Source organism: Pecten maximus, chromosome 7 (assembly GCF_902652985.1).
Source record: "Pecten maximus chromosome 7, xPecMax1.1, whole genome shotgun sequence".
NCBI lineage: Eukaryota > Metazoa > Mollusca > Bivalvia > Pectinida > Pectinidae > Pecten > Pecten maximus.
The window spans coordinates 38,438,149-38,510,237 of NC_047021.1; the positions used below are offsets into that span (position 1 = coordinate 38,438,149).

Sequence of the window (72,089 nt, forward strand, 5' to 3'; positions counted from 1 at the left end):
TGTTACTGTCCTGTATCCCTGTTACTGTCCTGTACCCCTGTTACTGTCCTGTTTACACTGTTACTATCCTGTATCCACTGTTACTGTCCTGTATACACTGTTACTGTCCTGTACCCCTGTTACTGTCCTGTATACACTGTAACTGTCTTGTTCCCCTATTACTGCCATGTACCCCTGTTACTGTCCTGTACCCCTGTTACTGCCCTGTTCCCCTGTTACTGTCCTGTATCCCTGTTACTGTCCTGTATCCCTGTAACTGTCCTGTATACACTGTTACTGTCCTGTATCCACTGTTACTGTCCTGTACCACTGTTACTGTCCTGTATCCCTGTTACTGTCCTGTATCCCTGTAACTGCCCTGTATACACTGTTACTGTCCTGTACCCCTGTTACTGTCCTGTACCCCTGTTACTGTCTTGTTCCCCTGTTACTGCCCTGTTCCCCTGTTACTGTCCTGTACCCCTGTTACTGTCCTGTATCCCCTGTTACTGTCCTGTATCCACTGTTACTGTCCTGTACCCCTGTTACTGTCCTGTATCCACTGTTACTGTCCTGTATCCCCTGTTACTGTCCTGTATCCACTGTTACTGTCCTGTATCCACTGTTACTGTCCTGTTCCCCTGTTACTGCCCTGTACTCCTGTTACTGTCCTGTTCCCCTGTTACTGTCCTGTTTCCCTGTTACTGTCCTGTACCCCTGTTACTGTCCTGTATCCACTGTTACTGTCCTGTACCCCTGTTACTGTCCTGTATCCACTGTTACTGTCCTGTACCCCTGTTACTGTCCTGTATCCACTGTTACTGTCCTGTATCCACTGTTACTGTCCTGTATCCCTGTTACTGTCCTGTATCCCCTGTTACTGTCCTGTATCCACTGTTACTGTCCTGTACCCCTGTTACTGTCCTGTACCACTGTTACTGTCCTGTACCCCTGTTACTGTCCTGTATCCACTGTTACTGTCCTGTACCCCTGTTACTGTCCTGTACCCCTGTTACTGTCCTGTACCCACTGTTACTGTCCTGTATCACTGTTACTGTCCTGTCCCCCTGTTACTGTCCTGTTCCCCTGTTACTGTCCTGTATCCACTGTTACAGTCCTGTATCCACTGTTACTGTCCTGTACCCATGTTACTGTCCTGTACCACTGTTACTGTCCTATACCACTATTGCTGTCCTGTTCCCCTGTTACTGTCCTGTACCCCTGTAACTGTCCTGTTCCCCTGTTACTGTTCTGTACCCCTGTTACTGTCCTGTTCCCTGTTACTGTCATGTTCCCCTGTTACTGTCCTGTAATCCTGTTACTGTCCTGTAACCCTGTTACTTTCCTGTATCCACTGTTACTGTCCTGTACCCCTGTTACTGTCCTGTACCCCTGTTACTGTCCTGTATCCACTGTTACTGTCCTGTACCCCTGTTACTGTCCTGTACCCCTGTTACTGTCCTGTATCCACTGTTACTGTCCTGTATCCACTGTTACTGTCCTGTATACCCTGTTACTGTCCTGTACCACTGTTACTGTCCTGTACCACTGTTACTGTCCTGTATCCACTGTTACTGTCCTGTACCCCTGTTACTGTCCTGTTCCACTGTTACTGTCCTGTATCCCTGTTACTGTCCTGTACCCTGTTACTGTCCTGTACCCCTGTTACTGTCCTGTATCCCCTGTTACTGTCCTGTACCACTGTTACTGTCCTGTACCCCTGTTACTGTCCTGTACCCCTGTTACTGTCCTGTTCCCCTGTTACTGTCCTGTATCCACTGTTACTGTCCTGTACCCCTGTTACTGTCCTGTATCCACTGTTACTGTCCTGTACCCCTGTTACTGTCCTGTACCACTGTTACTGTCCTGTATCCCCTGTTACTGTCCTGTATCCACTGTTACTGTCATGTACCCCTGTTACTGTCCTGTACCACTGTTACTGTCCTGTATCCCTGTTACTGTCCTGTATCCACTGTTACTGTCATGTACCCCTGTTACTGTCCTGTATCCACTGTTACTGTCCTGTTCCCATATTACTGCCCTGTATCACTGTTACTGCCCTGTTCCCATATTACTGCCCTGTATCACTGTTACTGCCCTGTTCCCCTATTACTGCCCTGTATCACTGTTACTGCCCTGTTCCCCTGTTACTGTCCTGTATCCACTGTTACTGTCCTGTACCCCTGTTACTGCCCTGTATCACTGTTACTGTCCTGTACCCCTGTTACTGCCCTGTTCCCCTGTTACTGTCCTGTATCCACTCTTACTGTCCTGTACCCCTGTTACTGCCCTGTATCACTGTAACTGTCCTGTATACACTGTTACTGTCCTGTATCCACTGTTACTGTCCTGTATCACTGTTACTGCCCTGTTCCCCTATTACTGCCCTGTTCCCCTATTACTGCCCTGTTCCTCTGTAACTGTCCTGTTCCCATATTACTGCCCTGTATCACTGTTACTGCCCTGTATCACTGTTACTGTCCTGTATCACTGTTATTGTCCTGTTCCCCTGTTACTGTCCTGTATCCACTGTTACTGCCCTGTTCCCATATTACTGTCCTGTATCACTGTTACTGCCCTGTTCCCCTGTTACTGTCCTGTACCCCTGTTACTGTCCTGTTCCCCTATTACTGCCCTGTATCCCTACTACTGTCCTGTATCACTGTTACTGCCCTGTTCCCATATTACTGCCCTGTATCACTGTTACTGCCCTGTTCCCCTATTACTGCCCTGTATCCCTGTTACTGCCCTGTATCCACTGTTACTGTCCTGTATCACTGTTACTGCCCTGTTCCCCTATTACTGCCCTGTTCCCCTATTACTGCCCTGTTCCCCTGTTACTGCCCTGTTCCCCTATTACTGCCCTGTTCCCCTATTACTGCCCTGTATCCCTATTACTGTCCTGTATCACTGTTACTGCCCTGTTCCCCTATTACTGCCCTGTTCCCCTATTACTGCCCTGTATCACTGTTACTGCCCTGTTCCCCTATTACTGCCCTGTTCCCCTATTACTGCCCTGTTCCCCTATTAGTGCCCTGTTCCTCTGTAACTGTCCTGTTCCCATATTACTGCCCTGTATCCCTGTTACTGCCCTGTATCCACTGTTACTGTCCTGTATCTCTGTAACTGTCCTGTTCCCCTATTACTGCCCTGTATCCCTGTTACTGTCCTGTATCACTGTTACTGCCCTGTTCCCCTGTTACTGTCCTGTACCCCTGTTACTGTCCTGTATCCACTGTTACTGTCCTGTAATCCTGTTACTGTCCTGTACCCCTGTTACTGTCCTGTATCCACTGTTACTGCCCTGTATCCACTGTTACTGTCCTGTACCACTGTTACTGTCCTGTCCCCTTGTTACTGTCCTGTACCACTGTTACTGTCCTGTACCCCTGTTACTGTCCTGTACCCCTGTTACTGTCCTGTCCCCTGTTACTGTCCTGTATCACTGTTACTGTCCTGTCCCCCTGTTACTGTCCTGTATCCACTGTTACTGTCCTGTACCACTGTTACTGTCCTGTATCACTGTTACTGCCCTGTTCCCCTATTACTGCCCTGTATCCCTATTACTGTCCTGTATCACTGTTACTGCCCTGTTCCCCTATTACTGCCCTGTTCCCCTATTACTGCCCTGTTCCTCTGTAACTGTCCTGTTCCCATATTACTGCCCTGTATCACTGTTACTGCCCTGTATCACTGTTACTGTCCTGTATCACTGTTATTGTCCTGTTCCCCTGTTACTGTCCTGTATCCACTGTTACTGCCCTGTTCCCATATAACTGCCCTGTATCACTGTTACTGCCCTGTTCCCCTGTTACTGTCCTGTATCCCTGTTACTGTCCTGTTCCCATATTACTGCCCTGTATCACTGTTACTGCCCTGTTCCCCTATTACTGCCCTGTATCCCTGTTACTGCCCTGTATCCACTGTTACTGTCCTTTATCACTGTTACTGCCCTGTTCCCCTATTACTGCCCTGTTCCCCTGTTACTGCCCTGTTCCCCTATTACTGCCCTGTTCCCCTATTACTGCCCTGTATCCCTATTACTGTCCTGTATCACTGTTACTGCCCTGTATCTCTGTAACTGTCCTGTTCCCCTATTACTGCCCTGTATCCCTGTTACTGTCCTGTATCACTGTTACTGCCCTGTTCCCCTGTTACTGTCCTGTACCCCTGTTACTGTCCTGTAATCCTGTTACTGTCCTGTACCCCTGTTACTGTCCTTTATCCACTGTTACTGCCCTGTATCCACTGTTACTGTCCTGTACCTCTGTTACTGTCCTGTACCCCTGTTACTGTCCTGTATCCCTGTTACTGTCCTGTCCCCCTGTTACTGTCCTGTATCCACTGTTACTGTCCTGTACCCCTGTTACTGTCCTGTACCCCTGTTACTGTCCTGTTCCCCTGTTACTGTCCTGTATCACTGTTACTGTCCTGTTCCCCTGTTACTGTCCTGTATCCACTGTTACTGTCCTGTACCACTGTTACTGTCCTGTATCCACTGTTACTGTCCTGTTCCCTGTTACTGCCCTGTATCACTGTTACTGCCCTGTTCCTCTGTAACTGTCCTGTTCCCCTATTACTGCCCTGTATCACTGTTACTGCCCTGTTCCCCTGTTACTGCCCTGTTCTTGTCATAGCTGATGATTTATATATGTATGCCCCCCTTGAAGGTTATGGCCGCTCACCTTATGATGAAGATAGATCATGAATTATGATATGTGATGACACACCATAAACTACAGTGTATATGTTACAGAGAAGTCTCACCTGTTCTCCTGACACGCCGAAATTAATGCTTAACTTGTGATAAAGAAAGATTTCTTTTGGTCTGCTCTTCAGCATTGCATACGTACTAACGTTTATTCTATTGTTTTGACACGGGAAGCCTGCGGACTCTGTAACAGATAATTGCTGGTTTACAGTTTAAGGTACTACTCTCAAGGTCAATGGAAAATAGATATATAGGTACAAAATTCTATGTAACGCATCAGAATACTCATCTCTCAAAAATTCACTTTTTGTTTGTATTTTATGTGTATCACAAACAATCTTGACATGATACAGTTCCTTGTTTTAGATGACGGTTATATTTGGCATGATTATTAAGTCCGTAACATGTGTGTGCATATTGAATTTAAATATTTGTTTTGGTTCGCTCAGCGTTAAACCTAAACACTGGAATAATCTGCGTCTTAGCTATCCGAAAGAATGAATTACGCGATTTCTAAATATATCGACATGCATGTCTCACACAGGCGGGTTCGTCCGGTTAATTAACACAGTGTTAAGATGTTAATAGGTACGTAACTAAACGTTGTGTTCAATTTAAGATAAGAAGATATTTTAATTAGGGAATACATTGGGTAAAACTGCAATCATCGTGCTCGCAGCTTTTGAGTAATTAGAGTTGGAAATGCATAGACACTTGCTTATTGGATAACAACACTTTAACACAATAACAATAGAAGGGTCTAGAGAGCCATAAACTAGGTTTTCAATAGAGTTTTCCGTCGGCATTCAACAATTATATATCTGTATTCTATCTGCTGGGGAAGGAAGTGTTGGATACAGCCGTGTAAAGGGCAGCCAACCAATTAAAAAATATATATTTTTGAAACATCCCCTGTGTATAGAGGGATAGAATGTCTGGCAGCCACTGATTGGTCAGTATCTTATGAAGTAACAAAATAGATATGTGGCCTGATAGGTAACTGTCCATAAGAAATGCTGATATAAATTTCGTAAGTCCGATTGAATTTTTTCCTAAAAGTTCAGGCCATAATATTTAACAGGTAAACATTTCAGATTTTTGAGAATCTTTACTGCGAAATTCACCCATTTTCAAAATGGCTACCCTGGAAAAAATTTGAGCTGAAGGACAAAACTTTTTTTTTATTACGTGTTATATGAGACCCTAAACTTTTGTTATAAACCATAATTGTCATATTGAATTCAAGAATTTTAATGATATACTCCAAAACGTTAACACTAAAGTATATGGAAAAACAATTGGTTGGTTGGTCCCTATAACGGATTTCTTTGTTGTTTAGCATTGGTGATCTGCGTTCCTTCTTCATTCCGTTTTTCTCTAAACGTTCAGATGTTTCTGGAAATCTGATTTTCGCGTTGCAATATTTTCGCTGAATTATGTGGGCTAATATTGTATAGTGTTTTCTGCAGCACGTATGACGACCGAAGCAAAAGAACATAGCGCTTATTTGTTTAAAATCAATTTTTAGCTAAAATAATATATATGACTGTACCAAAATAAACACGGTAACAGTACATGTATTCCTTTGAAAATAACAGTAAGCACACATCTATGATTTCATTTAAGCAATACAAGAACACGGTAAAGCATTAAAAGTACATTTACTGATAAGGTTTTTATTTTTAATTTTAATAGAATATTTCAAGAATTGAGTAAACCAAACGTAAATAAACATTGAAATTTGCCCGGTTTTTATTTTTGTAAGGCTATATTGGCCTCTTTTAATCTGGGTTTCGTGATAAAGTTCAATTACAAATACATTTATGGGCCTTGACAATAAATAAAAATGAAATCTCTAATTAGATAAAAGATTTCACATTGAGCTGGAATAAATTATTCCCCTTACTTTTCTGTAGTGACTCAACATTTCTTCTAGAAATGTTGTTATTATTGTTAATTTGTTTTTAATCTCCGTAACTTGTAAAAATACCAAACCTAACTCTAACGGCACTACCGTGTTGTTATCATTAGCTGTTGGGTGGATGTAGTTTTATAATGTTATAATTAAGTTTTCTTTGTTTTCATGGTAAATTCTCAAATGTGATTGGTCGAAAAATTCTTTTCATTCTTCAATGAAAGAAATTCCGAGAATGGCGCGAAAAATATGACGTCACAATACGACAATTGACGTTGCGTATTGATTTGAGAAAAAGAATCCCATTTAAAACCAGTAAAATTGTACATAAAACATGTTTTAAATTAGAAAATCATTTTCAGATAATTAATTATAAGCGTTGATGTCAATTATTTTTTAGTTTCATCGGGGTATGAAACAAATTTTGTTTGCAAACTTCTGTAAGAATCCGCTACGCTACCCCGATGAAACTAAAAAAATGACATCAATGCTTAAGTATCACGAACAATTAATAATTCTAAGAATTATAACATATTTGACAAGAACTGCAATTAGAGACATTCGTTATTTCCCCCTTCATTAATGGACACCCCCCTCCTTCCCCGTTTTCACGATTACTCTTTTATCCTCTATGGTTTCCTATCTCTGTCATCCCATAGGGTGTGATATATATGTCAACCCCTAGGGTATTTCAGATCGCACTTTCTTTAAATAATACAATGACGTCATCATGGCGACATGCAATGGCGTCACAGCAAGCAACAGTGATGTCATGGCTACAGTTCAAACATTGTCTGTTTGTTTATGTTTTACGGCCCATCGACAACTAGGGTCATTTAGGGCCAAACAATATACTAACATGTTTTATTTTTAATGTTAAAATCAGATAAAATTTGTCATTTTTAAAAGCATTCTGTATTGTATATTTATATCATTATGATAAAAAAGTTGGTTAAAAATGGTAAAATATGTATATGTACGAATAGATTTTGTGAAATAATATGTACGAATAGATTATGTGAACTTTGTTATATAAATAGAACGTCAAAGACAGTAACGTAAAAGACATCAAAGTCTATAAAATAGATCGATTTCTTTCAAGTAGCTAAATATTGTTTTCGAATCCACGGAACTGAAAAGGGCTTTCATATCCGGGACTCGAAAGTATTTATCACGAATGTGTTTGAAATCGGAACATTCTATTAAAAAATGCTCCACTGTGAATTGAGCATCACATGCATAACACACCGGTGGATCCTCTCGTTTCAAAAGGAACGAATGAGTAGGATATGTGTGTCCGGTACGGAGCCGGAGTTCAAACACATCATAACACCGCTGTGTTGCATTGCAGTATTTTTCAATATTGGAACAACTGAACCCTGCGTAATAACAAAAGTCATACGAGAGAAAACGTAATTCCCTACCTTGAGGATGTGACAGAGAAAATCCCAACGCTCGGAATGATATTCTTGTTCAAGATTTCTCTTCTCGAGCCTAGGGTTAGACAACCTACATGTAGAATACGATCCCTCGGACTGGGTATCTTTCTATCATACTCTCAAGTATCAGGGGATGATTCTAACAAGTACCTGAAATTTTGATACTGGATTAGGCTAGTAACATTATCTGATGCATTTGCAATTTTAGTAAAAAATTCAATCTAAACAAAATTTATTTACAGGGGAGAAAGCTGAATAAGGTCCTGAACATGTTAATCGTAAATGATACTCGAGTAAATCGCGCCAAAGTTAAGTGTGTAATTTGTGCCTATAACTTTGGTCGACTCTATTCCCAAAAGAACAATATAACGCGTAAAAAAGCATATTATGCATTGTTGAAGTTGGAATAATTCGGTGATTTTCAATCCTGCTCTATCTTTCTGCACTTCCTGGATGGGGACTTATCACGGAAATCGTGCAAAAGCGGGTTACATTCTTTGATGATTTCTCCTAGAGGAAAAACTTGAGATGGAACAGGAAGAGAATGTGCCTGCTTCATCTCACTGCATGTTGTAAGAGGCGACTACGAGTACTTGTGGACTTATTTATATAAATTTTGCACAATTTTTGTACAAAAGGGCCATCGAAAATGACATCTTACCTCTTAAAACACTTGATATAGAAATGTTTTTTTATCCTGTCTACTCTTTCTTTTTGGATTTGTTTCCAGCAATGTGTTCCAAAGCGATCTGTGGTTTAATGACCATAGCTGTTCCGAGAAACGCAGACCGAACTGACAACTTTGGGTATGTTGAAGATATCAAATCTGCTTCATAGGAGCTTAACCTTTTCCTTCCTAGCCTGTTAACGATATTTCTTTCTTGTATTTCGTTTCATCTTTTGGGATCACTATAGTCGACAGCGTTCATTTATAACATTTAGCGATTTTAACAATGTCTAACACAAACACAATCATTAACACTACAATGGATGATATAAGTACAAATTTTACTGGTATGGTGAGGAAAGAGTTTCAAGTAATTCCGCTTAACAAATCGTTTATGTTCTCCTTGGGATATGCTTTGTGTGGTTTCGAGTTCGACGAAACACCTGGTCTTATTTGATATGTACTCTCTTCTGTAGTCCTTTGGGAATTATTGCTTTTAGTAGTATTTTCCCTCGTTAGAGCTCATGTATATACTTTATATATATTTATATTGAAAATTCTTTGTTGATTGAACCTCTTTTTTTGTTAATTTACCATTTTCCTAACGAACGCTGAAAAGATTCCGTCCAAATTCCTGTTAAAGGTATAAACTTCTGTTGAACCGTTCACCTCCAAAGCTTGCCTTGCCCTTGGCTAGGTTTAGGACCTAGTTAACTATGCACTAGGGAAAACCTAAAAAATCATGCTCCTGGATCTTTACCAGGGACGTAATTTGTAGACTGGGTGTATTCGTCATTAATTGCAAAACATGAAATCCATGAAATGCCAAGCGACAAATTGGACAGGAAAGCCGAAAAGGACTAATGTTACCCTTAACTGTTATCAACAGTCAAACCGTTAAAAGTATTGGCATCTTGACAAAGTTTACCATTCCCAATCAAACAGAAGTAATGACTTGCTGTCTGTCTGTGAGTCAAGCTAACAATTCTGTGACGAATTAGACATTGGCTGATGTTAAGAAAGAAACGCCCTCCCCTTATACGGCTAAATCACAATGTTAGCTGACCAGCGACGTCTAGTTATTCTTCTAATCCTAATTATTCATTAGTTTCCTTCTGTGACGCTTCTTATTTTGTCGCCTTGAGCGCAATTTTTTGTATTTGTCCTTCCGAGGTTAACTCAACTGTTTACATACACGTAAAAATCGCAAACCATTTATATTGACAAAATCAGTTTTGTAGTTGTATTTTTCATTAGTCATATAAGGAAAAATCGTTAAATTTGACCTGCGTCTTCGAAGCCTTGAACACTCCATTCTTTAATACATGAATTGTAAATTTTGTATAAAATCTAGTTTTAAATGATAAATAATCACATTTCGGTCCAATGTAACACAATGGTAATTTTAAGGGGGCATACTTTCATTTGAATGAGGTTTAGGTCGTAAAAATTAAACTTGCTGGAGCATATGGTTTTTCCCCTAGTGGTAAAAGTTATAAACTTTACATTAATACAGCAGTTTTTCTCTCAAGATAAACCAAAGTCCTTCGAGTATTATATCCTCGAAATTCTAAATTCGCCCCAAAGTGTCACTAATTACTGCGAACTGATACCGTATTTTTATACGATAAGTCTTTTCCCTGTACATATCGGCGTTGATTCATTACTTGTTGGCACAAACCCTCATATAATCATCGTTCGGACATGGATTTCATCAATGAAAATTGTGCGTGTTTCTGATGTCTTTACAAAGAATGTCTCATTAAGAAAGAATTGATACTAACATAAATCCTACTATCTTTAACTGCACTAAGAACTATATTTACATATACAATGTAGTCCTAAACACTGAGTAAACTACCATTAAATAACTTACTAAATGGAGCTTCAGAATGCTCAATCAAGATGCGATGGAGACACGTTAACATTCTTCTGGTTTTTACCACTGCATAAATCATAACTAATTTGATGCCATTCATATTAATTGTCAAAACAATGGCCCACGCATAATTGTTAAAGCATGTTCGCAAACAGTTTTTCCTCAGAAAGATGTTTTCATTTGACATTCATAGTCAATATACAGAGATTTATTTTCCTCCAACAGACGAAGTTTTCATATATACATTTTCAATATCATAAGGAGGGTTTTCAGCGTTTATATATGTTGCGGTGTTTTTAACCAGTGTGAAGGAAGTGACCGATACTTCAATAGAAACCAGTAGCTAAAGAACCTCCTTCATTATTTAAACAAGTATTATTTTCCTACTTACCTTCGGCTCTTGAGTGTGTATAGTATTTTCGAATTGCTCGTACCTAAAGTATTTTGCGTACACGACAAACAATGTATTCGCGCATTTATTGCAAACATTGAATCAATGGTAAGTCTGACACGGTTTGCTTTTGGAATAGAACCTTCATGTGCCATATGCACACTAGAATGGACAATTTGTTACTTTAAAGGGAATGTACTTGATTTTGTAGGGAATTCGAAACCCAACAGAATTATTTCAAAATATTGCATGTTGTATATTACAGCAGGACAACGTATGCCAATGATGCTTTAAGACACTGCAAATCAGAAGGAGGTGAAAAAATATTTTCTTGTCAGTAGCCAAATAATCTATGAGTTAAGTTTAGCATTAAATTCAGCTTGTTGTAATATAAGACGGCATTTAAAGTGTCTGCCTTTTCGTGGACACTTGATCAATATTGAGTCTACATATATATTCATGATGATTTCCTCATTGAGCACTGCATACTTCTATTCGATTCCCAGAGGGGCCATTATTTTTGTTTCTGATGATATGTGTAAAATGTATGAACCATAAATAAGTTAAAAGTTAATTATTTGCATTCGAGTTTTAAAACTTTCCTATCATTCGTGGCATTCACAGATGCATACATATCGATATTTTAAACAATGTGAGGTTCGATATGGGGGCAGCAAATGGCAAATGTAGAGGTAATTTACTAGGTTTTTTTTTCTTTTCTTATTTAGCATTTCTTTTTTCTTCTTCTTTATATTTTGCTTTACTTAAATAGTTTTTATCTAATAGGTTTATATGTCGTTTTTTTTTTACCGATTTTGATCTTAAATTGAATGAAATGTGAAATATTCTCCTTATTTGATTAATAGAAAGCACAGATATTTCTGGACATTGTCGGTTCTGAATTTATTGTAAATTTCAATTCCCTTTTTTACTTTTGGCACTGTTTATACAGAAATATTCGAAAGAAACTAATAGTTTACAATATTTTTTTTCGAACTCACAAATTTATAAAACTAGAATAAGATATTCATAAAGGAACTATTTACAAGCAAAAAATCGAAAAAGCGACGTAGGTTAAGTTGGCGCCCTAAGCCTTGATATTACACTCGTGTGATAAACACGTGCACGTTTTATATACATTTACGCGGTGATGTCACTGTATGAACCTTTTTTCGGGTTATCATAATTAGTAGTACGAATTTGAGAATAATGTAAAAAAGAATATATATATATATAATAATCACACTTAATCAGGAATACAAGATGGCAAGACATCTCCGGAGGAAGGTGATTCGTACACCAATTAATAGTTAATTCACCAGCAATATCAGACATGCATTCCACGCTCGTATAACTCAATATAAAACAATCGTTTTCTCAAATTTCGCTTCTATGACAACCGTATTACTTAATTCAGCGGGCATGCCTCAACAATGTAACGTAATATTGTAATTGATTATGTATGAAAAATAAATAATAATGACTAAATATTTAAAGAAGGGCTTTACAACAAAGCTAGATAAAATGATTCAAAATAAACAGATTTGAATGATAAAATACTGCTTACAGCAGCTGTTTCACGAACATTATTTCAAAGTCAATATGAAATAGACGGTATAATGTTTATCTAACAACATTATGTGCATAAACACTTGAATTGCACGCATTTCTGTTATTGATTGGGGGGGGGGGGGGGGGGGGGGGGAGTTCTACATGTGTTCACTAACCATGATGCACCTGAATCGAACGCTTTTACGGCCTCCAGCACATCTCCTCTAAAATATTATATGAATATATCAAAGAAACGATCACAATTCTTTCTGAAACCATATAATTCAGATAGCATAGACAACATCAAAATTCCAATAAGTCTCATATGACGATAAAATAAAATAAAGATTTTTTGGGGAAAAAAATGTGAAAGTCGATATCACCCTATTTGGCCCTCAACCATTCGAATGTATTCTCTGGTAGACGATTTGCGTAACATCAGCACTACAGCGAGCCTCTGGGACGGATAAATGATCAAAGATCAATATGGAACGTCACTTAATGGCTGCGTTGATGGAATTATCATATGCCTTGAGGCAGCACATATACAGTGTCACCACATTGCAGATTTATGCATCGTTTAAACAAACAAAAAACTCAAAACAGGCTTTAAAATGTATTTATTTTATTTTTGCTGTTCAAACCAATACAGGTAAATTGTCTTGCCAAAGGATACAACTTCGATACCACAGACCGGCTCGTTTATTGGTTTCCCAAGAAACAAAAACCACCATTGGCAGGGAGCGTCAAACTATGCACCTCTGACCTTCAAATAGGGTTACATGTACGGTGCTCTAACAGAGCAAGCTATCTCGGCCCCGACGAGGCCTAGACGAAGCGAAAAACTGCAGATGCAGTTCAATTCATTTAGACCATACTGTATGTAACTCTCAATTTCTTTTGAATTGTGCTAATACTGTTTATATCTTTTTTCAGTTAACTCAAAGATACATGCAACTGGATGTGATATACATCTGGTTGTGCTTAGCGAAATACCAACTATCAAAGTGTCGATATGCGATTGTCAGGTGTTGTTCGATTTCTACAGACGGCCATTTACGATTGTCACGAAATAAGAGCGTCTCTATCAATACAAAGGACGATTTGAAATTCTCCGGAAATCGGTATGGATCGGTTTATATAATCGCCGATTTGAAATTGTCAGGGAATATGTATGGTTCGGCTCATACAAGCGCATATTTGAACTTACATGTATAAGGGAATAGGTATGGATCGGTTTATACAATCGCCGATTTGAAATTGTCCGGGAATATGTATGATTCGGTTTATACACGCGCCGATTTGAAATTACATGTATCAGGAAATAGGTATGGATCGGTTTATATAATCGCCGATTTGAAATTGTCCGGGAATATGTATGGTTCGGTTCATACAAGCGCCGATTTGCAATTATTGGGAAGTAAGAAAGCAACATTTTTCTCGTTCGTCTTGTTTATAATATTGAAATTTATCAAAATAAAAATGTAGTTATGTATATTTTAAGTATTTTCGACATCACCTGTTTGTACAGCCCTGCTGTTTGATTCCTCTTTCTTTCAGGCTCATGTCCTTTCATTTATTATTTTTTACATGTTTACACCACATCGTGTCTGCCTCGAGGTAAATAGTGAGAATATACAAAGCCCGCGTGTTATCTTACCGTTTAGAAGGCCAGAGGTGCTTTACTAAAGACATGCATTTAACAACGGCTGTACTGATACATACATTTAACAATAAACTTATAAATGGCCGACAAGACCCGTCATTTGCCCTCGTGGCTTGACGACTGAAAAAAGACGTTTCAGAAACATCGTAAACCTTCGTTTCAAACATTCTTTGTGTTAAAATAAAAGTATCTTTACAAATAATTATAATATCGAAGTGATGAAAATCATCATACAAAACGCTAAAGTTCATGTTTGAGGACCTCGATCACATTTCCCTTAGTTAGACGAATATATCATTCAAAATCTTATGTTCGAAAATATTCCATCGGACGTGTTTAAGACTTGTTGATATGCCTGGTGGTTCTGGTGTCACCATCATATCTCTTAGGAATGTTTCTTAACTCTGATTATAATAATGTTGTTTTTAACTAACAAAATATGGTTCGTTTACAATGCGGTATTCTTTCGTTTGTTTTGCATTAGTTCATAGAGCTATATAAATGTTTTCTTTTTCGAAATATACAGACAAACATTAACAAGGGAGACTCAACTCCTAAAAGTAAATCATTTTAAGCTTAAAAGCTTTTACGGCATCCAGTGAATATCAAACATTGCAAGTATTTCAAGGTATAATATATGGATTAGGTCTGCGCTTGAGTTGTGCACCTAAGGGTCTTGTTCACCAAGCATATATTAAATCCATCTAATGGTCTACACTCAAGGCGTTATAATACCTTATGTTTCCTTTCACTTACAGGAGAAAAAAGACGACCTTTAAAATAGTCTCGCCTATTTGAAATTCATATTTGAAATGTCGTAAATACATTACTGTCCTAAAGATAAAGTTTGCTCCTTGCACATATACAGTTAGTCTTATTTAGAGACACAGTTCGTACTTATTGCAAACATTCTTTCTGTGCAAATTTTGAAACACACTTTTGAAGGACGATGAGGTCAGCATTTTTTAATTCCATTGCCCTGGTGGTATGTTTTTCTCTTTTCGTCGACGTCAAGTCATCTACACTTGGACAGAGGACAAAGGTAAGTATACATTAAGTGTATTTTCATATGAATCCATCTGTTCAAAAACTCTTTACTATATTCTTATATTAAACATTTTCAGAAAACTTACACTTTTGGACAATATTCGATTCAATTCAATGAGATGTCGAAATGAAGATTTAAAAATTGATTTATTTTAAGTGTTGTTGATGACGTTTTATAAGAATTTCAGGGATATTCTATTAAAATAGGGCGATACTAAAGTAGATTTAATATTATTGGAATCGATATGGACCCAAGATTAAATTTTGATTTAGAAAAGTAGTTTAGCTAAATTTGTTCTACAATTCTTGGAAAGGATTGTTATTAAGTTAAAAGTACACCATGTTTGGCATGCTAAAATTTATTAACCATTTAAAAAAAAAAATTCAAATTAATATTGTAGAACGTATATATATATGGACAGTTTTTAGAGAAGTTTCAGATATGGATTGTAATAACAACTGTACTTATTCAATTTGACAATATTGGATACATTTCAAATTTCGTGAAGATTTTGCATGTATGCTAATTAGATTAATCACTATGCTTACCTCATGTTTGTTAATATGATAATTTGGTATCGAAATATATATACTGTAAAATGTTATAATTGTTTTTTTTTGTTAGGGTACTCTCTTCTCTTAACGTGGTGTCCACTACGACTATTAGAAAAAATAATGACCAATATTTTTTGTGGTTATGGTTCTTTCTCATGCCTCTGCAAATTGTGAAAAAAATAAAACAATTGAAGTGAGGGCCAAATGTTTACCAATCCTTTCAAGTTAAGTGGGAAAACGAAAAATATGCTGCAATGCCACCTGAATGCTATAGTGAAGAACTGTACACAATTCCTGAAATCAACTTTTAATATTTTCGAAGCATTTTTACAAAGTATATACGTTACCTTTCTTTGTTTCTGAATACTTGAAAATGTTTATCTGTTTTCATTACCTATTCGGATTGCGTACACATTCACTATGTACCAATCTTTGAAATATTTGTAATATTGTTTTTTTTTGTTTTTTTTTCCAAACAAACATTTTATTCACTCAGATTTATAGCAATACACATTACAATATTTGTCCTCTCACAAGAGGGCTCTCACTCGTCATACTTCATTCACACACTAATTTAATTTACTAGTTTCCATATTGTGTACTGTACCTTATATATCTATTGACTAGGCCTAAAAAATAAAAATAAAAAATATATTACACGGTTTTTGTGTTGTTTTTTTAAATCCGCTTATCCGACGACCGTATCGTTGTATTACCCGCAATGCTTACATTTCCGGTTTATATTGGGCATGTGGATTACGTATACGGTGGTGTGTGTGCAGTGTACGTATCGTCTAGTGATTATCGAGTTCGATGCATTGGTTTTTTCAGTTTTTCGTGATGTATCTATTTTTAAAGAAAAATTATTAAAATTCATATCATATAATCATGTATTCTGTCGAAAGACTACATGTTTCCTAGTGTTATGGAGATAATTGACATTTACATATAATTGTTTTTATACAGGGGGACGCTGACGTGGAAGAGTTAAAAGATAATTCATTGATAGGTAAGTGTTTTTGATTAGTTATCAGATTGATCAGATTGTTTGGTTTAAGAATTCGTTAAATCAAATAGAAAGAGCTATTGCATCTTTAGCGAACGTTTCATGCTTACACTCTCCTTAATTTTCTTAATTTCAAATCCTGATATGCATTCTTTTAACGTAAACATTGAAAAAACAAATTTACCAAGAAATCAGTGCCTTATATCATTGAGGTTATGCTAAGGTTTTCATGCATTTCCATCTCATTCATGGCAGAGATTACGAGTAGCGGTGATCCATGTTTACGTGAATGACAATAGCTACATTTGTAGATCACTGTTCGAATTATTTACAACACTTTGGTGAAATTCAAATTTAAAAATTTATGTTTATGCATGTAAATATATATAGCAAATCCCTAACATTGGTGTATACCTGTCGAGAAGTGAGTATGATTTAAAACATACCCTAAGTATGACAATTTCAGGTTTAAGAGATACAATGTTTCCTCGAACAGATGAGCATCATCATAGCAAACAGTGATTGTTTAAATTGATAACATTTAGGAACGTGTATGCTTATCAGTAATTTAAGCATTTGTCAGTCTTATCACCAATGCCAATGGCATGTACAATTTGGGAATGGGTTGCGAGTTCGAAAACCACGCGGGGCAGTTGCCTGGTACTGACCGTAGGCTGGTGGGTTTTCTCCGGGTACTTCGGCTTTCCTCCACCTCCACAACCTGACACGTCCTTAGTTAATAGCCCTTTCCGATAACTAGGTTATCTCACCCTAGTTTTCTTACCCTTGCCGCTAGTCGGCGCTCAACACGAAAACAAAATCAACTTCCGGGGGCTATCCGTTTTGACAGATTGACTTAGTTACGACGATGCCACCAAAAACGAAGAAATATTGCTGCATGTGCAGCAATTATAGAGGGAAAAATGTTGACACGAGAATGATAACTCTGCATAGATTTCCAGCCAGTGACCGAGTGAGAAAAGTGTGGTTGCAGCGATGCAAATTAGTGATGAAAACATTCAAACAGACGAAGAACAGTTTGATGTGTTCCGACCATTTCGTCGACAGAGCCGGACCATCACCTGTTCATCCAATTCCATCACTATTTGGCACTATTTTCAAAACTTCGGTAAGTAATATATCACTTTCAAATATTTTCTTTATCCTTCACACATTTCGATTTTTAATTAAAGTAAACACATTCATTGATCTGGTTACGGTTTGGTTACAGGCCTAGCCCTGGTTGTAAATATCGGCGAGTAAAATCAAGTGTAACGTAAGACGTGTATATATTATAGCTCTCAATTAATTACCTTTTACAAACTTTATATGAGTAATAACAGGATCGCGAACGAGAGCGCACACGTGTGTAAAAATTAGCCAGGGCAGGAAACGTGATCACAGGTAATGTTACCTGCCCCACGGTGAGTCGAGTGACACACGGTGCCTGTTTTAATTACCACATAAGCAATCAAGCCTAAATATTATCAATCCACTGACAAACAAGCCCATTTTCTTTGAGGTTATAAATTATTTACCAGAGATTGAATCAATCACTTGTATGTGTTATATGGCCATATACATGTATATACACATTTCAAATAATGTTGCTGTAATATTTTTATGACATGGTAATTGAAACATGTCAAATCATAGGTGGTCCAGTTGTTTATTACCTGTATATTGTATATTGCCAAACTGATTCTGACACCTTGCCTATATAAAATCTGAGCCAGAGATCTAACATGAAAATAAATCTTAATTAAATTAATGTAATGTCAATTGTCATTCAAAACAACTATAATCATGTTCAGGCTATCATATTTGAACAGAATAATTTTCTCTATATATATTCTTTCTTTAAGTAACATTTTTCAGAAATTCATCAATCTTAAAAGCTGTTGTTTATTTATTTATTTATTTTTTTTTGCAGAAACTTGATGAAAATCTGGATATTGAAAGTGAAGTTGTAATCAATGTGGAGGAGGAGAGTGATCTTAACAGCAGCAACAGTTCAAACAGCTCATTTGAATTGGCTCAGGGATTTGTAACATCAGAATCCATTCTTGACACATCATTGCGAGTACATGATTATTTTGGACAAACAGATTCAGATCGATCAACAATACGAAACCAGTACGTACAAACCGAGGCTACATCAAAAACAGTTGAAACTCAAACAGATGATGCAAGTGTGTCTTTTTTTTTTTTAAAGATGTTGGATGTCAAACGGTTGATATTGAATGTGTTGATGATAGTGAGCAAGTGTGTCTACCTTTATTAACATATGATGACATTAAATCTGATGATCAGAAGATTCTTTTTTATATTGGAATACCAGACAGCGATACATTTGAGGCCCTTTATGATGAAGTGAAAGATGATGCTGAGGAACGGACAGCACGAGGAAGCAACATTACCAACAGGACTGGAAGTGGTGGCCGCCCTAGGATATTAAGAGTCGTAGATGAGTTTTTTATGGTGCTTATGCGACTGAGACTGGGACTTTTGCTTGAGGACCTAGCCTTCAGATTTTGTGTGTCCACCACCACTTGTGATGACATTTTCAACAAGTGGCTTGATTATTTGGACTGTCAGTTATCTGAGTTGGTGATGTGGACTCCTAGAGACGCCATAGACAGTAACATGCCAGAAATATTTAAGCAAAAATTTCCAAGTACACGAGTTGTCATTGATGCAACTGAAATACGTACAGAAACACCCAGTTCGTTACAATGTAAATCCCTTATGTACAGCGACTACAAGTCACATATGACATGGAGATCTTTGGTTGGAATAAGTCCAGCTGGCAGTGTAACTTATGTATCTGATCTGTGGTGTGGTAGTATAAGTGACAAGCAGATCACCAAAGAAAGTGGTATTGTTGAAATGTGTGAACTTGGTGAGGCAATCATGGCCGACAAAGGTTTTACTATAGCAGATTTAACTACACCTAAAGGTGTACACTTTATTATACCACCTTTTAAACGTAAAAAGGTCAAATTTTCAAGACGTGAAGTTACAAAAACAAAACAAATTGCAAATGCTCGCATCCACGTAGAACGACAGATGGAAAGAATAAAGAACTTCCGTATTGTGCAAGGTGTTATGCCAATTACTATGGCAAGTCGCGCTTCAAAAGTATGGAAACTGTGTGCTAGACTTACTAATCTGCATCCGCCTTTAGTACCACCGAAAATCAATCGGCAGTAGATTTGAATATCAACAAATTCATTCAAAATGCAATAAATCTAAAAACAGATCATGTTTTTTTTTTTTATGCATGTGCTTTGAAAAGAAAACTTGTTCACAAAAAGTTACATTGTATTTACATTATATTTCTTGAAATAGTTTCAGACCTCTCGCAACACGATTACTGAACATTTCTGGGAGAAAAGCACGTATATAAAACTTTTCAAGTTTAGACACCATTTCCGACCACAGGTCCTCGTCAAACCATATCCTCTTAACTGATACTTTCCCACTACATGTCCACACAGCAAAATCACACCACTTTCTACCTGTAACTCCCATTTGACCTTGAACCTGATAGAAATAGTTATGGTGTCTTTTCAGGATCACTTTTCCATCATCATTTAAAAAAACAGTACAATTTAGGGTCTCTAGCACATTCTTCAGGTGTAAGCATCCTCCATGCCATAGATGCTGGACACTTCACCTCCAGTAAACCATGACCATAGGGCTTACAATTGGTACATGTACAGTACACAAGTCCATCTGGGCTTGCACCTAAATAAGGGTATTTAGGTAGCAGTGTACAGTAAAAATGCCAAATTCTGAAAAATATGGCACATGCTTTAGATATGTAAACATTGCCAGTTAACCTTACATATAACCTCTAATAAAGTATATATATTTGAAATCTGTACAACATTTGCAATTTTAATAGAGCTCTGAAGGATAAGTAAACTGATATTTTCTGTGATTTTTAGAGCTGTGAATACCATGGTAACAGCTTAAAAAATTCTCAAAAATTGCAAAATATTATGATATTTGACCCAAAATGGCACAATTCTCTACACAATTTTTTTTCTGAAACCTATTTAAAATTAAATATCTCTATCCCAAAGACAGAATTAATCTTGTTTGGACATATGTTGTAAATTAAGTTTTTCCGCTATCTTACCTTTTCTGTGGGCTTCCATTTTGCGCTGTAGGCGAAACTAAATTTCCTGTGTAAACACACGTTCGGAAAATCCGGATATTTAAAATCCGGAACCAATTTATTGATTTTTGTTTTAATAAATGTGAAGCCTGTATGTACTACTTCATACTGGATATACCAATTATAGTGTACATTTATTTTTTCATTTTTTATACATATCATAATACAGGAGTTATTTGCTTAACAAAAAAATTGCCCATGGCCAGGCTGTCTTACTGTGGTGTGCTACCTTATACATCACTTTCGTTAATTCTAATTTTACTAAAAACCCCATGAATGTCTAGAATATGTTCCGACGAACAAAATGACATATCGGGTTACTGTGTATCTTTAATAGTCACCGAGTATTGCTGATTTCCCTGAGAGGTGTATTTTGACAACTTTTTCTCCCAATCCAGTAATAAGGGGAGGTAATTTTAAAGATGAAAACTCCCATAATTCTGTATATCTCTTGAATAAAGTTGTGTTTTGAGTTGAATGTGGTACTTTGAGTCTCTGTGCATGTAATCAAGCAAAAAATACTATACAACTATCAAATTTAGCCTTGTAATATGACGTCATAGTTACCATGACGTCATCAGTAACTATGACGTCATCAGATGGTATCTATGACGTCATAAATACTCAATGGTGTCATAATAAATAACCAAATTCCTTTCCAAACCTCAGCTTAGCAACACATGCAATATTCTAACTGATAAATCATGACATGACATCCAAGATTTCAAAATGTCATGCCTATGACATCACAGTCATCTGTTTCCACCCCGGTAATTCAGATATGTACCAATGATCATATGAAAGTGTCCGCTGATCCCATTTTATGCGGAAAATGCTATTTTTTCTGCTTTACCGAAGGAAGTGACAATAATTGACAATATTGTATCAACCGTACACTCCATCAATTGAAATTACATGCTTACCAATGTATAAATAAATTGAAAATAATGGTTTCACCAAATATTTCAAAAAATAACACTTACTGCAATAGTTTCCATGGATACGGGGTAATAAATCAGGTAAAACAAACCAGAATTCGGTCTATATGGTTTGTTAGATACCCAATAAGTTATTTTGGGTTTGTTATAAAACATAGAATATCTTTTCAATTTACACTGACTCATTAACATTATGCTTAATTAACCCACCCTTAAAATGGGTAAATATGCGAGTTACCTCCCTTGATTCCTCTAATATGACAAGCCTGATAATAAACAAGTTTTAAATTGTTTTTATGCATTTTTGAGCAATAATGAACTAAAATGAAGCTTAATCAAGCATAATTAAGCACAATTTCCAAAAAATAACATTTTTCAGCCCTTATAAGGTAGCAGTGTACAGTAAAAATGCCAAATTCTGAAAAATATGGCACATGCTTTAGATATGTAAACATTGCCAGTTAACCTTACATATAACCTCTAATAAAGTATATATATTTGAAATCTGTACAACATTTGCAATTTTAATAGAGCTCTGAAGGATAAGTAAACTGATATTTTCTGTGATTTTTAGAGCTGTGAATACCATGGTAACAGCTTAAAAAATTCTCAAAAATTGCAAAATATTATGATATTTGACCCAAAATGGCACAATTCTCTACACAATTTTTTTCTGAAACCTATTTAAAATTAAATATCTCTATCCCAAAGACAGAATTAATCTTGTTTGGACATATGTTGTAAATTAAGTTTTTCCGCTATCTTACCTTTTCTGTGGGCTTCCATTTTGCGCTGTAGGCGAAACTAAATTTCCTGTGTAAACACACGTTCGGAAAATCCGGATATTTAAAATCCGGAACCAATTTATTGATTTTTGTTTTAATAAATGTGAAGCCTGTATGTACTACTTCATACTGGATATACCAATTATAGTGTACATTTATTTTTTCATTTTTTATACATATCATAATACAGGAGTTATTTGCTTAACAAAAAAATTGCCCATGGCCAGGCTGTCTTACTGTGGTGTGCTACCTTAGGGTTTAAAAACAAACCGCACTTCTTTATGGTGAGTCCAGGATGAGCTAGTTTTACACTTTTAATGTATGTCCTTGTGGCTGCCACCTCATGTTTACTAGAGAATGGTGTATAGCCACACAGATCCACGGAAATGCATCTGGTTCTCTAAAGTCCTTTCGCTTAAAAACCTTCCCAACGTTGAAGATGTTACCTCTCTTGTCTAGTCAGACATCCACAGTTCGCTCCCAGACTGTTCTGCCCTATTGCTTGAGGAAGCTGAAGCATTCAACAGGCTGGAAGTGGTGGCCGCCCTAGGATATTAAGAGTCGTAGATGAGTTTTTATGGTGCTTATGCGACTGAGACTGGACTTTTGCTTGAGACCTAGCCTTCAGATTTGTGTGTCCACCACCACTTGTGATGACATTTTCAACAAGTGGCTTGATTATTGGACTGTCAGTTATCTGAGTTGGTGATGTGGACTCCTAGAGCGCCATAGACGTAACATGCCAGAAATATTAAGCAAAAATTTCCAAGTACACGAGTTGTCATTGATGCAACTGAAATACGTACAGAAACACCCAGTTCGTTACAATGTAAATCCCTTATGTACAGCGACTACAAGTCACATATGACATGGAAATCTTTGGTGGGAATAAGTCCAGCTGGCAGTGTAACTTATGTATCTGATCTGTGGTGTGGTAGTATAAGTGACAAGCAAATCACCAAAAAAGTGGTATTGTTGAAATGTGTGAACTTGGTGAGGCAATCATGGCCGACAAAGGTTTTACTATAGCAGATTTAACTACACCTAAAGGTGCACACCTTATTATACCACCTTTTAAACGTAAAAAGGTCAAATTTTCAAGACGTGAAGTTACAAAAACAAAACAAATTGCAAATGCTCGCATCCACGTAGAACGACAGATGGAAAGAATAAAGAACTTCCGTATTGTGCAAGGTGTTATGCCAATTACTATGGCAAGTCGCGCTTCAAAAGTATGGAAACTGTGTGCTAGACTTACTAATCTGCATCCGCCTTTAGTACCACCGAAAATCAATCGGCATTAGATTTGAATATCAACAAATTCATTCAAAATGCAATAAATCTAAAAACAGATCATGTTGTTTTTCTTTATTCATGTGCTTTGAAAAGAAAACTTGTTCACAAAAAGTTACATTGTATTTACATTATATTTCTTGAAATAGTTTCAGACCTCTCGCAACACGATTACTGAACATTTCTGGGAGAAAAGCACGTATATAAAACTTTTCCAGTTTAGACACCATTTCCGACCACAGGTCCTCGTCAAACCATATCCTCTTAACTGATACTTTCCCACTACATGTCCACACAGCAAAATCACACCACTTTCTACCTGTAACTCCCATTTGACCTTGAACCTGATAGAAATAGTTATGGTGTCTTTTCAGGATCACTTTTCCATCATCATTTAAAAAACAGTAAAATTTAGGGTCTCTAGCACATTCTTCAGGTGTAAGCATCCTCCATGCCATAGATGCTGGACACTTCACCTCTAGTAAACCATGACCATAGGGCTTACAATTGGTACATGTACAGTACACAAGTCCATCTGGGCTTGCACCTAAATAAGGGTATTTAGGGTTTAAAAACAAACCGCACTTCTTTATGGTGAGTCCAGGATGAGCTAGTTTTACACTTTTAATGTATGTCCTTGTGGCTGCCACCTCATGTTTACTAGAGAATGGTGTATAGCCACACAGATCCACCGGAAATGCATCTGGTTCTCTAAAGTCCTTTCGCTTAAAAACCTTCCCAAAGTTTGAAGATGTTATCCTCTCTTGTCTAGCAGACATCCACAGTTCGCTCCCAGTCTGTTCTCGGGTTAGTTTCTCAACAATAAAACAATCCTCAACCGACATTTCCAGAGATTTGAAATAACTATATATTGCTAAAACACAAGAGGGTTGCTTCAGGTCTACATGATCTGCATAATTGAAAGTTATGTTATGAAGGAATGGAAATTTCTCTACAGGTGTACTGGTACTGTCCTTCAAAAAGTTGGTTAACCAACCTGCATTTGAGTTAAAACTATAAAGTTTTCCCCTGAAACGTGACACATCAAAAGTAGACTTTTTGATGTCAAATAATTTAACACTCTTTGATGATGATGTGTCGCTACTACTGCTGAATTTATGTTTTTTAAACTGTAAATCCTCAGCTTTCTTGGGACTTAGCTTCCTCTTTCGTGGATTGCTCCATTTACACTTTTTATATGTTGGTGCCAGCTTTCCATCTCTTTTCATCTGGGTAATATCGACTATGGCATACAATAGTGCTGATATGTGATTGCAGGCCTCTCCTTCTCTGAATAAAAAAAATGAAAATTCATAAACAAAAATAAAAGCAACATACAGTTTAGTATCACTTGTTACTGCATAGACAGATGGCACCGGTGGTTGTGTACACTTCTTTGATTATTTCATTACTAGTAGCTAGACCTTATGAGTCTATCCATGTTCAGACATGATTTTTACCACTGCATGTTTCTGATGTTTCAACTAAAGAATGCTAAGGAATTTTTATGTTTAAATTCTTCATATATTGACATATAAGCTTACAATAATCAAGTCTTCACAGTTTTAAAATCGACAAGAACAGTTTTTACAGTACAGTAGATTCTACACGAAAATTTAATCACCACATTAAATTAATTTCATTAATAATTTAAATGCATTGTCATCTGAAAATAAAAATACAAACATTCAAAGCATTATAATTTATCAACTTAAAACATAATTTTCAATAAAGTCACATGTCCGTGAAAAATAAACAAATCGGTAATATCACTCAATATAAAATACTTATTTATTGTGAAATAATAAAGTGACATACATCTATGATTTTCACAAAATTTCCTCATTATTCTGGAGTTGATCTAGTGGGTCTATTTCATCCAGATGCCATCTCTTCCTTTTATTTGTTGAATTATTGGTCCATTGCATCTCCTTAAAAATATTTTTTAGCATTTCTTTTGACCTGTTTTCGCGTTTTATGCCGACCCCATCACTGACGAGTTCTAGAAGAACGGAGCATCCGTATGGTGCAGTTTCATTTATTTTGGCTGTACTGCATTTACTTCTCTTGTACAATCTTCATGAGAAATAGCAAATTATTGTATAAAACTGTAAAATAATCTTTATTTTTATTTCATTTCAGATCCCGGATTCAGGATTCAAAGAAGTGGTATAAGTTTATCTTTTTAACAAATAACAGAAATGAGAAATAGCTAGTGGGATGATATTTTGTTACCTTTGCTCGTTATTAATCAAAGAAGAGGTGCCAACTGAGGCCCTCTAGTGGCTATCACCGATAAGTTTTATGTTTATATATAGATACCTTGATATTAGATGGTCATGATATGACATGATATTAAGGTCAGGTCAGAGGTCATTTCGAGTTATAAGGAGTTAAAGCGGATGGTCAAATTCCTGATTGGTTCAGTTTTGACAAAGCATTATGCTAATTGAAAAAAAATAACCCGAAACAGTGACCCAATTTTTTAAATGCCAATTATGTCATATATACATCATATTTTGTACCTTAATACACACAATAGTTCTTCTCTGGGCGATAACTTTTTAAAATAAAGTGACGAAGCTAAATTTGCATATACCTTTAATAACCCTTCGACATTGTGCATGTCAATGTAATTAGGTCATTTTACCATTGCCCTAAAGGTCACAGGTAAAATGTCTTTTAAACATTCAAAGGTGTTTGTCAAGGTGATGTCATTGGTCCCTCGCTTTTATACTGTTAACGCGGAGACAAATGATTTTGTTTAAAAATAACAAGTAACTAGCTGGAAACAGTTTTGTATACTATCAGGTAACATAAAAACGTCTGGAACTGTATTTTGTGAACATTGAAACGTCCAACAGCTGCTTTTGTCAGTATCAATACTCCCTAAGCTATGAAATAGAGCAGTAACAAAAATACATGTCTTTATCCGTTATGGCGTGTTTACTGGTGTAATAAAAAAAAGTCAAACAAAAAGAAAACATAAGATGAATTATGTCTTGTTCTGCCAATTTCGAAGTATGAGGCTGTTGGGACATGCTGGTAGTGTCGTTCATTCACTGTCACTCTCTGACTCGGACCAGTTCTCAGTCAGTAAACAGTGAGGAAGTAGGATGTGCTATAGCTATACTAGGAATGATAATATATTGTTTTTATGTGTATTAAGGCACAACACAAAATATATTCTACATATAATGTATAAAATTGGCTTTTATAAAACTGGGTCACTATAACCTACTTTTGGACTTTAGGTGGTTTTTTTTTGTTTTTTTATTAACAGGTCATAATTTTATGAAAGTAATCTAAAAACATCATATACGTTTTGTTTAAATTGAGGAAATCGGAAAATTTACCCCCCTCTTCTGTTATTTTATTTGTAAATTTATATAATATATCATAATCATGTAGAGTAGGAACATCAGTTTGCGGTTCAGTTACAAATACATTTGAAAACAATTGGACTATTTCAGTGATTTCTTCTCTAATGACATTTAATTCTTATATTCCGGTTTATGTTTCAGTTTTGGAGGCTACGTATTTCGAGAATGTCATGTTCATTGATCCTTTTGCATTTTTCGCTGATGTTTTCACTTTGTTTCTAGCTGGTACAGTGTATATATTTTTGTTTGGCGTTTCTCAATGTATCTTTGCCAACATCTAATTTGGTCGTGGTTTCCTTTGTTATAAAGACACTTGATTATTTTGATGTTTCTATGCTCTATTGTGTATTTAAAATCGGAAGGTATAATAGCATGATCATTTTTCAGATAAAACTTTAAACTTCTAGGGATCTCATCATATCTTGTTTATTTGTGAAAATCAAGTACAAGTATACGCTTTTAATCTTTGTTGGACTGTTGAAATGATGAAATAATAATTAGTCTCTTATCAAATCAATAAACTTTTCATTATCATGTGTCGCTTCTTTTAATTCAGGGAAAGCTTCTACTACTCTCACGGCATCTTTTTTTGTTGTATAATTAAACATTGAAGTTCCTATATTTTGTAAGTAAGTGTATCTGCCTTAGTGAAGAATCACCTAATTTTGTTAATGGTTTGTGTTTTTGTATGCCATTTCAAAAAGGCTCTATCAGCATGTGTTAGTAATAACGACGGCGACAGTGACGACTTTCAATTTAACATCAACTTTTTGAAAATGAACTCTAGCTTTGACATATCGAAGCTAATCAGATATATTAAATGCTAACCTATCATTCAATTCCATTACAATTATAAATTTCATTATTAACCCGACCAAAAAATGACCATGAAACAGACGGCAAAGCAACTTGTTATGTTTAGTAGAAGTGAATTTAACCATTGACTGATCACGCAAGTCATAAGAAATGAAGAAGGACGATATAGTAGCATCGACCTTGCTGTTCTAGATACCGTAATGCGAGTTTTTTTTTACTGAACACATTGGAGGACATAAAGTACTGTCAGTACATCAGATAGAAGCAAGATAATTACGTATAGCACCATAAACAATTATAATTTCATTTTTTAGCTTCGAGCAGTAGGAGCTTCGAGGGCAGTGGGACCATTGAGAGCAGTGGGAGCTTCGAGAGCAGTGGGACCATTGAGAGCAGTGGGAGCTTCGAGAGCAGTGGGACCACTGAGAGCAGTGGGAGCTTCGAGAGCAGTGGGATATCTGAGAGCAGTGGGAACATTGAGAGCAGTGGGAGCTTCGAGAGCAGTGGGACCATTGAGAGCAGTGGGATATCTGAGAGCAGTGGGAACATTGAGAGCAGTGGGAGCTTCGAGAGCAGTGGGACCATTGAGAGCAGTGGGAGCTTCGAGAGCAGTGGGATCATTGAGAGCAGTGGGAGCTTCGAGAGCAGTGGGACCATTGAGAGCAGTGGGAGCTTCGAGAGCAGTGGGACAATTGAGAGCAGTGGGAGCTTCGAGAGCAGTGGGATCATTGAGAGCAGTGGGAGCTTCGAGAGCAGTGGGACCATTGAGAGCAGTGGGACCATTGAGAGCAGTGGGAGCTTCGAGAGCAGTGGGACCATTGAGAGTAGTGGGAGCTTCGAGAGCAGTGGGACCATTGAGAGCAGTGGGAGCTTCGAGAGCAGTGGGATATTTGAGAGCAGTGGGAACATTGAGAGCAGTGGGAGCTTCGAGAGCAGTGGGACCATTGAGAGCAGTGGGAGCTTCGAGAGCAGTGGGACAATTGAGAGCAGTGGGACCATTGAGAGCAGTGGGAGCTTCGAGAACAGTGGGAGATTTGAGAGCAGTGGGAACATTGAATTCAATGTGAGCATGGAGACCATTGAGAGCAGTGGGAGCATTGGGGGCAGTCCCGGAGGTAAATGAGTATATAAAGCTGAACCATAGGATCCCTATCGTTTTTTACATTTTCAAATTCAACATTTGTCCCGTCCTTGTACATATAACGCGATAGGATATATGTTAACCTATTGTTTCCAATTGTTAGCACTTTACATTTATCTGGATGAAATTTCAATAACCATGTAATGGACTTTTTCTGAATATTTTCGTTGAATTTTTTATTTTTTTTTTTTTTGTGTGTCATCGGCAAATCGATATGCTGATGATTTCATTGTTTCTGGTAAGTCGTTGATAAAATACACGAATAATAATGGCCCAAGAACACTGCCCTGGTGAACTTTGTTGTATTCATGCATCCATTTTGAAGCAACGCAATACTGATACTATTTGTTTTCTGTCTGTTGGAAGCATAGTATACACTTTATATTTATCTGTGATATCCCTTTCGAGTGCAATTCGGCTATCAGACGTTTGAGTGGCACAGTCTCGAACGCAATCATCTAATCCTAATTACGGTTTGAAATAGAGTTCCATGGTCAAGACAAAATCTATTACTTCGCTTTAGCGGACACCGTTATACGAGTTTTTAAAATGCATACATTGGAAAATTATGTTAGTACATCAATGGAAAGAAGATAATCACGTAGATAACCATTTACGATTATTTTTTATGTCATTTCTGTTTAGCCTAGAAAAAAAAATTGCTATTACATTCACTTTTTCTTGATCGGTTTCAGGCTATTTTAGTTATGTCTCCTCTCTTGACATTTAATTCCGTTATTCAAGCTTTTGTTTTAGTTTTGGAAACTGCGTATATCCAGTGTTTTTTGGATTTCTCTTTACCTCATGGGCGAAATCCTGTTCATTGTTCCATTTGCATTTTCTCGCTTGTGTTTTCATTTTATTTCTGGCTCGTATATATTCGTTATTTTTTTATTCTTCGCGTGTCTCCCTGTATCTGTGCCATCGTCTGTGTTTTCGCTTTATGTATGTTTTGGATGTTTGTGTCTGTTTGTTCATCATTCATTGAAACACATTATATTATGTGCCGTTCGTTCGATAGATTTGTTTGTTTGTTTGTTTGTTTTTTTGTTTGAGTTTAACGGCCCATCGACATCTATGGTCATTTCGGGCCAGTCGATTTAGCTATTTCTAAGATGGAGCGGTCACTTCATAAAATAAAGGTGGACAGATAAAACAGAGATTTGTTTATTTCGTTCGATAGAAGATTTCAATAATTCTCCGAAGATTTGATCTTTTGATTTTGTACGTTTTACAGATTTTAAATCCTCAATCCAATTAATTGATCAATCCGTTAGAATTTGGTCCTCATTTTACTTGATTGGTTTGTTGTTCTCATACTCTCTGGTTTTATTTAAATCGTTTGGTTGTAATTTATCCGGATGTTCTTATAACTGCCGTTGCTTTTCAGCTCATAAAACGATTTTCTGCTTTCAGGAAATCCAAAAGATACAAGTAGGGGTCTTGATTTTCCTATAGGTTCTTGGTTTTCTCGTAGTTACCTAGTCTAATGACCTTTGTGTCATTTCTGTTAAACTGTAGATGATCTGTTGCGAGCAAGCCTTTGGTTCCATCCTAATCAACTATCTTTCCATCCTTGCTCTCCGCTTAGGTTTATCCTTCAAAACCAAATACATTGATATTGTTTTCTCTCGTTTCTCCTGAGGTTTTCACTATCAAAGTTGATCATCACTAATTGACTAAATGTCCAAATACACATGTTGAGGAATTAAAAACCTCTATCTCTTCTCTTCGTTCCCAAGTCAGTAATTTACATGAAAATTTTAAATACGTTGAAAGCTATAATAAAGCATGATTATAACTTACAAACATCTTTAAATTGTACAAAATGTATTATCATTATAAACATTCTGACAAGTTTTATCAACATTTGTTAGTAATAACGAGAGCTACAGAAATAACAAATTGGAAATCAACATTCTCTCTTTGAAAGTGAACTTAAGCTTTGACAAATATTGTCAATATATTCAATGCTCACCTATCATTCAATGCAATAGCAGCTATAAGTTTTATCATAACCTGTAATTTAAAATGACCCGGAAATGTACGGCAAAATTTTGTAATTAGTAGCAGTGAATTTGACCATTGACCGATTACGCAAATCATCAGACGAAATGAACGACGATGCAAAAGCATCTACCATGCGATAGCGGATACCATAAAACGAGTTTAAATACTGCATATATTGGAAGACTTAAAGATACTGTCAGTGCATAAGATTGAAACAAGGTAATCACGTACAGTACCATGTATGATTATTTTTTATTTTTATTTTTTTTTCGTTTAGCTTTAATCGGTCAGAATATTGAGAGCAATGGAAGCATTGTGAGCATTACAAGCAGTGAGAGCAGTTCCGAAGGTAAATATATCTATTTACGAAATGTTTGACCATAGGTTCAGTCACAAATTCGCGCACTTTGGAAACGCATTGTACTTTGGATTTATCATTATTTATTGTTTATCACCGTTGGAAACTTTAAAGGAGTTCGAGGGTTAGTTGAGTGTCTGTGTTTCGTGGCGTTGACCGGCCTTGAGAAGGTGCGCGAAGTGGCATAATGGACGATGGATTGATACTGCATTGTTTCGGTCTGAACATGGAGGGGGGGATTTAGATTATAGTTAACTCTGTCTCTGTTTGTTGAGCAATGAACATTGTTTTCGTCAAGGATGATGATTTGGGCGGCAAATGGTTCATGATTTTTTAAAACGCGACACATAAATGGCACAAGGTAGAGGGGAGAAGGATCGTTGTTACATTTTCACAAAAACAAGCGACAAAAACAATGAGCATGTTGTGACATACTGTGTAACAATCATGGTGACAAACATTACCTGGTGACACACATTACCTGGTGACACGCATTACCTGTCGACACACATTACCATGTGACACATATTATCTGGTGACACACATTACCATGTGACACACATAATCTGGTGACACACATTACCTGGTGACACGCATTATCTGGTGACACGCATTACTTGGTGACACACATTATCTGGTGACACACATTACCTGGTGACACACATTACCTGGTGACACATTATCTGGTGACACACATTTCCTGTCGGGTGTCTAAAAAATATTTAATATTCTATTGCATTGTTATTTTGTGACATGTTTTACATGCTAGCGAAAATATGGGAGACGGAGTAAAAACAATTGTATCAGTTATGAAATTTTAAACATTATTTCACGGTTGTCAGTGTAATTGTTGCATGTGTCTAGAGTGTATTTCACAATTAAGTTTTATTCAAATAGCATTTCGGTCAAAGGCAAAAATCAGAAATTTGAAACATGCCTTAACGTTTTTCTTAACTAATATGTAAACTTCCTATCATTTTTTTGCATTTCTTTTGAAGACCAAAATTTACATTTTAATTTTGTGTAGTTCATAACTGTAAATTTGTATTTGAATTCTGTGTTATTTTATAAAAAGGTCATATCTGTTCATTTCTATCATTTTAAAAGAGAAAATTAAATGCTGGTTTGTTTAATGCCACAAATTTGTTAGTATGATTTTTGCTTCCAGCGCTCCTAAAAGGCAACAACGGAGAAGGTTGGTTGAGTTATTTTAGCATTCGTTTATATAACGGTACAGTTGTCATCTTATATGACAATTTTAACAATGATGAACGCTATAGTTTAATTAAGTTAACAATAAAGCTGAGAAAAAGTTATTAGATTTGTGTGTATTACAATCGAAAAAAAAGAGTTTGGGCATGGGACAATAACTACAAACTCCATCCATAAAAAAACTTCCTGATGTTTGAATTCTAATCGGTTAAACATCAGAATATCCTTTGATAAAGATATAAGATATATTGAATTAAAGGAAACACTTGGCTGTTGGGTTTTGTAGTGAGAAAACACTAGCCCTTCCGGAGCCTCTAGGTGTCCGATATCGCGTTTCTTTATGGCTCTCAGTTACTAGCACTTATGGCAGTATATAGTGCCGTTATCAGAGGGCACATGCTGTATTAGTGTTGTGCAACCTTACGCTTATTTGGCGGAAGTGATTATCGAATTATCTCCCTTGTTATATGAAGAAAACAACTTGAAGATCAGCCAGTGTTATCAGGCTAAGTACTTTATTTCTTCAATATTAAGATGTAATACGTTTCAATGACATTTGATGATATATTGTCAGTGTAAAAATTGCTGATATTAATCATGTTTACCGGTCAATTGCACCGGATCGTTATTTAATTGATGAAATCTCGTGTATTATATATTGGAGACCGCTGTTGATAGTCAAACAAAGTTTCAAGCCATCGGAGTGAAATAGATGAATAAGCAATTTTGAGATTCAGTTCAACTTTAGCATATTTTGTCCCATCGTGCCTGTATTTAAATCAAACGTCGATGGTCGACTCGGCCTCATCGCACATGTTGGGTCGAGTTGTCTTTTATTCAAATTATATATTGGCAGACCCGCCCCATCGCATCACGCAGGGTCGAGCTGTCTGTTATTCAAATTAGGTCAAGGTATGTTATATTAATCAGGGAACTTGGAAGCGATACATTAAATGACAATTGTACTATATGTCTATGCACGACAATGATCAATCTTAATAAATCTTAATAAGATGATACTTAAATGACCATATAGTTATACTTTATTCATTTGCTATAATATCAAACAGTGAGCATGTATAGGAGCAAAAAACGTAGAAGGACTGCAGGGGGTGTCAGGCAGCCGCCACCGGCAGTGGATCAACAGTTGGTGTCAGCTGGGAATGCAAGGCCAGAGTCTGTCCAACCGGAGCCTAATACAGATGACAGTCCATAGACAAGTACTATGGGTATGACAATACAAACACCTATAGCAAGTGTCAATGATAACTTAGGCTTGCATGTAGCAGCTAATGTTAAGCAAAACATTATCAATGGGGAATATATGGAGCTTGCTCTCTTGTTGTCAAACTCCATGGGGGTATCTGAAAATACCCACAAAATTTCTTTGATTGATGGGGAGTTGGTAGTGAAGCCCAAAACACAAACCCCAAAAATATTGGATATTAGTAAATGGACTGATGCATTTATAATATATATAAGTATCTACACATCTGTTCATTCTGAGCAACTGCATGGGCTATTTTTTGTCTTTTTTTGGTGTCTATGGTCGATATAGATGCCAGAGCTTTGCAAACAAACGTCATATTGTGCGCTAGCTCGGTCACATTGTACTTACTCTCATAAATGCATGAGATCTAATGGAGGGCATGTCAGTCTTAATTGCTTTAAGACAAACGTTAACAATTCCAATTCCTTTCGGTCAAAACCAAACTCATACACTCAGTCTACCGCAAAACAAAACAAGCAAGGGGGATATAGACAAGGGACACAAACAGGTATGGACACTGGGAAAAACCCCAATAAAAATTCCAGCTCTTAAGCACTGGGTTACTAAATATCCAAACGTGTCTGTAGGAAAGCTTCTTCTCCAAGGGTTAAAAAGCGGTTTTAGACTTCATTATTTTGGCTCAAGAATCCCAAGGGAATCAAAAAAATTAAGGTCAGCATCAACCTTCCCAGTTCAGACATTAAAAAAAATATGCAGGAAGTAGAATTTGGGAGGGATGGCAGGCCCCTTTGATAGCAAACCCATGGCACAATGGAATAGTTCCCCCATAGGAATAGTTCCCAAAAAGGATGGGAAGTGACGCTTAATAACACATCTTTCATGGCAATTAGGGGATAGTATAAATAGCAATATTGACCCTGATATGGTTTCAGTCCAATACTCATCATTCCATAAAGTTGTTCAGATGATAGCCGAGTTAGGCAAAGGTGCATTACTGGGGAGTCTACGAATCAGGAAAGATCCCAGATTCTTGGAAGGCATCTACAATTATTCCAATTCCAAAACCTGGTAAGGACACCACTGAACCAAATAATTATCGTCCAATCTCTCTAACAAGCTGCATATGCAAAACCCTTGAACGGATGATAAACACTAGACTAGTTTGGTTCCTTGAATCTAATAATATTTTGAGTCCACTCCAAAGTGGATTCAGAAACCGCAGAGGAACGGTAGACCATCTGGTCAGGTTAGAAACCTTCATTCGAGAAGCTTTCGCGAAGAAGGAGCATCTAGTCGCTGTGTTCTTTGATCTGGAGAAAGCATACGATACTACATGGCAATATGGTATTATGAAAGACCTGCATGAAATTGGTGTACGTGGGAATCTCCCAAAATTCATCGCAAATTACATATCTGACAGACATTTTAAAGTTCGCGTAGGTTCAACTTATTCTGAAACAGCCAAACAGGAAATGGGAGTCCCTCAGGGTGGAATCCTTTCCGTAACACTTTTCGGTCTGAAAATCAACAGTATAACTAAATGTCTCGGTAAGTCAACTGAAGGGTCTCTCTTCGTTGATGACTTCTTGATCTGCTATAGGTCAAAGAACATGCACACGATAGAACGACAACTTCAACAATGTCTAGGCAAACTACAAACATGGGCAGATGAAAACGGCTTCAAATTCTCCAGATCAAAAACTGTCTGCATGCACTTCTGCCAAAAACGAAAACCACATAATGATCCAGACCTAACATTAAATGGTATCAAAATTCCAGTTGTCGAGCAGACTAAATTCCTCGGACTAATTTTCGATTCGAAACTCTCCTTTGTTCCACATATAAAATACTTGAAAGATAAGTGCTCAAAGGCAATGAACATTTTACGAGTACTATCCCATACTGACTGGGGTGCAGACCGTGAAATGCTTCTGCGCCTTTATAGGACGCTTATTCGATCAAAACTCGACTATGGCTCAATCGTTTATGGATCGGCACGAAATTCTTACCTGCAGATGCTTGATCCTATCCAAAACCAAGGATTACGTCTGGTACTTGGTGCTTTTCGAACAACACCTGTGCAGAGCCTTTATGTAGAGGCAAATGAACCATCCTTAAATGAAAAAGCTTTCTCTTCAATATGCCGCCCAATTGAAATCCAACCCGAAAAATCCAGCTTTTGACCTTGTTGTCAATCCGCAATACCAAAACATATTTACTCAAAACCAAAAACTCCTACCAACATTTGGCATTAGAATTTCTAACTTTCTTCAGGAACTTGACATAAGTTTAGACAACATAGGCGAGTACACCGTAACTGATGTACCACCGTGGCTTGTCGAATCACCTGATATTAACCTTACTCTACATGAGAGGGCAAAGTCGAGTGTATTACCCGAAGAGCACAAATCTTCTTTTCGGGAGTGCATTGCAGATTTTCCTGATCATGTTCAGATCTACACTGATGGCTCAAAAGATGAAGTAAAGGTCTCCGCAGCATGCTATTCCGATCACCATTGCTCTTCAATCCGCTTACCAGATGGTGCCTCTATCTTCTCTGCGGAAGCATGTGCCATCGATTTGGCCCTCGACCATATCGAAGAACAACGCATCAGAAAAGCAATCATTTGTTCCGACTCTCTATCCGTCCTTCAGAATTTACAATCACGAGATCCAAGGAAATAGTCCTCTCTCGGCTCCGTACCGGGCACACATATCCTACTCATTCGTTCCTTTTGAAACGAGAGGATCCACCGGTGTGTTATGCATGTGATGCTCAATTCACAGTGCAGCATTTTTTAATAGAATGTTCCGATTTCAAGCACATTCGTGATAAATACTTTCGAGTCCCGGATATGAAAACCCTTTTCAGTTCCGTGGATTCGAAAACAATATTTAGCTACTTGAAAGAAATCGATCTATTTTATAGACTTTGATGTCTTTTACGTTACCGTCTTTGACGTTCAATTTATAACAAAGTTCACGTAATCTATTCGTACATATTATTTCACATAATCTATTCGTGCATATATATATTTTACCATTTTTAACCACCTTTTATTATAATGATGTAAATATACAATACGGATGCTTTTAAAAAATGACAAATTTTATCTGATTTTAACTTTAAAAATAAAACATGTTAGAATATTGTTTGGCCCTAAATGACCCTAGTTGTCGATGGGCCGTAAAACATAAACAAACAAACAAACAATTACTGGGGAAGATGGATATCAAGTCTGCCTTTCGCCTCCTTCCTATACATCCAGCTGATTTTCCATTGTTAGGTTTAAGTTTCAAGACAAATACTTTGTAGACAAATGTTTAACTATGGGTTGCTCAGTGTCGTGTAGTTTATTTGAGAAGTTTTCGTCTTTCATTGAGTGGTTGTCAGAGAGAAGTCTGGTGAACAAAGTTTAGATCATTATTTAGATGACTTTATATTTGCTGGGAAGGACAAAAAGGACACATGTGCTAGGCTTATGTCTATTTTTCAAGAAACATGTCAAGCGATCGGAATACCCATTGCTGAGGAAAAGTCTGAGGGTCCAACTACAACTTTGATATTCTTAGGTCTTGAAATTGACACAGTGGAAATGACTATTAGGGTCCCACAAGAAAAAGTTCAGGTGTAAAGGACAGAGATTTTGAAAGTTTTAAGTAGGGGAAAAGGGTTAAAATACAGGAACTACAGTCTTTAGCAGGGAGAATGTCATTTTGTGCTAATGCTATACCAATAGCTAGAGCCTTTATCCGCCGCCTTTTCGATGTTATGTCAGGCATACAAAAACCCCACTACAGAGTTAGAATATCTCAAGAAATTAGAGCTGATCTAGAGATGTGGTTACAATGTTTAAGTCAATTCAATGGCAAGTGTTATTTTTTGGAAAGTCTTGGAGTAGTAATGTGGATTTAGGTCTATATACTGACAGCGCAGGAAACTGGGAGTTGGGTTGTGGTGCCTGTTGGGGCAGCAATTGGATTGTTTTCAAATGGCCAAGGGAATGGAAACAGAAGGCTATCATGAGAGACATAACCTTTTTAGAATTAGTACCTATTGTATTAGCGGTTGAATCTTGGTCATCAGAGTTCAGGTCGAGGACAATTAATTTTCACATAGACAATGATAGTTCAGTTACAATCATGAACAAGAACATCTAAGTCACCCAGAGTTATGTCCTTGTTAAGGCCACTGCTAGTTCACTGCATGTATAATAGCATACAATTTAGGGCCACACATGTACCTGGGGTGCATAACTCGGCCGCTGACGCATTGTCTCGTTTTCAGTTCACAAGGTTTCGAGAATTGCGGCCTTGGGCAAACCACGAGCCAGCAAAGATACCGGAGGGGTTCCTTTCAACACTCTTGACAGTGAGGTCAACCGATTTATTGCATTATCTGTTTCAAAAAATACAAACGGGTCCTATGCGATGGCTCCAAAGGTTTCAGGAGGAATATTCTTTAAACATATCCTGGCCCCCTCCCACACAACAAGTTATGCATTATATTGCTTTCATGTCTCAAAAAGGTTACGCTTACTCCACAGTCAAAACTTGTCTGTCTTGTATGAGTTTTAAATGCAAGTTAGAAGGGCATAGTGATCCTATGCAACAGTTTATTATCAAAAAACTAGTAGAGGGAGTTAGGAGAAGTAGTGTTGGCGTTAGAGATGCCAGATTGCCTATTACTGTTGATCTGTTAGCAAGCATTATATCGGTTTTGCCAAAAATATGCAGTTCCCAATATGAGGCTGCTTTGTTCAGTTGTGCCTATTCATTGGCATTCTATGGATTTTTTCGGGTAGGAGAAATTACTGTCAGTAGTAGGGACATGGCTTACAGGGTTGTAACAGTTGCACAGGTATCACTTCAGGGAAGTGCTGCTAAAGTACATCTATCTTCTTCAAAAACTGATCAGTATGGTGAAGGAACTACTATCATTCTTCCAAGTAATGGTACCCTATTGCTGTACCGTCAGTAACCTTCGCAGGTATCTGGCAATTAGGCCGCAAGGGTCAGGTCCTTTACTTTGTCATTTTGGGAGTGGAGCGTTGACAAGATACCAGTTTTACCAGTCCTCACCAAAGCATGCACTAGCTTGGGCCGTAACAGTAGTTTTTACAAATCCCATTCATTCAGAATTGGGGCAACTACATCAGCCTCCTTGTGTGGTATGTCTACTGAAGGTATTATGGAATGTGGTAGGTGGAAATCCAGTGTTTACAAAAGATACATCAGAATTCCAACCCAAAGAATAATTGTAAAGTGTTAATACGCGTTTTAAGATTTGTAGGTACCTCAGGGAAGGTCTGGATTCTCGGGTCATCAATCATTAAACACGCCTTTGTTCACAGTCGGGTTTGCCCAGGAGGGGTACACCTTGGGCTGTGTCGCATTGGATTAACATTGTGGTGGCAGTTTAAAGGAGGTATGGTCATTACAGACATCAAAGGTAAAATTCGTCACTTGAGGAAATTTGAAACTGATCAACCAGCAATGCTTGTCATACGCTGTGGGGGTAATGACATAGGTAACACTGGGGCTGGGCACATTAGAATAAGATTAAAGAATATCATGGATTTCTTGATATCCGAGTTCCCAGGGACATTATTGGTATGGTTGCAAATACTACCCCGAATTGGAGGGGGGCCACAAGTCCTTGCACACTTGAAAAAGTCAGAAAGCGATTGAACAGTGCAATTTCTGGTCATGTTTTAAAACATGGTGGAGCTGTTGTACATTATCCAGACTTGAAGATAGATGACCATTTTTTCTGGAAGATGGGGTCCACCTGTCACCTCTGGGTAATGATATATTTCTTACACCTTACAGGGTGCTTTAGAAAGTTTTAAAACAACAAGCAACAGGTTCTTCCCCATCAGTGACTAGTTCACACTTACAAGCAGCATAGAACAATTATGACATGTTAGGATTTTGGTCACAGCCTTGTACCGGGAAATGTGTCGCCTTCTCTTTTGTTTTCGTTTGCCGGTGAACGAGTTTCATGTGGATAACTCGTTCATATGGCAGATTTCGCGGTACAAGCTTTCACAAAGTCAGTCGACTTGTTCATTTATTGGTGATTATTGAGTTATTGATTTATATTGATTGATGTATATTGCGCATATTGATGCGAATCAGTTGATATCTGTTTCCCAGTATCTACTGATCATTGTCATCTGATTGATTTGTAGTCAGCTGAAATCTGTTTCCCAGGATCAGCTGATTAATTGATTTGAATTGTTGTTTAATTGGTTGAAATCTGTTTCCCAGGATCAGCTGATTAATTGATTTGAATTGTTGTTTAATTGGTTGAGAACTGTTTCCCAGAATCAATCAATTAATTTGTTTGATTGAAATTGAAATTTATTGATGGCGTGCCATTATGGTCTATTGACAGACCGGTCGCCATATCGTTGCAATAAAGCTGTGACCATAAATCCAAATTTAAATTGTTTGTGATATGTGCATCTATTGATAATGCTTTTTGTTGTTGTTGTTTATATTATTAATGTTATCTTTATCTCTTTTTTTAATTTTTTTTTATATTATCTTACCATATTTTCCACTGGTTATACATTGAAAACGTCAATGACTTTCTTAAATTGACATTGTAAAATAATCTGTTGAAAATATTTTCAGTTCATAAAATGAAAGCAACGCCATAAAGTGTAATACCAAGTACAAAATAACGAAAATATGGGAGACAGAGTAAATTATTTGCCTTATATACCAGGCAGTTTGACAAGATTACATAACGTCATTTTGTCAGTACAATTGCTGCATATGTCAAAGTTTACTAACAATTAAATGTTTCTCTACAGAAATATCATTACGGTCAAAGACAAAAATCAGAAATTTGAAACAGACGTTAATGTTTTTCTAACGAATGTATATACATTTTATCAATGATTACATTTTATTTTAAGCCCAAATATTTACTTTAATTTTGTCTATTTTTACATGAAGGTCATAACTGTCCTTTTCTGGCATTTTTATATCTGTCATCTCATTTGTAGTAAGCACTATGGAGGAAACAAAGTGTCGGTTTTTGTCAATGCCACAATTTTGTTAGCACGACTTTTGTTTTAGGGCTCGGAGATGGTAAGGGTATTTTAACATTCGTTTATATAAAGCTTTAGTTTTTTTTGTTTTTTTTTTTAAATTTCATATTTGAAAAAAAAAGAAAGGTATAATTCAATTACAGTAACAATCAAGTTAAGAAAGGGTTAATAGATGGAGTGAAAGAGTATATATAAGTTTATTTAACATAATTGTATAATTACTTAATAAACCGGGCGTTGATATGATCACATTATATTAAGTTTGTCAATTTAGTTAGTGCATATGCCGTAATGCGCTAAATAATAAAGTTTTATTCTACTAAAATATCATTTCAGTAAAGACGAAACAAAATTGAAACATGACCAAGACTTTTATTTGAACTTTGTGTAATTTTTCAAGAAACTCTTACCAATTCTTGGATTTTCATTTCTGTCTATCTCAATTTTGTTTTTGCAGAGATGTAGTGAAAATTAAATGCTGGTTTTGGTCAATGCCATAATTTTGTGTGATTTTTTTTTTTCAGGAAACGAAAAAGCCAGGGAATGAAAATGGGGTAAGGTTATTTAAAGGTGCTACACCTCCAACAATAGCATTTTATCAATTAAAAACACAAATAGACGCATATGTATTTTCTTCAGCAATACAAATTACACACTTTACACTATTAACACCCTCGGAAAATATCATCTTCTTATTTATCTCAAAAATAGAATAATAATTAATAATAATAATTAATTGCGTTCCGAAGAAATTCCATTTAGCTCCGACTTCATATTGAATGAAATATTGATTGCGCATGCGCCGAAAACAGAAACACAAACGAGTAATGACGATCGCTTTAAGAAGCGTGGAAGGTCACAAGTGTAAACATCTCAAGAAAAGAAGGAATTAAGCGTAATTTAGATTATGAAACGAATAAAGGGAAGGATTTCAGTGGGAGACCGCAAAGACAGGTGGGATTATATATATAAAAAAACGACAAGGAATCGGAACACATGCGGAAATGGCACAGTTTTTGTTGGAGAGGCAAGTGTGTAACGTGCACACGTACGAAGTGCAACGTTCGGTCCGTCGTTATCTTTACTGAAAACTGTAAGAATATGATGCGATTGAATCATTGGTAAAGATTGTGATATTGATCGCAGATTGAGTATTAATCGTTCACCAGCTTAGACTTATTGATAAATCACATTTGAGCGAAATGGGGCCGAAAGGGTTAAGCTAGGAAAGTGTTTTAGTTCCTTGGTGGCAGCATGCATAGAATCGTGAATTTTCGCGACGGGTAGTATTTGAAATGTTTGTTTATTCATTTTTTCTTTTTGCATTAAAACCTCGGCATTTACAATTTATAGTTATGATAGGCAACAGGCGATATTTGCCCGAGCTGAAGTCTACCATATGTGTTTTCTTCTGTATGTAAATCTTTCTATGAATGCACTGTGATCGAGGTCACGTGTATTCAAAGGAGATTATAATGTTGGTCTCTTTCATAGGCAGAGATATTCAAAAGTTTGTAATTTCTTGGCTTCATTACGACAATTTTTGTCGGTACGGATTTTTTTTTTATTTCTAGGTCTTAAATAGGTATACATATATGGACTAGATGTCATTTATTGTCAAAATAATAACAATTTATTACACCATGTCGGAGGTGTAGCATCTTTAAGCATTCCTTGATAATGTTTGTTAAATTTAAACTTTGTTTTTTTTACAATTGCAAAACAGTGAATACAAACTTAAATAAATCACGCTTGTTTGCCCGGGTGAAAGCGCGCGCGAGTGGTCTTGGTGATGAGAACCGGAGTACCCTGTGAAAACCCACGTGGTCGGTCATGTGACCCCGTACCTTTTTACGTCAGATCGGCGAATCGAACCCCAACCGCCTAGGTGTGTATACACTATACACCCGACCACCCAGTAACATATTGTATTAAATATCTATGGTAAGTCATTTTTCTTTTCTTTCAGGTCGGAAGATTACTCGAACGCGGATTGCTGCTGACATTGGCATGACATCGTTAAAAATGAATACTGATACACTGTACATCAAAATCAAAAGAAGACATTGAAATTAATGCTATTATTATATTATAATAAATTAATTAATTAATCAATACAAATATTAAGCTTACTTTTGTGGTCTCATATCAACAAATATGCCTGTTTATGGTTGGTAAGCCCATATAGCATCCAGTTGGTTGAGTGTCTCCTTGACACCTAATACGACCCTGGCTGTTTTGAGGAGGTCAAACCTGGTACCACTCCGTTCGTTATACGGTATTCACTATTTGTTGTTTTTCCCCACATGTTGTCTTCTCTATTGTAGTTTGATTGGTATTGATGGTTTGATCCGTTTAAAGTATCCCTGTTTCTTTTGTTATCTCGATTGTTCCTTTTAAATTCTCCCTGTTGGTTTTAATGTCTCGTTTGTACGGTTTAAAGTATTTCTGTTTGGTTTGTTATTTCCATGCTTTCTTTTAAAGTGTCACTTTTGGTTTTGATGTCTCGATCGTTCCTTTTAAAATTTCCCCGTTTGTTTCAGTGTCTCAATTGTTCTTTTTAAAGTCTTCTTATTGGTTTTGGTGTCTCGATCGGTCTTTTTAAATCCCTTCTGCTGGTTTTGTGTCTTGATTATTCCTTTAAAGCCTCTCTGGTGGTTTTGGTCCGATTGGCCCTTTTAATGTGTCCCCATAGGTAGCGATCTTTCCTTTTACTGTTTTCACCGGGTTTTTTTTGTGTGTGTCCTGATTGTTCCTTTCAATGTCTCTCCGTTGGGGGCGATGTCGCGATCTTTCCTTTAATTGTTTTCACAGCTGATGTGTCTCTATTGTCTCTTTTATAAAGTCTCTCCGTTGGTGCTGGTGTCTCGATTGTTCCTTTTATAAAATCTCTCCGTTGTAGCTGGTGTCTCGATTGTTCCTTTTATAAAATCTCTCCGTTGTAGCTGGTGTCTCGATTGTTCCTTTTATAAAGTCTTTCCGTTGGTGTTGGTGTCTCGATTGTTCCTTTTATAAAGTCTTTCCGTTTGTGCTGGTATCTCGATTGTTCCTTTTATAAAGTCTGTCCGTTGGTGCTGGTGTCTCGATTGTTCCTTTTATAAAATCTGTCCGTTGGTGCTGGTGTCTCGATTGTTCCTTTTATAAAGTCTTTCCGTTGGTGCTGGTGTCTCGATTGTTCCTTTTATAAAGTCTGTCCGTTGGTGCTGGTGTCTCGATTGTTCCTTTTATAAAGTCTGTCCGTTGGTGCTGGTGTCTCGATTGTTCCTTTTATAAAGTCTGTCCGTTGGTGCTGGTGTCTCGATTGTTCCTTTTATAAAGTCTCTCCGTTGGTGCTGTGTCTCGATTGTTCCTACGATGATTTGTGATGTATCTGCGTATTCCTTCTGTTTTGGTTACTTTATTGTCTTGTGCAACCAGTATCATACTGACATCAATAAAATTAGCCAAAAAACATGGTCATATTTTTAACAATGGAGATTATGTATATTCAATATCGCATTAATCAGTTTGTCAATAATGTAATAAGCTACACACAAATGATGTAATCTATGCGATAAATATGTCTTAACGGTTCTCTTATCTTAGCGGATTTTTTTTTGTTGCTTTTTTTTTTTTTTTTTGTTTTTTGTTTTTTTTTTGCTTTTTGTTTTGCGCTGGAGAAGCATTCGTCTAAATTACTTTGCGCTAATTGTAGTTTATCTATTTGTTTTCTTGTGCAATCAGTTTTGGTGCTCTATTCATCATTCCATGTTTTTATTTGGTTATGCGCTAAACTTTAGGTGCGTCAATTAAGTACGTTTACATTATCTCTTTTTACGTTTTTATTTTAGCAATTGATAATTATCCATGGAAAACTATTATATGACTAGGTTTTGTTTTTCCTTCTCTTCTTACATTCGTCAATGAGGCTACGGGCCAAAGGCTTGTATACACATCATACAAGATATAGTGTTAGAGAGATAAAGAAACGAACTATAATTTTACTAACTGTTTTGTCTATTCGTCGATGATGAAATTCAGAAGAGACGACAACAAAATGGTTATGAGCGTATACAAATGTTAATTGGAGAGGTATACTTAGTTCTACTTTGATCATAATGGTAAATTTTGGATATATATTATTCTTATATTTATGTACTGTACAAAATACACATAAGGTAATGGCACCTTTCAAATCACATTGATAGATTCAATAGAACTAAAACAAATTAAACGGCTCCGGACCCAAAGAAATGATAACTGGAGTCGAAAAAAAAACGAGGTAAAACATGGATATAAAGAAATGTCAGAATCTAAATGGGGATGTTCGAAAGGCACATACGAATCAGTTTCATAATTTTTAATATATTTGATTTCAAAAGAACGTTTCTGCCACAATAGGCGCGTGTCAAACAACTGTTGAATAACATTCAGCTATCACACGTGGAATAAGCTTTAAATGCGTTTTTATTGGTTGACACAGTGACCTTTGACCGGAACTTTTTCTTATCACCTGATTCAATGCGATTTTATTGGCTCTTACTTGAAGACCGCTTCACGAGGTCCATGACATGACAACAAGAAATAGTTCGCGGTTGTTTTTGTCAATTTTTGAAAATATCTTTAGATTTCTTTCATGCTATTGCTTTGAAAAGAAGATAAACTTGCTTAATATTTTTTTAGCAATTTGTTATAAATTGTCATATTTCCTTACATTTCCGAAATTGTCAGTTTTGCATATTCATTAGCGGCTTTTCAATTTAGTTCATATCCTTACACCATACATAAAATTGTGAAAAGAACACACGTTGACACAAAACAGGTCAATTCATCCTCAGAGTATCGTTTCTATTGTGATAAAAACAGGTCACATCAACTCGTGGTTGTTGTATATGGTATTCCTTTCACTCTCGTTAGCTATTTTTATAAAGTGACACAAAAAAGGCACGCTAAAGCTCGTGTTTTGTGTGACTTTTAATAGCATAAAAACTCGAGTGAAAGAAATACCATATACAACAACCACTCGTTATATAACCTGTATTTATGATCTTAAAAGTCCAACAGCAGGGTTAGTGAAGACTTAAATACAGTATCGGCAGTATTTAGTTGTATTCTCCTTCTTGGACTAGTAAGTGATGCTAAGGTCTTTGTTGATCATTGTGATGAGTTAGGGTAATGTCCTTCCAATTTCCTAGTGTGCTCGTTTACGACCCATATAATAGCATTAAATATGTGCTGTGGTATTGGTTTCAAATATCACAATCATTCACGTTATCGTTCATTATTTATGACATGAAGATTCCTGTTGCAAATTAAACGAAACAATTTCAATTATTTGTATCTAATATGATGACAAAACGGTTAGTCGTTAAAGTGTCCTATGGGATAATTTGCAGGGTTGAAAAAGAAAAATGATATGTTTCACCATAAGGAAATAATACCACTTGTTATCTGAGCTTACTCATCACTCTTTAAAATGACGTGTGCTGTACGATTTTCTTTACATAATGCTTTCTATCAATCCTATTGGTAAGAGTTCTTTCAACAGATTCGTGCCCATTCTTACAAATTTGTATAATCATATCAATCCCGATAACTTGAACGTTGCAAATGGTTAATATAAATGTTTGACAAAAACATCATTGCATATTGTGTTTTAATGCCATAATTGCAATTGTGACGTAATGATGTATCAGGGGAGATAATAAAAGTGGAGTTGATAGGGTAACGGTATTATTGCTCTTGCGGCAGAACAAATTTATTTATTGCCCTAACCGGTTGAAAAGTTTGTATTACCATGCCCAGATCGTGTCTTGAACAAATCACCTTTCCTGCACTATTTCTATAGTTTAATTGGTATCACTGATGAGTCTAACTGTTTAACTGCTGATACAGTTTGGAGTTTTCCCTGTACATTTAGTAGCAGCTGGTGGCTGCATGCAGGAAACTCATATCTTGCACTCAAAGAAATTTGGTCGGTAAAGTATCTTGCAAAAGAAATCGCGGTGTCGGACACAACCGCGATCGCGCGGAATATCGGAATGATATCAGTTTCTTGATCAACACTCAAACGAATATTTGTTTAAAATCTTAATTGTATATCAAATCGTTTCTTTATTTTTTTTTTATTATTATTTTTTTGCTATTTTTAAAAATTATTTTCAGCACTTCCTGTTTAGGAAGCTTTGAATGGTTAAAGACTTACCGCATGATTTTATAACTTTGTTTCCGCCTTTAACATTTTTTACAAGAATTTACCGGTCGTATTTGTCATGTTATAAGTCCAGCAAGAAGCATTTTATATGTTGTCGTTCAAATATATATATTTAAATAAAACAGGACGATTTATCGACAGGTAAAAGAAATTGTGTTTCTGACTCCAAATCCGTAAAACGAAATCGAATATGGATATGGACAGAGTTAAGATTTACACAAAGAATATTGAAAAAAGTCTGTGAAGTGTTTAAGAGGGGTCCCTCAAGATGTACATTTCGTTGAAACGCCTCAAACATGTCCAATTGTATATCGACTAAAGAAATGAAATGTTTCCCAATGAAAAGCAACGAGATTCGTCTTAACAATCGAGATTGAAGACACAAATAATTATAAGTATGCAATAGAACAAAATTGCATTCAAATGTGCAAATACGTCATAAGTTTTCGTTTTTATATGTGTTTACTTATTCGATTTGTTATGCTGTACTCCTGTACTCAGCTTCGAACCATCAGATGTCCTATACTATGAAGAGATAGTCTTCTCCTTGGTCGTTGTCTGCAGATACAAACGAAATGTATCTTAATAAATAATTGGCACTGCATGTATATTGAGGGTTACTGATAAAACAAGCTATTAAAGGACATCTGATTTTCTAGTCCCACGTTCAACCGGTATTGCGAAAGAGCTTTCTCAATTGCCAGCTGTCTATTGTGGCTAGTATTTACCGCTAATGTACGCTATCTGTCTGTAATCCTCACCATAACCGAACATTTGATCGGCGGTGTATCGTACCAGTAGCATGATCAACATCGCAAGATACCATGTTCATCAGCGATACAGACTTTCACCCCGTTTTTTGGTTTGATGAAATTAAGGAAAACCTTGTGGAACATGTCAATGAGAATTTTAGTAAACTAAAAATTGACTTTTCTATTATTAAAACGTACCAAAAGCAAGTCTTTTAGGAAAACAAATTCAATGTTATATTCTTAATTTGCTTAGGTTCAAACTCTCGATTATTTTATATATACAGTAGTGTATCCTTTAACTCATAATATCGGTAATAACTTTATAATCGTGAGGATATCATTTTTCATAATATTCTTTCATCAGATGTCGCAACAACAAATGCATTCAAAAGACTTAATTTTATTAGTTTACATGGACATGTTTTCTGCTTAAGGATGAATAAAGTACATTGTATAAGTACAAGTATATATGTATATTTATAGTACATCTTTCTGGTGCTTATGGATGAAAGCATAATTTATTTTTTCATGCCATTTATCAAACGCCTACTTTACAGGTTTCCTGTCAAGGTCCACCTCTACGTCACTTCTTGAATCTAAATATAAAGCACTTTTGCTACGGCGTCCTTTGAGTCTTCCTGGAGTCTAGAAGTCCTTAGCGCATGACATGTTGACAAGACACGGTTGAATAGATGTACCTCATAAAATAATGAAACATTTTAAGGGAATTGAAATGCATTTCTGTTATTCGCATAACTTAAAGAAATTTTATCTGTATGTGAATGCGATATAACTGATTAAGCTATATCATATATGCCATACACATCTATATTTGTATCTACTAATACATCAGTATTAACATAACATAATTATAAATCACTGAAATAGCTCTCAATCATTTACAGATGTGGCCACCGAGCTTTGACTGAAAAAATAACCCTATGAAATATGAACTAAGTAGTAATCGAGTCTAGTACCTGGCTTTCTTTAATTAATATCATCATTATAATTAATCGCTTGAACAAGTATGAAAAGAACATTCGGAAGAAAATAAATCGACATATCGAGAAATCACATTAGCCACCTTTTAATCAAGCGGTAGTGTATTCATTAGCCCGCACGTGCACACGTCAAGAGGGACAGTGAAAGTAAACCGGAAGGATTTTGAAAGTAAATTGCATGTCTGTGAATTTCACATAAATGTTACCAATTTCAACGTTTCTAATTGAGAGTGAAATTGACATCAACCGCATGATCAACGTCAAACATTAAACTCGTTTTCTCAAATATAAGTACACTTTCTGAAGTACATCTGATCTCAAATACGCTCGATCTTTAGAACTGTACTTGGTTGAAAAAAAAAACGCCTTTATAGATCTTTCTTCCTTCATTTAAATGTTCATTTTTCAATTCATTTTGAGAGAACGAAACTGTGTGTATTTCAATGAGCAGGGAGTTCAGATCTATAGAAATGTGTGTTCGATTGTGGGGAATAAAGTTCCATCAAATTGAATTAATTCTAGTCTGTATTCCCTGAACAGCGTGCTTGCGAAATACATTCATTCTTCTCTTGGAATAATGCTGCACTCTTAACAGACACGACTGGGACTCGGGCGAGATTATCATAGTTTCAATTGCAAATATTGTAAGTTGTGTTGTTGGTTTGTTATTGGAGGGATGGGGTGAGGGGAGGGGCAAGTCACAGTTTCCTACACCGAGGGTGTATTATTGTATCTTATGTTGGAATTGTCATATTTTATCTGATAAACCTAAGGGTAGTTGAATGGTACAATTGTAACACAATTGCCTTTTTTACATAGGCGGTCTGGGTTTGATTCTCAAATCGAGCGTGAAAAGGTATTGGGTAACCTGGTCACCTGCCAAAACACCTGGACTTTCTCCGGGTACTCCCGTTTCCTCGCAAAGTAGTATCGCTCGCGCATACAAACAAGTGTAATTAATATGTTTATTTAACCTAATTCACAAATATTGTAAAATAAACAACATTAACTTTTAAACAGGTATGTAGTAGTGTGTTCTATTTATAAGAGTTCTCTCTGTCAATCTCAATATCTTGGTCTCAAAATTTGGAATACTCGAAGTTATTTTGGTTCACTCATATGTAAATTGCTAATTATCTGCGCCCGACGAACCCCATTCACTTTAACGAATGCGTTCCTATTTAACACAACATGTTAGATATTTTACAAGTGTAAATCTCATTTCCATGCTAGGAATCGAACTGGCAAACAGAAATATACTGAATACGGCATGACGGAATTAGGTAGAATGAGATGTTGCGAATGGTATACGTACCTAAGGCAAGTTTTCCCCTTGCAACGATTTTGTGTAGTGATTTGTTATATTCAGGCTATTTCGTCACAGTTCGCTCTGTCAAGATCTACATGTAGGTACATGTATATGATATTGGGGTCGAGATTGTCAGGATATAGTTCCTTCTGCAAGATTGGTTTTGTTTGGCTTATTTTGTTTAACGTCCTATTAACAGCTAAGGTCATTTAAGAGTTAAAAATCGAGTTTCCAGGGGTAACAGCGATGCTTGTGGATCATGGCTAAGTATTTTCCCCGAGTCCCTACATGGACGCCAATGTAACAGAGCGCATGATTTATTAAATTTAAATCACTACCTCCGCTAGGGATTGAACCCGGGACCTCTGGCTTACTAGTCTTACGCTCAACCGATCGAGCTAAAGAGAAGATCTCTCTAGCCGAGCGGTATATTGCGGCTAGTATTTATCAGGGTTACATTACGACACGTTCTTATCTTACCGAAACAAAATGTCAATTTCCTAAATTGCTCAAGTTGTTTACCCATCAACCGATATTTCTTTAACCTCATTATAATTTGAGGAATATAACATAAAATGTTTTAAATACAAAATGTAACAACAGTATATTATATTGCTGAAATTATAGCCAAATGGGTGTTTAGATAAGATGGAGATGATTGCATAGAAGTGTTAAATATTGACAAACGGAGAAGAAAGATTGGCCAAATACATCATAGTCATAATCAACAATTATCATGCGCTCAATTATCTTTACTTCTTTTGTACTACAAAATCTTCGTTAAAGCATGTACATTTTATATCTTTATTACGTGGCATGATAAGGTAACATAGAAGCCATGTCTTCACTTTTCTGTTGTCAGAACAGAAACACTTGGACTTTTACTTGGCGATATGTTCTAGAATATTGTTTTCTCTCAAAACGCTTTTAAGAGTTATGTGTCATACGACGGACGCCAATCGTTAACGACTTAATTATGTGTTGCTACTAATCAGTACACGGCATGTGTTGACATCATCTGCCATGCCACAATTGCACACATTGCCAAAACAAAACTCAAGAAATATTGATCATCCTCAACACGTCATCACATGTCGTCACTAGATTTTATTTTATGTTCAACTATTTAAGCAATGAACAGTGAATATCGACTATAACAACATTAAAACCACGGTTCAATACTTATATTTACTTTGTTTTACCATTTTTGTCAACATTGAAAAAAACTAAACCAACATAAAAACATCCTGCCTGTTTTAACGTCACATGACCCACTGGGTGTTATAGCCTGAGGCACTCGGTGTTATAGGCGTATGGTGGCAACTGCCTCTAAGCATTGTGTCAATGACGAAATGCGGAGCAAATGTAAATATATCACAATGCGTACACACAATAAAACACAGTGTTCTACTAATTTTTAACAGTTTCTAATAATACACTTTCAAATAACAATCGCATTATATACTATTGTTCGTCTGTGGTGCAACATAGACTCGTGTCCAGGAACAGGACCGCCCGGCTATACCTCTCTGATGACAGGAATTTTCACCCTCTATAAAAGTGCTTGCTGACTGCAATTACTAACATGTGATGTTACAAACAATTCGTATCATTAGACGCAGCACCGTCTTATGAATTGAACTGCTTTCAGTTGGAAGTTATGGGCTGATGAATGTCAACTGGACAAAGGCAAACTTCCTTTGTCCAGTTGACATTCATCAGCCCACAACTTCCAAATGAAAGCAGTTCAATGCTTATATTAACATTTGACAACGATTTTTAAAGACTATATCCAGGAATTTTGCTTTTACGATGTATAAACAAAATATTATCGTCAAAGACGGAACAGCCTTTTCAACAGCCATCTTTCGTTATCGCCGACGTTACAATTAAGACGTCACTATAATAATGACGTCATCATCAAGATTTGGAAGTTATGCACTCGTAACCTTCAAGTGAGCTTGGTTAAGCTATATAGTGGGGCTGCAGTGTAAATGTAAATATGATAATATAACTACTAAGCGATCCAAAGACTAATCTACCATGTTTATACATGGTCTTTCCTGCAACTTCAAGAGCTTGAAAATAATGATGTCTTATAAGCTTTATCATAGTCACAGTTTAGTCCTTCCACTGTTGCCTTCAGCTGTTTTAGAGCAGGCGGAAATTAAATAAAGTAAGGCCTCCTTCATTACAAGCATAAGCCCTCATTCTGCCTGTTTTCTTCTCTGCTTCTTTAGTCTTCAGTTCTCAAGTAGAATCTTGATAATCTTAAACAGTAGTTGCAGTGAAACTTATTTAGTTTTAAATCATCATTTAATCAATCAAGGTAAATTCTATCTAGAACTGAATAGTAGGTCGCAGTCTTTAATTGTGTCTCTTACACCATGTTCTGATGCGGGCTATGTTTTTATGCGAATTTCCTTAAAGGATTCCAAGTTGACCGGCGTTGTAAGTTGCTTTTGTAGCTGTATGTAAGCAGGATATGGAGACACCTTAAACGGGTGAAAGTTCTGATTACTTCTACCAAAAATAATAGTAACGATAACAGCAAAAGAAAGCACTTACAATTATATATACAGAATATTGTTTTTTTATAATAACACACGAATATTCCCCATTTGGTTGAAAAAACAACAACAATAAATATACCGATAAGTCTGTAAAGTTTACGACAACAAATTTCAGAACGTGATATGTCAACGTGTTATCAATCATACACAGGATAATAATAATACCGAAAACATTCCCCTGTTCCGGATATGACGTAAATCGTTGTCCGTGAGAATACACGTTACATTTTCCTTTTGGAATAAAAAAAAAAAAAAAGGATCCAACAAGATGGTGTGTCAGATGAAAATCGGTTTTTTGTAGTGTATCAAACTATTCATGCATTTTAAGTTTGTGTATATAGGGCCGCGCTGTCCGAGTGGTTACGGTGTCCCGACAAGTTAACACTAGCGCTCCACCTCTGGGTTGCGAGTTCGAAACCTACGTACAAATACCCGTCTGCGTCCTACGTACTACAGTTGCCAGGTACATGTACTGACCGTAGGCCGGTGGTTTTTCTCCAGGTACTCCGACTTTCCACCTCCAAAACCTGGCACGTCCTTAAATGACCCTGGCTGTTAATAGGACGTAAAACAAAAACAAAACCAATAAAAAAAATGTGTATATCGCAATTGAAGCATGCAATATTGTCAGCAACCTAATCGTTCATAGCAGACACTCGTTAATGTAGACATCAGTAATTGTGTCTCCGAACATGTTGTCCGATAATATTTGAGACATCATCAGACACATTATATATCTCTTCTATGAAACTGAGGATCGGAAATGACATTCTATTCTTCTTTAACTGTCTGTAATAATCGCAACAAACTTCAATTTCCAAAAATACAACTTCCTGAATATGTCACCAATTTTAGAAATTTGGGACACCCTCATCAGTTTATTGGGTTCCAGTCAGCCTACATATACGAGTAATCCATGGCGTCGATTAGGTCCGTATCGATCTAGAGAGAAATATTGAGATAAATGTATTAGCATCCTCATCTTCGCACCACGTGACATGCTATCGCTGTACTCCAGACGCTTGTAAATGAAACGTCTAATAACTTCGTTATCAAGTTCTCAAAACTCGTTCAATTAATCGGACGGATTTCTCTGGATGCTGGAACCTATTATGGAAATTTTTAGCTATGACGCAGACGGGTATTTGTTTATTTATTATTCATATTCTGTTATTTCTTTATTTATATTAGTATTATTTCTTTTAACGTCTTGTATTATAATATACTGAAGATATATATCATTATAATGAAATGAAATGATAAGAAAACTCTGAGGTTTATTGAAAAAATAACACGAACTTGATTTTTATAAATTCTCCAGCGCTATTGTAAACGGTTGGACATTGATTTGTAATATATTTGAATTTTTTTTTTCCAAATGACGATAACGAGAATGAATGAAGCCACATAAAACAAACGTATTAACGTTACCTGTTTTTTCTATACTCATAGCACGAACGGTCATGAGAATTGATCGTTCTCAAATAGCCGCGATGATGTAAATAGTTTTATTTCAGATAAGAAGTTTTTTTCTATTGATGATTACGTGTCATTTGTTGTAATGCAACAATATTTGACATTTTCTCTCTGTACTTTGCAATCACTTGAACTTCCTTTTAAGGGCCCGTCGCATGTTTGGGCAGTATATGCGTGTACCTGCTTTCCACTTTGTCATTCCAATCTCGATCGGTTTTGATTGATTTTATTCGCTCTTATCAGGAAACGTCGGGCCGACAATTGAATTCCATTACCAATCCCAAGAATAATTAGAAATAATGCACTGCCTAATAGGCACAATCTGTTTGAACAGGCTCAATTTATGAAAAAGACATCTCATTCACTACATCGGAATGCAAATTGCTACGAAACAGCTAAATATAACTGTACAGTGTCATGCACGTGCCATCGGCTAGCACGAGTTGTCAATGCTACTTCGAGCTAGTCTCTCGTGTCGAAGCGCCGCTATCGTTAAATGCATATGTAACAGGAGAGAACACGCAGGTCCGTAATATGTATTCAACTTATATAACAGAAAAAAGCTCTGCGGTAATGACGCTTCATTGTCCAAGTCAAGATGTGTTTAGTAAAAAACACATCAAACAAACGCTTTACTTAAACACATGTAACACACTCTCTTCAGCAATGTTTCAGCTTGATTTGATTTCTCCGCGGAGAATTCGTGTTTTTAGTCTCTGTGTAATTGACTTGGGAAATTGTTCCTGGTACTGTAGTCTTAGAACATTCTCTCGAAAAAAAGCAAACATGAACACACAGTAATCATATATGTAGGCATCACGGTCTCCAAAGACAAACTTACATTTTCTTAGTCAACTGAGTCAGAACAGTTTCTTTTTAAAAGACAAATGTTTAATGAACTTGAAAACAGTATTCGATGTTTTGATTGTCAAGCTAACATCACCAAATATTACTAGCCAGTGCATCGCTGTGGTTTTGATCCATTGAGACAATCAAGTTTGTGAGGAATTTAGATTCAAATAGTATATATGTTGATTAAACAGTAATATATGCAGATCGATTTGAACACACACGTCAATAAAATGCTTCCTCGTGTAAACATTAAGTTAAATGTTTATGAACAGAAAGTAATGACTTCAGATGGTGTATCAAAAATAGCAGCAAGACTTCAGGAACATTCTTTGTTTTCTTCTGCTTTCTTTGCTATTTATGTGGGTTTTGTGTCTTCAGGTTTGGCTTGTTGAATAGCTAAAGCAATTTTATTAGCCTACACATGCATGTCATGTGCACTAAAGCTAGTGTGCAAGTGTTTAAGTGTTCCAGTCAACACCTAACCGTCAATTCTAATCATCCAAAATGAAAGTCAACTAGATTAAGGTAATACCGTATCTCACAACTTCTAGCTCTTGTTCAGCAATATCCGTCGTCTGCACAAAAGACAGACACAAATAGGACAACCAGGCGGATATTGCCGTCAGCTTTCTCTCTAGGAAAAAGCATTCTTCTGAAGAAGACAAAGGACGACTCGAATGGTTTCCGATTGAACCCGACATGTTCAATATATGGTTGCCGGACACATGAGGAGGGGTTTGCTATATCAGTAATTTTAATGGTTTGTCTCGGCCATAAAGACGTTTTGAAAACCCCAATTGATGATCCGTTCAAACAACTTCATGCAGAAATTGGTACCTTTGTCTGTATTGTATATTTTTGTTAGAAAGGACAGTAGCCCATATCAAATAAGAACTTTTAACTTGCAAATTTGAAACAAATTATACCAACTTATTTTAATCACTCTTTTTGCCAGAATGGAAGAGGAAATAGGAAATCACGTGGTCGAGCAGGTGACCCATGCCTTTTGACGTCCGATCTGAGAATCGAACCTCGATTCGCCTAGTTTAAAGGTAACAATATGCCATCTAACCATTCTAAATAATTTACCCTACTTCATGCGTTATATAATTTTTGAGAATCGACTAAATTTTATATTTAATATTTTTCCTTCTTTAACTTTTTACCTTCTTATGTTCCCATGACACTTCCTCAATTTTTGCCTTAAATTGAACGTTCTCCCCTGACCGGGACTAACCAAATCCATTGATGTTCGTCCGTTGTTATTGATTAAACGTGACTGGGTGGGGTTTTACGTCATTGTGTTCGGGTGCAGCATTTCAATGTGTTAATATGCCGATAAGAATACAAACCTTACCAAATCAGGCAGCAATGTTTTACCGGCATGTACGATACTATGAACAGGTGCTCCAGAGGAGTAAGAGTCTCCTTCTTGACGACATTCACCATAAAATCCTTTGTCAAATCTAGGAAATATCACGATATCCAAGTGAGAACCGTGGTCACCATTTATCAATATATGAAAGCTGTACATTTGTTTAGTGACAACTGGGTTCCGATTCTGTTAGAAATGCGTAAATTATGGACTTTATTCCTTGGAAAAGGTATTGCCTTTCAGGACATATATCCTTTCAACAACTCAGGTTTTCTCAGTGAAATAAAATGTTATCATTGAATCTATATTGAGTAGAAGGATAGTTTACTAAAGATTTTGAAAAGCATCTATCGAATCAGGATAATTTGATTAGGTACAGTTGCAGTGAATGGAGCATAGGCAAAATGTCATAGTCTTTTCATTGACGAGCCATCATCCCCGTGATGTAATCCCGTGCATTTATCATTTCCAGCCAAATACATGATATTTGCATCTAAATTTTAATAGAAACTATATTATATGGCAAAAAATAAGAAAAATGCTACTCTGTCACGTAAATGCATGTCAACGTGACCGGTGATTGAGGCTCTGTCAAATTAATATGATTGCCCAGAAACGATAAGACGAATTCACCTTATTCGTTAATCAGTCAACCATCCTAGGATATTTTGTAGGTGTTGTTTGACTGATGTGCATGCAGTCTGCTTCGTTACTGACTACGTTAAACTAGGCTGGAGCTGATCATCCTATACTATGTATTGAAATCCCTGTCAAAGACAACAACAAAAACAACTTCCAAACAGTAGTTTTCAAAACATTTATCAGTGACGAACAAACATCGATCAGTCGTCAGTCGTGAAGTTCATATGTATACTTTGGGCACATTGTCAAGGAAAACAGATAAAAGATATCGATCTTGCTAAATGAATGGAAACAGAGAAACACAAGTGCAAAAATTTACCGAGTATTCAGCATGTGCTAAAAATTGTTGAGAAGATTAAAGGAGAAGCCGGGTGACGATAGAATCTCTTCATCAAACAACCAGGCAGGTAAAAGACTGCATGGTCATTCCTGTAGCTCTGTCTATGTTGTATGTTTAAGATAAGTGGTTGATACACTGTACGATCGCGCTTGATCCCTTGTTTTACCATTGAACAGGCGAGTTGTTTTCAAGATAATGTACAGTGTGTTTGAAGTGACGGTGGTTCGTTCAAACAGATAAATTACCCCGCGGGGACCCCTAGACTATATCGTACAAAGCGATGGTTCGTACAATACTTCGTAAATACAGGAATAAATTACGCAAGATTATGTAGAGGCTCGGTAGGGAATTTCTCAAGACTGCGTGAAATATCGTTAAATCCGACTTCGTGAAATGTGGAGTTTAATGTCTTTGTGAAATCCATTATTGAAAATTTTGGAATCTATTGAAATTATGGGTCTTTTGTAACCCTTCATCAAGATTTTAACATTTGTTTTGATCTGTTTGTAATTTAGTTACCTGCTAAAATCACTTAAGGTCAAAGAAGGACAAAACAGACGAGTCCTAGAAGAACAAAACAGACAAGTCCTAAACGGACAAAACAGACGAGTCCTAGACGGACAAAACAGACGAGTCCTAGAAGGACAAAACAGACGAGTCTTAAACGGACAAAACAGACGAATCCTAGAAGGACAAAACAGACGAGTCCTAGAAGGACAAACAGATGTATGACGCTCTGATATATATAACTCTATCTTTGCTTTGAAGTGTGATTGTATCCCACGCGTTTCCATTATGGGAGATGGTAATTATCAAAGATATGGATCCCACTGTGCTGAGAATAAGTTTCTTGTAATTAATTTAAAGTTTACGGTATTGAAAGATGTATGTAAAGAAAAGTATATCTAGCTAGCAACAAAACCTGGTAATAAGTGGGGGAAAAAAACAAGCAGCATGTTTATATCAAAGTATAGCATACATTCAAAAACAAAACAAGCAGAATGTTTATATTAAATTGTAAAATACATGAAAAACAAACAAACAACATGTGTATATCATAGTATGAAATACGTATTTTATATTAAAGTGAAAAAAAATCGTTGAAAATAAAGCAAGCAGCATATTAAATGCGTGGAAAACAAAACAAACAGCATGCATAAATCAAAGTGTATTTTATGTGAATTCAGCTTATTCTTCGACATTTATGAAACTTATATCAATCATCATTGTTGGCCGAGATGGAAATACACAGGGTATTATTTCTGTTGAACATGTGCATCCACTGTTCGTTGACGTCTCTTTCTGCAATAAGTTAAGTTGTAGTTGACCTAACACTTTAGACTAGAATGCTATGTACAAATTTACCTAAGACATGTTTTGTATTACACATACAATGTAAGCTTACAAGACAGAAATTTAATCAACAATTTGTTTCCCTGTGTTTAAAAATCGATGGAAACCATCTTCAATTGGGAAACTTAAGTCAAATAATCACGGAGTTTGGACGACATGGAAAGGCTCTTCCTGTGTCTGTTAGAATATATATATATATATACACACGTTTACAGCCGGCATTATTCGAAAACTCATTGGGCACACGTTTTAGCAATTTACCGGTTCTGTCGATCCACAATTCTCTGAAATTACAGTTTAAAATGCAACCTGCATCCGGAATGGGTTGCGATTGCTGCAGAATGGCAAACTGTCGCAACACCAAACTTTCTAATAACTCATTTTGATTGTAAAATCTCCACGATGACAGCTAAAAGAAGATTGGATACACCTTTAGTAGATGCATATACACAGTTAGTAAATGTGATAATTAGCCAATAACCTATTTCATACACTTTGAAGAGCAAATACTATAATGTTGGGCTTTATCTAAGGATTCGAAAACAATATTTAGCTACTTGAAAGAAATCGATCTATTTTATAGACTTTGATGTCTTTTACGTTACTCTCTTTGACGTTCTATTTATATCACAAAGTTCACATAATCTATTCGTACATATATATATTTTACCATTTTTAACCAACTTTTTTTTATTATAATGATCTAAATATACAATACGAATGCTTTTAAAAATGACAAATTTTATCTGATTTTAACTTTAAAAATAAAACATGATAGTATATTGTTTGGCCCTAAATGACCCTAGTTGTCGATGGGCCGTAAAACATAAACAAACAAACAAACAAATCTAAGGATTAAACAAAAGATAAATATGTTAATAACACTTCAACACAATTATCAATGAGACAAAGCATGGTCAAATATGAATCAATCTACATCCTACATGTATAGCTATTTCTGCGTTCTAGGACTCGTCAGTGACTATCATTACCTTAGGCCTTGGCACCTAGGATGTGACAGAGAAAGCTCCGATTTGGTTAAAACAAATGTCATAATCTGGATTTAACTAATTATTTCTGGTTTCCGGTGTGAGTAAATTTTTGATAACATCTCTTTTCGACTTATTTGGATACTATCTTCTAACTTTCGGTCCCGGAAGACGGCCGTTTATCTGTTCAATGACATCATACCTACCGCCTGTTTGTATCTTATATCTACAATAAATGACGTCATACATATCCCCTTTCTATAATGAATGACAGCATATCCGCCGCTTGTCTGTGTTCTGTGTCCACAATAACGTATGTCATAGTTATGCATGTCTTTGATTAATGACGTCATACTTTTCACCTGTCTGCATTATATTTCTACAGGAAATGACGTCATACCTACCGCATGTCTGTACTATGTGTCTGCAACAAATTATGTCATGCCTACAGCCTCTCTATGATAATTGACGTCACATTTAGCTGTCTATAATAAATTGCCTCTTACTTATTGTGCGTCCCAATCGTAACATCGCTTTTTAATTCGATTCCTCTATGGTATTTCAAACATTTTATTTTTTCATAATTTTCTTCCATTTTTTTTCTACCATATTCATTTAATTTCATTGAAAACAAGTCAAAACTGAAACGATAATAGTCGTTTTACGTTCATTCTAATTGCCCATGTGTGCACCGGTCCGCCTTGTAACCATACGTGTCAAATGTGATGTTTACACACTTGTAAACGATGTTTTCGTTAAAATATTCATAACAATATATGTACCTATGCACGTTCTGAAACAATGCACGCGTATATCAACAGGCAAGTAAACTACTTCAAATAGCATTATGACCTACTGTTTAATTTACATGCTGCGTCTAAATATATCGACAAAACAATATTTGATTGTGTAAGCTAGACTAACCAAACCCACACTTAAATAATACAGATTTATTCAAAATATAATATGCAATGAGAAAATATATACATGTACCTTTTTCTTTCCTACTTTTTCTGAGTCGGTCATGGAATTCAACGTCATCGGATTACGTTAAAAGTACAAAACAGCTTTTCAGTAATATAGTGATGCAAGGGGAACAACTCGCACATTTGAATTAGAAAAAAGTACAAATTCCTCTGCATTGATAGCATGTTATATATTGTATGACAAGTGATTTGATTTCGTTTTGAAAATAAAATCTATTTGGCTGCAACGTCACAGACTTTTCCATTCAACATGTCATATCATTCATAAATATCCTGTCTTTATTTTGTGTATGACGTCAGCATTCAAATAGCAGAATACCTTCTGACGCCGGAATATGGCCGTGTTGGCATTTCTATCTTGCCGCTTGGAAGCGAACGTGATCATGTGAAAAGAAGTGGAAGATTTCAAATAATTTCAGCGTTTAAAAGCAAACAAAAATGTTAATGCACACAAAACAAACTGTTGACAGTTTTAATAGTTAAATCTCTTCAGGAATACTGTTTGTGGGTGTCCTTATAATGTCAGTAACACCTTACTAGACTTAGCTGGTCATGGACGTTTCGGGGGTTCCATTAGCATTTGTAGCAGCCAGCCATGTAGAATCCTCTGGTTTCTGAAACAATATCGCGAATAAGAATTATTCCCCTTTACCTACCGGTCAATATTTGTAATAGATTGCATTACACAATATAGATATGTTTTTCTTCGTTATTACGCGAAATTTTGCGTTTTATCCTGAAAAATTTGCGTTAAACCAATTTAAATGTCGGTATTTTAAGGTAATATCACAAGATTGTTGGATATTTTAATAAAGGGAGTACTGTCATTAAAAGTCAAAAGTACACCTCTTAACAAAGCCAATAACACTAACAAGTCGCAAATATCAGTACCCGGCGATACATTAGAATCGCCGCTCCGACACATCTAGACGCCAGGTACAACACTTCCACTCTAATCTTCATATGCGACGTCACAAAAAACACCAAATTGAGCTTTCGATCTAAATTCACACAGACACATTCACATTTACGACATAATATTTACCTCGTATCTAACAATGAACAGTATATGGAATACTTGATGTAATATTAGAAGTCATTGTTCTGGGTTCTTAACAATGCTCACCTAATATAGCCTAGAAATATTAAGCGTCCATGATACTTTGATCACCTTGTACAAAGTGTATGGGGTATGTTGAAGTGTCCATCTATCAATCAACGATTTTCCTTAAAATAAAAGATGTTTTTTTAATGTAATACACAGTGACCTGTTTTGCCCGTATTTGAGCTGGAAGTAGTGTTATTGTAACTTCTCATATAAATGACCTTAATAATTAGTTGTGTATGCATTGAAGGTCAGAAGAATCAAATATGAAATAAAAAGTTTTACATTATTTAACGAGCAATGACATCTAGATGATATTTTGTGTTTTGCAGTGTATATGTATACAAGCAGTGCAAGTTTCATATCTCTAAGATGTTAACGTAACACGGTAAGTTATTATTCATACGACATACAATGTAAGTACATGTATAACTAAAAGTTGTTGCATACTTGAATAATATAGAATTTGGTTTATTAATATAATGTTTAAATTGAATTTCAGTATCTTGACCTTATAGTATTATGATTATTTTTTTTATTACAAGTGGTGCTATCACTTAAACTTGTTGACATTTAAATGACAAGACGTTTGGGTAGATGTATTAAAAAAATGACGTCAATTTTGTCGACAAACTGAAGTATATGTCCAATTAGGTATCTGTATTATTGTAATAACCTGATACTCAGAAACCGTTTTATTGTCTTATATAACTACTTGTAGGTACGTGATTACACGCTAGTTTCGCGTAATAATGTGAAAAACATATTACTTACTCATTCAAAAATGATCCCAATCGGCTTTCGTACAACTCAAAGAGATGAATGAAACTCAAAGCTAAAGCCAGTTTGTTTGTCCCAAGTGATGTCTTTGTATTAGTCTTGTGATATCAAATTTTGAATTGTATTTTTTTTTCTTCATTAGTGGTTAGTTTGGTTTGGGAAATGAAAGAATAGATTAGTGGCCCAAAAGCAATGTTTGATAAACATCTTTTCTCAACATACCACAATTATGTTTATAACATGATTTTTAACATATATCATCATTAAGTAAACAAATAGTTACAAATATAGATAAATACATTCCTCCCTACTGTATATACATTTGTATCTCGCAATTTGTTTTGACTTGTGCTAATGTCGTATTTCTTTTGTAAAAAAAAAATACTAAGCATACATGTTTTTATACGTGCAATATGTCTGTATATGTCTTGAAAAATATCAAAGAGATTGTGTTGGAATATGCGTGGTTCGATTTATGCACGTGGCGATTTCCGATTGTCAGGAAGTAAGAGAACAATAGTTAGCCTGTACATCTTACAATAATAATTAAACATAATCAAAGTAGTTATGCATATTTTCAAATAATTTCGCTATCACCTGTTTTACGTCCCTGTAGTTTTATTTCCCTTTCTTTCAGCCTGATCTCCTTTCATTTATTATCATTTACTTACAATTTTGTTTACACGTTTACACCACAACGTGTCCGCCTCGAGGTGAATAGTGAGCATATACAGAGCCTACGTGTTCAAATGACGTGGATGTTGGACCGGTTATCTTACCGTCGAGAAGGCCAGAGGTGCTGTACTACAGACACACAAGAGGGTAACACATTTAACAATGGATATACTAATATATACCTCATACACCGAAATTATAAACGGTCGACAAGACTCGTCATTTGCACTCGTTGTTTGACAACGGACGTTTCTGAAACTTCGCAAACATATGATTCGTTGTTTGTGTAGAAGAGAGAGCATCTTAGTAATCAATATTAATACCAAAGTCATGAATATCATCATAAAAACTGAAGTTCCTGTTTGAGGGCCTCGATCTTATGTCAGTCAGTAAACATATACACCAATCATAGTCTTGTATCAATAGTAAATATGCTATCGGTCGTGTTTGATGCTTATTAATATGCCTAGTGGTTATTTGTCACAACTTTAATTCTCATTTGAGATCGTTACTTAACCCTTATTTGACCTATATATGTATGGCACGAGTGGTCGATGAGGCAGGAAACGCTTGCTATTCCGGAACACCTGGTCTAGTTTTCCTATCTAGAAATCGGTATTTTTGTCTATATTTGGCCCCTGTTTTATCGATTTCTAGTTGCAATTATGGTTTCGCTACTGCATATGTATGTCGGTATTCTGGTTAATTTCGTATACCACGAATAATCAACGACAAAAGAGTCCAAACATTGCAAGACCATTTTACCCATGTTTAAACCAAAAGCGTAATTTCCATTCCTGGTTTATTGTAACCTTTTGTACAAAACACATTCTGTTTCTTAACTGTTATGTGTTTAATTCTTAAAGTACTTTGATGTTAAAATCTGAACATTCAAAAAAGTTCAGATACAGATGTAACAATTTTAATCACAGGATGATATAAATCAGTGTGGTTTTAATGTTAATCCCTCGATTGTCATTTTTTACAGCACAATATTTTCTAGATTTAACTAGGTAGGGGTGGGGGTTGTTGATTTTAATCCAAACACGAATATTGCATTAGTCATTGGTGTCCGAACAATCAGAGATGTCTACTTATTGGAAATCAACAAATCTAACTTGTTTTGATATTCACACTAATAAGTTGTCTTAAGGGATGATATCGATTTCGTTGATTCGTGTCAACTTTCGTGTACGTTTCGTGTACGCCGGCTGTATATAGACATGCTTTACTGACTAAGAGATACTAATAACGTCAAAGGTCAGGGTTATCACTTGCATATTGCTGAGATTATCATTGATTGCCTACAAGAAACAATTTTGCTCGATTCAATAACAACTTTTATAAAGTTTCGTTTTCGGGCTATCATTAGACATATCACATGTAGATGCAACATTTATTTTTTATGTTTAATACCCTTAAACGCACAAAAAACAGGGCAATGTCAAATATGGATGGTTGTTGAAAATAAACCAAGGTTTATCAGGTTTCAAGTGACAACAGTATATTTACAGTATATATGTTCATGAAATTGTAATAAAAATCCTTAAAGCTAGAAGCCAAATCTTAATTATTTATTTCAGATTTGACGTCTGTGAAACAAATCCTTGGAAAAATTCAGCCATTGAAAAGTATTTTAGAAATGCAGGTGCTACACATCTTTTACAAATAGTTTTAACGACATTTTACAAATATTATAGATTGCAAGAGGAATGTGCTTGCATTTGTGCGGCGAAGAATATTGTTAATCAAGTAAATCTTAGATTCATCTCAAGTTCCCCTGTCTATCCTAGAGGCCGTAATGTATACGTCAGTATATATATATATATATATATATATGATGATAACACGTCATATTTACATTCTACTTACATGAACAATAAGTTTGACCTTTCGAATCGTGTCACCAATCTAAAATAGCAATCATATTTTTAATGTCGTCAATAAAAGTCTTTCCTATAAATAAGGCATGTACTGTGCTATAGAGACAGTCTAATTTAGAAAAAACACTTCGTATTTATTCCGAACACACTTTCTGTGTAGAATAACATACAAATCATCACTTTGGAAGGAAGATGAAGTCAGCATTCCTCATATTCATTGTCCTTGTGGTATCCGTTTCTTTATTCGTCGATGTCGAGTCATCTACACTCGGACAGAGGACAATCGTAAGTAATCATTTAATGTATTTTTATATGAATTCATGTGTTTAAAAAATCTGAACTAATCTTAAAACATTTTTAAACATAGTGACTTTTTTTATTATTATTTGAAATGGCACTTTTGAACAATTAGGTATTTATTTACGAAGAAGTTTCTTTTATCAGAACATGAGATCACAAAAATATATATTTGAATTTGATTTATAATATCTTAAATAAATACGGTTGTGTTAAATATCTGTTTTTGTTTAAATATGATACAGCGCCGACAAAGAGAAATTATAATCGATTTAATACAAAAAAATGTATTGTATATTTTGATATAATACTTAAAGTTACATACTTTATGTTAATACCACCCTCCAGAAGCTCTAGCATATAAAACAAATGCTGTGGACATATTTTCATCAAGCAATAATATGTCTAATAATGTCAAATGTTTCAAGAGCGGTGTGAAATGGAACATCTTTGTATAGTAGATAATTTAATTGAAATACAACTCTAAACTCGAATGGCAGTGATATACTATACCAGTCCAGTTTCCTCAATTTCAAGGAATCGCTACTGCTATGAAGAGTCATATTGAAGGCACCAAGGATTGTTTAATATTGTGCAAATAAGAAAATGTTCTATGGAGATAAACACTTTAGATTTTGGTAATAATGAGTGACATCTGATTTATTATTTATTTTTTAAAACATTTAATGCAAATGGTACATTGGTTCCGACATGTAAATCTAAAGAGTTAATCACCGTGTGAAAATTTACAATATCATTTTCATTCAAATTCAATGGATATTTCTTTTCAGATTTTTGGCAATATGTAAATAACTGTAAAAGCATAACCCTTATAACATTGTACATATATCAAGCGTGCAGATGTCTACAAGAATTATAATTATTGCAATAGAAGAATATCAATAACTTAACACAGATGTACTACATGAGCAGTAAAACTGAAGTAATGAAAACCAAATTTCAGGTTTGTATTGTACCTTTTTTCTTTTCCGACCGCTTGTTTCTCACAGCATATCTATTGAATTTTGCGTAACCAATATTTCGCGGTTGTCCTCGTCAGAATTAGTTCGTGAGTTTAAATTTCGCGCATCACCTGGTTTTCAAAATCAAGGTTTACTGTTTTTATATATAAAAAATAGAATGTTCATCGGTATCTATTTTCGCGCTATATTTATCAAGTACATATATAGCGAAAACAAATCTCCCCTAAGATTGTTATCGATGAATACCGTGTTTCTTTTACAGCTGTTCGTAATGTAAGGGAATATTGATCTTGTATTTGTTTGTACGTATTAGTTTAACGTGATGTATTTTGTGAAAAACATAATAATGATAATAATAATTTGAAATAGATGTAGACGTTAACTGCATACACGTAATCAAAAAATAACTCATAATAATATTTCATGGACACTTAGGTAAGAAGATTATTATTTTTTAATTATTTTGATACAGATGGACATTGCCCCGGCCAAATCAATCGATAATTCATTGATTAGTAAGTATTACCATGTTTTTTTTATTAGATTTATAAGAATAACATCGTCTTTGACTTCGTTAAATGATTTGGGCATAGAAACAAGACACCTGTATCTCATGCAAACGCTTAATATTTTAACAAAAAGGATTTGATGTAATGAAGGTAATATTCTTAAACAATATTTGAAATTGAACCACATTGAAGTCAAGTATACTGTCTTAGATAATACTATCGTTGGTTTACCCACGATGCACATGCGTATACAAATAAACATGTTCATGGTGTGTACGAGTACTTATGGGGAAGCAATTTCATAATGCTTAATTAAATAAATTATTTCATTTTAGGTTACTAATTGAAGCTCTTGTTTGAGTATTGATATCAAAGAAATTCAAATGGTCCATGACATGCAATATTCCCCCGTACGGATAGGCATTTTTTTAAATTTATGAACTTTTATAAGTATTTGAACAAATTAAGATCAATTTTCCACAAGTCACAATGTCAATTCGGGAATACTGCTCTATCAAACGTATGAAATAACATGTTATTATGATTCTGTTTCTGCATTAATCCTGACGTGATATCTTGTGTTAATATCCTCTGGATCATTTATCTTTTTTTTCTGAATATAAGCAATTCTGTAATTCTCTATATAACTCTAATACAACTTTTTGTTTTTATTCAATTTCAGATTCCGGAAAAAACAGGGTTCGCAGAAATAGTATGTATATTTGTCAAAAAAAAAAAAAACCCAAAATACATAAAGGAATCGAGAAAATCGTAACTGGCAGAGTAACACTTTTTTCTCCTTTAACATGCAATGGATCATATACATTTTTTTATTTTGTATTTCAATTGTTTTTAATATTCGTAAACTACGTATATGCTGAATACATAAACAAAAGATATAATTATTAATACCACACAAACATACTAACTAAACTATTTGTTATACAGTCATATTTCCAAATGAAGGCAGTGAAAGCAATGAAAACAGCGAGAGTACATCCATCGAAGGTAAATATAGCTCATATAGCTATTATGTGCTTGACTATGTCATGAATACCAATTTCAAAATTATTCTGTTTCGTATATGTATCATTCATTTCCGTTTCAACAACATTTATTTGACATAGTCCATATAAATTGCACTTCTGAAGATTTCGAAAATTATACTTCGAAAAGAAGCTAAATGTTCCCAGGACAGGATACCTGAGTCCGATCATTCTTAGGCGTATATCAGGAAAATAAGTTCCATTATGAAATGATCCTTAAACAAATACTGTGTTTACATTTTCACTAAGCTCCGCCTCAATGAAAATAGTAAACTCAAATCATTTATTTCCCGATGAAGATTTCGGTCGCGGGTTTCTGTTTCACTTTCTTGCCCGGATGTAATCACACCTTGGACAATTTCAACGGATATTGATTTTTCAATTAATATATTGCGGGTCTTAATAAGGTCCCATTCCTTTTTTTCACTCAGGTACTGTAACATGATAATGAATTTTTGAAGTAGTTACTTAAAAATATATGTTGATGTTATTGTCATCACATAAAATGGAAGCCAGAAACAAATATTGATGAAGTTGATCAATATATTCCTAATTGTTATAACAAAATATCTAAAATAATGATTTTAATGTAATATCCATTTAACCTATATCTGATTTGTCATGAAACAGCAATTTATCGCATAGATTCATTTGTAATATTTTTTTCACAATAAAGATAAATTTGAATTTAACCGTTCTTCATGCAATGATAGTGTACCGCATCATCAGTGTGGTGTAATGAAATAACTTGTAAAATTTTAGCCGTGCTTATGTATCAATTCTACGTGTACGACAACTGTCGATATTAAAAATATCGTAAAGTCATAGATACTTGTTTAACGTATTTTCATGTGGTAACGCTGGGAAGAATAAAGGGATGTAACTCTCACATATAAAAACGAAAATTAAGTTACTAACACAATTTAATGACTATGCACAAAATATTTAACTACCATTCATTCCATATGAGAAGCACATTTTTTTATGCAAAATAAACGATGATGAATGAATTCGATAAAGATAGCAATGAAAATTATCTTACATTGTTTTGTGTATTGAAGCATACATAAATTTGGACCATCATTTTAGAATCAGAAAATTGATAGAAAAAGGATAGCGTTTCTAATGAGGTTTGCACTATTAAAGTCATCCTCAATTGACGGAGTGTACATGTACATGTCTCAATTCACATATTAAGGAACAAGAAGTCGCTTATTTCTAATATTTGTTTTAAGCTTGTAATTTACCTAAAATATTAATTAATTACTTGTAACTAATTGGTTGTTAATACATTTCTTTTCAGAGTCAAGTGAAAGTAATGAGAGTCGATAAGTACGAGGTAATTACCTTATTTCGTTTTGTGATCAATATACATCCAATTGCTTACATTTTGTTCATTCTTTAGATGTTGATAACAGCAATCGCGCACGTGATAACAAATAAATAACAAACAAACTATTGTAGAATCATACATATTCGGTACAACAATAAATTTATGCACTCGGTGTAATAGGTATTGATTAAACTTTGTGTTCTTTATATTTTCTCTACTGCTGTTACACATGTTAAAGGTATGTTATTCTAATATGGTATTGTATGTGTTCTTTTCCTCAAGGCAAGAAGATTACACGAACGCGGACTACTGCTTACATTGGCATAACATCGTTACAAATGAAAATATCAAAAACTAATTCAGACATTAAAATTAATTAAGATGCTATTATACTTAAATAAATAAACGATTTGATGAATGCATATATTTTACTTACCTTTTTTGTCCAATATCAACATCAATTACTGTTTATGGTTAATGAGCCCATCAACACGACCTTCTGTATAAAACATGAAGTGTTTTCTTGACACTATATGTGACGTTGACTGTTGTGAGGAGGTCACACCTGGTACAAATTTACTCTGTTTGTTGAATGGTATCCATTTAACAGTTCTATTTGGTTTTCTACATGTTGTCTTCTCTGTTCCTGCTGCAGTTCATTTGGTTTTGATGTATCATTTATTCCTTTTCGATCTCTCCGGTTTTCGTTTTTGTTTTTGTTTTTATTTATTTATTTTTTTGTGTTTTGTCTCGTTTTTTTTCACATATTGTTCTCTCTTTTCCTGTGGTGGTTCGGTTGTTTTTGGATGTCCATATTGTTCTTATTTTAGTATCAACGTTCGTTTTGATATATCTGTTTGCTTAAAAATTCTCTCGGTTAGCTGTCTTGAAGGTTCCTTTTAAAGCAAGCAAAACAAGCAGCATGTCTATATCAAAGCGTAAAATACATGAAAACGAAACAGGAAGCATGTTTATATCAAAGTGTAACATACCTGGAAAAGAAAAACAAGCAGCATATTTAATATCAAAGTGTAAAAATACATGGAAAACAACACAAGCAGCATGTTTAGAGCAGAGTGTATTTTATTCGAATTTGGCTTAACGTATTTTACAAAAAATTTGAAACTTATATCAATCATCTTTATTGGCCAAAATGGAAATGCACGGGGTATCATTTTTGTAGATCATGTGCATCCACTGTTGACTTTGACCTCTCTTTCTGCAATAAGTTATATTGTAGTTGACCTTACACTTTGGATAAAATGGAATAAGCTTACAAGACAGAAATGTAATCAACAATTTGTTTCCTCGTGTTTAAAAATCAATGGAAACCCACTTCAATTGGGACACTTAACTCAAATAATCACGGAATTTGGACGACACGGCGGGGCTCTTCCTATATCTGTAAGAATATATAAATACACACACACACTTTTACCGCCGGCAATATTCGGGAACTCATTGGGCACACGTTTTAACAATTTACCGGTTCTGCCGATCCACAATTCTCTGAAATCGCAGTTTAAAATTCACCTTACATCTGGAATTGGTTGCGATTGCTGCACAAACGCCAACTGTCGTAACACCGAACTTTTTAATAACTCATTTTGATTGTAAAATCCCCACGATGACAGTTGTAAGAAGATTTGATAACCTTTTGTGGATGTTTAAACACAGTTAGGAAATGTGATACTTAGCCAATAAGCTTTTCTATACACTCGGGAGGGCAAACATTTAATCAATTGGAATATATCTAAGTATCAAAGAAAAGGCAAAAAAGATAATTAGACTTTAACAAAAACTATTTTAATCAGACAAGACGGGGTCAAATATGAATCAATCTACATCCTACAGCTATTTCTTCGTTCTAGGACTTCTCAAGTGATTATCATGACTTCAGGCGTTGACACCTAGATTGTGACAGAGAAAACTTCAAACTGGTCGAAAGAAATGTCACAATCCTAATTTAACTAATTATTTCCGGTTTTCATTGAAGCAGTGGGTACATTTTTGATAACATCTCTTCTCGACTTCCTTTCTTTCTCCGCTGGATACTATCTTCTCACTTTCGGTCCCTGAGGACGGCCGCTTATCTGTTCAATGACATCATAACTTAATAAATAAATGACGTCATATTTTTCACCTGTCTGCAATTGATGTCTACAAGAAATGACAACTACCAACAGCATGCCTATACTAAATAACGCTTGTCGGTATGTTGAGTCTAAAACAAATAATGTCATATATACAGCCTCTCTATGATAAATGACGTCACATTTAGCTGTCTGTTATAAATGGCGTCTTACTTACCCATGTCTGTATTGTGTGTCCCAATCGTAACACTGTTTATCAATTCAATTCCTGTAAGATATTTCAAACATTTCATTTTTTCATTGATTTGTTTTAGTTCTACC

The 72,089-nt window shown here is 35.7% G+C and overlaps 1 protein-coding gene across 1 annotated transcript; it reads left to right on the forward strand.

Moving 5' to 3' along the window:
* The first annotated feature begins 27,031 nt into the window (after positions 1-27,031).
* On the forward strand, positions 27,032-43,271 carry LOC117331211 (protein lingerer-like). The gene is made up of 8 exons (XM_033889807.1): positions 27,032-27,104; positions 27,533-27,616; positions 28,522-29,322; positions 31,636-31,707; positions 32,885-32,911; positions 33,999-34,157; positions 41,748-41,777; positions 43,193-43,271. The coding sequence occupies exons 1-6, from the start codon at positions 27,032-27,034 to the stop codon at positions 34,142-34,144; spliced, it is 1,203 nt and encodes a 400-aa protein (XP_033745698.1). The 3' UTR covers positions 34,145-34,157; positions 41,748-41,777; positions 43,193-43,271.
* The last annotated feature ends 28,818 nt before the right edge of the window (positions 43,272-72,089 follow it).

What these genes read in the sequence shown, in the direction of transcription:
- LOC117331211 (XM_033889807.1), top strand. Translation starts at nt 27,032, where the DNA reads ATGAGGCTGTTGGGACATGCTGGTAGTGTCGTTCATTCACTGTCACTC. An exon ending in TTTCACTTTGTTTCTAGCTG is followed by an intron (nt 27,617 to 28,521) that starts GTACAGTGTATA and finishes TTCATTTTTTAG; the next exon opens with CTTCGAGCAGTAGGAGCTTC. An exon ending in CAGTGAGAGCAGTTCCGAAG is followed by an intron (nt 31,708 to 32,884) that starts GTAAATATATCT and finishes TTTTGCTTCCAG; the next exon opens with CGCTCCTAAAAGGCAACAAC.